Genomic DNA, 70,322 nt, shown 5'->3' with positions numbered 1-70,322 from the left:
GCGCTTATAGCTTTGAAGATATGTTTTGATGGTGGTGAGAGTGGAGCACGACTGTCTCCGTGGCGCCATTGGCTAACGCGATCGGCTGTTAATCGAAAGGTTGGATATTTGAGCCCACCAGGGGGTGGTGCGGCGCTTCTTTTTCTTTGGGCTGATAGCTCTTAAGAAATGTTCAGACGGTGGTAAGAGTGGAGCGCGACTGTCTCCATGGCGCAATTGGCTGTTAACTGAAAGGTTGGAGGTTTGAGCCCACCCGTGGACGGTGTGTCGCTTTTTTTTCTTTTCGCTGATAGCTTTGAAGATATGTTCTGATGGTGGTGAGAGTGGAGCACGACTGTCTCCGTGGCGCAATTGGCTAGCGCGATCTCCTGTTGACCGAAAGGTTGCAGGTTCGAGCCCACCCGGTGGTGGTGCGGCACTTCTTTTTCTTTGGGCTGATAGCTCTGAAGAAATGTTCTGACGGTCGTAAGAGTGGAGCACGACTGTCTCCGTGGCGCAATTGGCTAGTGCGATCGGCAGTTAACCGAAAAGTGGGAGGTTCGAGCCCACCCGGTGGTGATGCGGCGCTTTTTTTTCTTTGGGCTGATAGCTTTGAAGATATGTTCTGATGGTGGTGAGAGTATAGCAGGACTGTCTCCGTGGCGCAATTTGCTAGCGCGATCGGCTGTTAACCGAAAGGTTGGAGGTTTGAGCCCTCCCGCGAGTAGTGTGTAGCTTTTTTCTTTGCACTGATAGCTTTGGAAACATGTTCTGACGGTGGTGAGATTGGAGCACGACTGTCTCCGTGGCGCAATTGGCTATCGCGATCGGCTGTTAACTGAAAGGTTGGAGGTTCGAGCCCTCTCGATAGTGGTGTGTTGCTTTTTTTCTTTAGGCTGATAGCTCTGAAGAAATGTTCTGACGGTGGTAAGAGTGGAGCACGACTGTCTCCGTGGCGCAATTGGCTAGTGCGATCGGCAGTTAACCGAAAAGTTGGAGGTTCGAGCCCACCCAGTGGTGGTGCGGCGCATTTTTTTTCTTTGAGCTGATAGCTTTGAAGATATGTTCTGATGGTGGTGAGAGTGGAGCAGGACTGTCTCCGTGGCGCAATTTGCTAGCGCGATTGGCTGTTAACCGAAAGGTTGGAGGTTCGTGCCCTCCCACGAGTAGTGTGTAGCTTTTTTCTTTGCACTGATAGCTTTGGAAACATGTTCTGACGGTGGTGAGATTGGAGCACGACTGTCTCCGCGGCGCAATCGGCTAGCACGTTCGGTTGTCAACCGAAAACTTGGAGTTTCGAGCCCTCCCGGGAGTGGCGTGTTGCTTTTTTCTTTGCGCTGATAGCTTTAAGATATTCTCTGATGGTGGTGAGAGTGGAGCACGACAGTCTCCGTGGCGCAATTGGCTAGCGCGATCGGCTGTTAGCCGAAAGGTTGGAGGTTCGAGCCCACCCGGTGGTGGTGGTGCGGCGCTTTTTTTTTCTTTGGGCTGATAGCTTTGAAGATATGTTCTGATGGTGGTGAGAGTGGAACAGGACTGTCTCCGTGGCGCAATTGGTTAGCGCAATCGGCTGTTAACCGAAAGGTTGGAGGTTCGAGCCCTCCCGGGAGTGGCGTGTTGCTTTTTTCTTTGCGCTGATAGCTTTGAAGATATCTTCTGATGGTGGTGAGAGTGGAGCACGACTGTCTCCGTGGCGCAATTGGCTAGCGCGATCGGCTGATAACCGAAAGGTTGGAGGTTCGAGCCCACCCGGTGGTGGTGCGGCGCTTTTTTTTCTTTGGGCTGATAGCTTTGAAGATATGTTCTGATGGTGGTGAGAGTGGAGCAGGACTGTCTCCGTGGCGCAATTGGTTAGCGCAATCGGCTGTTAACCGAAAGGTTGGAGGTTCGAGCCCTCCCGGGAGTGGCGTGTTGCTTTTTTCTTTGCGCTGATAGCTTTGAAGATATGTTCTGATGGTGGTGAGAGTGGAGCACGACTGTCTCCGTGGCGCAATTGGCTAGCGCGATCGGCTGTTAACCGAAAGGTTGGAGGTTCGAGCCCACCCGGTGGTGGTGCGGCACTTTTTTTTCTTTGGGCTGATAGCTTTGAAGATATGTTCTGATGGTGGTGAGAGTATAGCAGGACTGTCTCTGTGGCGCAATTTGCTAGCGCTATCGGCTGTTAACCGGAAGGTTGGAGGTTCGAGCCCTCCCGCGAGTAGTGTGTAGCTTTTTTCTTTGCACTGATAGCTTTGGAAACATGTTCTGACGGTGGTGAGATTGGAGCACAACTGTCTCCGTGGCGCAATTGGCTATCGCCATCGGCTGTTAACTGAAAAAGTGGAGGTTCGAGCCCTCTCGGGAGTGGTGTGTTGCTTTTTTTCTTTAGGCTGATAGCTTTGAAGATATGTTCTGATGGTGGTGAGAGTGGAGCAGGACTGTCTCAGTGGCGCAATTGGCGAGCGCGATCGGCTGTTAACCGAAAGGTTGGAGGTTCGAGCCCACCCGGTGGTGTTGCGGCGCTTTTTGTTTCTTTGGGCTGATAGCTTTAAAGATGTGTCCTGATGGTGGTGAGAGCGGAGCAAGACTGTCTCCGTGGCGCAATTGGCTAGTGCGATCGGCTGTTAACCGAGAGCTTGGAGTTTCGAGCCCACCCGGTGGAGGTGTGGCGCTTCTTTTTCTTTGGGCTGATAGCTCTTAAGAAATGTTCTGACGGTGGTAAGAGTGGAGCACGACTTTCTCCGTGGCGCAATTGGCTAGCGCGATCTGCAGTTAACCGAAAAGTTGGAGGTTCGAGCCCACCCGGTGGTGGTGCGGCGCTTTTTTTTTCTTTGGGGGCTGATAGCTTTGAAGATATGTTCTGATGGTGGTGAGAGTGGAGCAGGACTGTCTCCGTGGCGCAATTGGCTAGCGCAATCGGCTGTTAACCGAAAGCTTGGAGTTTCGAGCCCACCAGGTAATGGTGCGGCGCTTTTTTTTCTTTGGGCTGATAGCTTGAAGATATGTTCTGATGGTGGTGAGAGTGGAGCAGGACTGTCTCCGTGGCGCAATTGGCTAGTGCGATCGGCTGTTAACCGAGAGCTTGGAGTTTCGAGCCCACCCGGTAGTGGTGCGGCGCTTTTGTTCCTTTGGGCTGGAGCTTTGAAGATATGTTCTGAAGGTGTTGAGAGTAAAGCAGGACTGTCTCCGTGACGCAATTGGCCAGCGCGATCGGCTACTAACCGAAAGGTTGGAGTTTCGAGCCCACCCGAGGACGGTGCGTCGCTTTTTTTTCTTTGCGCTGATAGCTTTGAAGATATGTTCTGATGGTGGTGAGAGTGGAGCACGACAGTCTCCGTGGCGCAATTGGCTAGCGCGATCGGCTACTAACCGAAAGGTTGGACTTTCGAGCCCACCCGAGGAAGGTGTGTCGCTTTTTTTTCTTTGCGCTTATAGCTTTGAAGATATGTTTTGATGGTGGTGAGAGTGGAGCACGACTGTCTCCGTGGCGCCATTGGCTAACGCGATCGGCTGTTAATCGAAAGGTTGGATATTTGAGCCCACCAGGGGGTGGTGCGGCGCTTCTTTTTCTTTGGGCTGATAGCTCTTAAGAAATGTTCAGACGGTGGTAAGAGTGGAGCGCGACTGTCTCCGTGGCGCAATTGGCTGTTAACTGAAAGGTTGGAGGTTTGAGCCCACCCGGGGACGGTGTGTCGCTTTTTTTTCTTTTCGCTGATAGCTTTGAAGATATGTTCTGATGGTGGTGAGAGTGGAGCACGACTGTCTCCGTGGCGCAATTGGCTAGCGCGATCTGCTATTGACCGAAAGGTTGCAGGTTCGAGCCCACCCGGTGGTGGTGCGGCACTTCTTTTTCTTTGGGCTGATAGCTCTGAAGAAATGTTCTGACGGTCGTAAGAGTGGAGCACGACTGTCTCCGTGGCGCAATTGGCTAGTGCGATCGGCAGTTAACCAAAAAGTGGGAGGTTCGAGCCCACCCGGTGGTGATGCGGCGCTTTTTTTTCTTTGGGCTGATAGCTTTGAAGATATGTTCTGATGGTGGTGAGAGTATAGCAGGACTGTCTCCGTGGCGCAATTTGCTAGCGCGATCGGCTGTTAACCGAAAGGTTGGAGGTTTGAGCCCTCCCGCGACTAGTGTGTAGCTTTTTTCTTTGCACTGATAGCTTTGGAAACATGTTCTGACGGTGGTGAGATTGAAGCACGACTGTCTCCGTGGCGCAATTGGCTATCGCGATCGGCTGTTAACTGAAAGGTTGGAGGTTCGAGCCCTCTCGATAGTGGTGTGTTGCTTTTTTTCTTTAGGCTGATAGCTCTGAAGAAATGTTCTGACGGTGGTAAGAGTGGAGCACGACTGTCTCCGTGGCGCAATTGGCTAGTGCGATCGGCAGTTAACCGAAAAGTTGGAGGTTCGAGCCCACCCGGTGGTGGTGCGGTGCATTTTTTTCTTTGAGCTGATAGCTTTGAAGATATGTTCTGATGGTGGTGAGAGTGGAGCAGGACTGTCTCCGTGGCGCAATTTGCTGGCGCGATCGGCTGTTAACCGAAAGGTTGGAGGTTCGTGCCCTCCCACGAGTAGTGTGTAGCTTTTTTCTTTGCACTGATAGCTTTGGAAACATGTTCTGACGGTGGTGAGATTGGAGCACGACTGTCTCCGTGGCGCAATTGGCTATCGCGATCGGCTGTTAACTGAAAGGTTGGAGGTTCAAGCCCTCTCGGGAGTGGTGTGTTGCTTTTTTTCTTTAGGCTGATAGCTTTGAAGATATAATCTGATGGTGGTGAGAGTGCAGCAGGACTGTCTCCGTGGCGCACTTGGCTAGAGCGATCGGCTGTTAACCGAAAGTTTGGAAGTTCGAGCCCACCCGGTGGTGGTGCGGCGCTTTTTTTTTCTTTGGGCTGATAGCTTTGAAGATATGTTCTGATGGTGGTGAGAGTGGAGCAGGACTGTCTCCGTGGCGCAATTGGTTAGCGCAATCGGCTGTTAACCGAAAGGTTGGAGGTTCGAGCCCACCCGGGAGTGGTGTGTTGCTTTTTTCTTAGCGCTGATAGCTTTGAAGATATGTTCTGATGGTGGTGAGAGTGGAGCAGGACTATCTCCGTTGCGCAATTCGCTAGCGCGATCGGCTGTTAACCGAAAGGTTGGAGGTTCGTGCCCTCCCACGAGTAGTGTGTAGCTTTTTTCTTTGCACTGATAGCTTTGGAAACATGTTCTGACGGTGGTGAGACTGGAGCACGACTGTCTCCGTGGCGCAATTGGCTATCGCGATCGGCTGTTAACTGAAAGGTTGGAGGTTCAAGCCCTCTCGGGAGTGGTGTGTTGCTTTTTTTCTTTAGGCTGATAGCTTTGAAGATATAATCTGATGGTGGTGAGAGTGCAGCAGGACTGTCTCCGTGGCGCACTTGGCTAGAGCGATCGGCTGTTAACCGAAAGTTTGGAAGTTCGAGCCTACCCGGTGGTGGTGCGGCGCTTTTTTTTTCTTTGGGCTGATAGCTTTGAAGATATGTTCTGATAATGGTGAGAGTGGAGCAGGACTGTCTCCGTGGCGCAATTGGTTAGCGCAATCGGCTGTTAACCGAAAGGTTGGAGGTTCGAGCCCACCCGAGGAAGGTGTGTCGCTTTTTTTTCTTTGCGCTTATAGCTTTGAAGATATGTTTTGATGGTGGTGAGAGTGGAGCACGACTGTCTCCGTGGCGCCATTGGCTAACGCGATCGGCTGTTAATCGAAAGGTTGGATATTTGAGCCCACCAGGGGGTGGTGCGGCGCTTCTTTTTCTTTGGGCTGATAGCTCTTAAGAAATGTTCAGACGGTGGTAAGAGTGGAGCGCGACTGTCTCCGTGGCGCAATTGGCTGTTAACTGAAAGGTTGGAGGTTTGAGCCCACCCGGGGACGGTGTGTCGCTTTTTTTTCTTTTCGCTGATAGCTTTGAAGATATGTTCTGATGGTGGTGAGAGTGGAGCACGACTGTCTCCGTGGCGCAATTGGCTAGCGCGATCTGCTATTGACCGAAAGGTTGCAGGTTCGAGCCCACCCGGTGGTGGTGCGGCACTTCTTTTTCTTTGGGCTGATAGCTCTGAAGAAATGTTCTGACGGTCGTAAGAGTGGAGCACGACTGTCTCCGTGGCGCAATTGGCTAGTGCGATCGGCAGTTAACCAAAAAGTGGGAGGTTCGAGCCCACCCGGTGGTGATGCGGCGCTTTTTTTTCTTTGGGCTGATAGCTTTGAAGATATGTTCTGATGGTGGTGAGAGTATAGCAGGACTGTCTCCGTGGCGCAATTTGCTAGCGCGATCGGCTGTTAACCGAAAGGTTGGAGGTTTGAGCCCTCCCGCGACTAGTGTGTAGCTTTTTTCTTTGCACTGATAGCTTTGGAAACATGTTCTGACGGTGGTGAGATTGAAGCACGACTGTCTCCGTGGCGCAATTGGCTATCGCGATCGGCTGTTAACTGAAAGGTTGGAGGTTCGAGCCCTCTCGATAGTGGTGTGTTGCTTTTTTTCTTTAGGCTGATAGCTCTGAAGAAATGTTCTGACGGTGGTAAGAGTGGAGCACGACTGTCTCCGTGGCGCAATTGGCTAGTGCGATCGGCAGTTAACCGAAAAGTTGGAGGTTCGAGCCCACCCGGTGGTGGTGCGGTGCATTTTTTTTCTTTGAGCTGATAGCTTTGAAGATATGTTCTGATGGTGGTGAGAGTGGAGCAGGACTGTCTCCGTGGCGCAATTTGCTGGCGCGATCGGCTGTTAACCGAAAGGTTGGAGGTTCGTGCCCTCCCACGAGTAGTGTGTAGCTTTTTTCTTTGCACTGATAGCTTTGGAAACATGTTCTGACGGTGGTGAGATTGGAGCACGACTGTCTCCGTGGCGCAATTGGCTATCGCGATCGGCTGTTAACTGAAAGGTTGGAGGTTCAAGCCCTCTCGGGAGTGGTGTGTTGCTTTTTTTCTTTAGGCTGATAGCTTTGAAGATATAATCTGATGGTGGTGAGAGTGCAGCAGGACTGTCTCCGTGGCGCACTTGGCTAGAGCGATCGGCTGTTAACCGAAAGTTTGGAAGTTCGAGCCCACCCGGTGGTGGTGCGGCGCTTTTTTTTTCTTTGGGCTGATAGCTTTGAAGATATGTTCTGATGGTGGTGAGAGTGGAGCAGGACTGTCTCCGTGGCGCAATTGGTTAGCGCAATCGGCTGTTAACCGAAAGGTTGGAGGTTCGAGCCCACCCGGGAGTGGTGTGTTGCTTTTTTCTTAGCGCTGATAGCTTTGAAGATATGTTCTGATGGTGGTGAGAGTGGAGCAGGACTATCTCCGTTGCGCAATTCGCTAGCGCGATCGGCTGTTAACCGAAAGGTTGGAGGTTCGTGCCCTCCCACGAGTAGTGTGTAGCTTTTTTCTTTGCACTGATAGCTTTGGAAACATGTTCTGACGGTGGTGAGACTGGAGCACGACTGTCTCCGTGGCGCAATTGGCTATCGCGATCGGCTGTTAACTGAAAGGTTGGAGGTTCAAGCCCTCTCGGGAGTGGTGTGTTGCTTTTTTTCTTTAGGCTGATAGCTTTGAAGATATAATCTGATGGTGGTGAGAGTGCAGCAGGACTGTCTCCGTGGCGCACTTGGCTAGAGCGATCGGCTGTTAACCGAAAGTTTGGAAGTTCGAGCCTACCCGGTGGTGGTGCGGCGCTTTTTTTTTCTTTGGGCTGATAGCTTTGAAGATATGTTCTGATAATGGTGAGAGTGGAGCAGGACTGTCTCCGTGGCGCAATTGGTTAGCGCAATCGGCTGTTAACCGAAAGGTTGGAGGTTCGAGCCCACCCGGGAGTGGTGTGTTGCTTTTTTCTTTGCGCTGATAGCTTTGAAGATATGTTCTGATGGTGGTGAGAGTGGAGCACGACTGTCTCCGTGGCGCAATTTGCTAGCGCAATCGGCTGTTAACCGAAAGGTTGGTGGTTCGAGCCCTCCCGGGAGTGGTGTGTTGCTTTTTTTTTGCGCTGATAGCTTTGCAGACATGTTCTGACGGTGGTGAGATTAGAGCACGACTGTCTCCGTGGCGCAATTGGCTATCGCCATCGGCTGTTGACTGAAAAAGTGGAGGTTCGAGCCCTCTCGGGAGTGGTGTGTTGCTTTTTTTCTTTAGGCTGATAGCTTTGAAGATTTAACCTGATGGTGGTGAGAGTGCAGCAGGACTGTCTCCGTGGCGCAATTGGCTAGAGCGATCGGCTGTTAACCGAAAGGTTGGAAGTTCGAGCCCACCCGGTGGTGGTGCGGCGCTTTTTTTTTCTTTGGGCTGATAGCTTTGAAGATATGTTCTGATGGGGGTGAGAGTGGAGCAGGACTGTCTCCGTGGCGCAATTGGCTAGCGCGATCGGCTGTTAACCGAAAGGTTGGAGGTTTGAGCCCTCCCGCGAGTAGTGTGTAGCTTTTTTCTTTGCACTGATAGCTTTGGAAACATGTTCTGACGGTGGTGAGATTGGAGCACGACTGTCTCCGTGGCGCAATTGGCTATCGCGATTGGCTGTTAACTGAAAGGTTGGAGGTTCGAGCCCTCTCGATAGTGGTGTGTTGCTTTTTTTCTTTAGGCTGATAGCTCTGAAGAAATTTTCTGACGGTGGTTAGAGTGGAGCACGACTGTCTCCGTGGCGCAATTGGCTAGTGCGATCGGCAGTTAACCGAAAAGTTGGAGGTTCGAGCCCACCCGGTGGTGGTGCGGCGCTTTTTTTTCTTTGGGCTGATAGCTTTGAAGATATGTTCTGATGGTGGTGAGAGTGGAGCAGGACTGTCTCCGTTGCGCAATTTGCTAGCGCGATCGGCTGTTAACCGAAAGGTTGGAGGTTCGAGCCCTCCCACGAGTAGTGTGTAGCTTTTTTCTTTGCACTGATAGCTTTGGAAGCATGTTCTGACGGTGGTGAGATTGGAGCACGACTGTCTCCGTGGCGCAATTGGCTATCGCGATCGGCTGTTAACTGAAAGGTTGGAGGTTCAAGCCCTCTCGGGAGTGGTGTGTTGCTTTTTTTCTTTAGGCTGATAGCTTTGAAGATATAATCTGATGGTGGTGAGAGTGCAGCAGGACTGTCTCCGTGGCGCACTTGGCTAGAGCGATCGGCTGTTAACCGAAAGTTTGGAAGTTCGAGCCCACCCGGTGGTGGTGCGGCGCTTTTTTTTTCTTTGGGCTGATAGCTTTGAAGATATGTTCTGATGGTGGTGAGAGTGGAGCAGCACTGTCTCCGTGGCGCAATTGGTTAGCGCAGTCGGCTGTTAACCGAAAGGTTGGAGGTTCGAGCCCTCCCGGGAGTGGCGTGTTGCTTTTTTCTTTGCGCTGATAGCTTTGAAGATATGTTCTGATGGTGGTGAGAGTGGAGCACGACTGTCTCCGTGGCGCAATTGGCTAGCGCGATCGGCTGTTAACCGAAAGGTTGGAGGTTCGAGCCCACCCGGTGGTGGTGCGGCGCTTTTTTTTTCTTTGGGCTGATAGATTTGAAGATCTGTTCTGATGGTGGTGAGAGTATAGCAGGACTGTCTCTGTGGCGCAATTCGCTAGCGCTATCGGCTGTTAACCGAAAGGTTGGAGGTTCGAGCCCTCCCGCGAGTAGTGTGTAGCTTTTTTCTTTGCACTGATAGCTTTGGAAACATGTTCTGACGGTGGTGAGATTGGAGCACAACTGTCTCCGTGGCGCAATTGGCTATCGCCATCGGCTGTTAACTGAAAAAGTGGAGGTTCGAGCCCTCTCGGGAGTGGTGTGTTGCTTTTTTTCTTTAGGCTGATAGCTTTGAAGATATGTTCTGATGGTGGTGAGAGTGGAGCAGGACTGTCTCAGTGGCGCAATTGGCGAGCGCGATCGGCTGTTAACCGAAAGGTTGGAGGTTCGAGCCCACCCGGTGGTGTTGCGGCGCTTTTTGTTTCTTTGGGCTGATAGCTTTAAAGATTAGTCCTGATGGTGGTGAGAGCGGAGCAGGACTGTCTCCGTGGCGCAATTGGCTAGTGCGATCGGCTGTTAACCGAGAGCTTGGAGTTTCGAGCCCACCCGGTGGAGGTGTGGCGCTTCTTTTTCTTTGGGCTGATAGCTCTTAAGAAATGTTCTGACGGTGGTAAGAGTGGAGCACGACTTTCTCCGTGGCGCAATTGGCTAGCGCGATCTGCAGTTAACCGAAAAGTTGGAGGTTCGAGCCCACCCGGTGGTGGTGCGGCGCTTTTTTTTTCTTTGGGGGCTGATAGCTTTGAAGATATGTTCTGATGGTGGTGAGAGTGGAGCAGGACTGTCTCCGTGGCGCAATTGGCTAGCGCGATCGGCTGTTAACCGAAAGCTTGGAGTTTCGAGCCCACCCGGTAATGGTGCGGCGCTTTTTTTTTCTTTGGGCTGATAGCTTGAAGATATGTTCTGATGGTGGTGAGAGTGGAGCAGGACTGTCTCCGTGGCGCAATTGGCTAGTGTGATCGGCTGTTAACCGAGAGCTTGGAGTTTCGAGCCCACCCGGTGGTGGTGCGGCGCTTTTTGTTTCTTTGGGCTGATAGCTTTAAAGATGTGTTCTGATAGTGGTGAGAGCGGAGCAGGACTGTCTCCGTGGCGCACTTGGCTAGCGCGATCGGCTGTTAACCGAAAGCTTGGAGTTTCGAGCCCACCCGGTAGTGGTGCGGCGCTTTTGTTCCTTTGGGCTGGAGCTTTGAAGATATGTTCTGAAGGTGTTGAGAGTGGAGCAGGACTGTCTCCGTGACGCAATTGGCCAGCGCGATCGGCTACTAACCGAAAGGTTGGAGTTTCGAGCCCACCCGAGGACGGTGCGTCGCTTTTTTTTCTTTGCGCTGATAGCTTTGAAGATATGTTCTGATGGTGGTGAGAGTGGAGCACGACAGTCTCCGTGGCGCAATTGGCTAGCGCGATCGGCTACTAACCGAAAGGTTGGACTTTCGAGCCCACCCGAGGACGGTGTGTCGCTTTTTTTCTTTGCGCTTATGGCTTTGAAGATATGTTTTGATGGTGGTGAGAGTGGATCACGACTGTCTCCGTGGCGCCATTGGCTAACGCGATCGGCTGTTAATCGAAAGGTTGGATATTTGAGCCCACCAGGGGGTGGTGCGGCGCTTCTTTTTCTTTGGGCTGATAGCTCTTAAGAAATGTTCAGACGGTGGTAAGAGTGGAGCGCGACTGTCTCCGTGGCGCAATTGGCTAGCGCAATCGGCTGTTAACTGAAAGGTTGGAGGTTTGAGCCCACCCGGGGACGGTGTGTCGCTTTTTTTTCTTTTCGCTGATAGCTTTGAAGATATGTTCTGATGGTGGTGAGAGTGGCGCACGACTGTCTCCGTGGCGCAATTGGCTAGCGCGATCTGCTGTTGACCGAAAGGTTGCAGGTTCGAGCCCACCCGGTGGTGGTGCGGCACTTCTTTTTCTTCGGGCTGATAGCTCTGAAGAAATGTTCTGACGGTCGTAAGAGTGGAGCACGACTGTCTCCGTGGCGCAATTGGCTAGTGCGATCGGCAGTTAACCGAAAAGTTGGAGGTTCAAGCCCACCCGGTGGTGATGCGGCGCTTTTTTTTCTTTGGGCTGATAGCTTTGAAGATATGTTCTGATGGTGGTGAGAGTATAGCAGGACTGTCTCCGTGGCGCAATTTGCTAGCGCGATCGGCTGTTAACCGAAAGGTTGGAGGTTTGAGCCCTCCCGCGAGTAGTGTGTAGCTTTTTTCTTTGCACTGATAGCTTTGGAAACATGTTCTGACGGTGGTGAGATTGGAGCACGACTGTCTCCGTGGCGCAATTGGCTATCGCGATCGGCTGTTAACTGAAAGGTTGGAGGTTCGAGCCCTCTCGATAGTGGTGTGTTGCTTTATTTCTTTAGGCTGATAGCTCTGAAGAAATGTTCTGACGGTGGTAAGAGTGGAGCACGACTGTCTCCGTGGCGCAATTGGCTAGTGCGATCGGCAGTTAACCGAAAAGTTGGAGGTTCGAGCCCACCCGGTGGTGGTGCGGCGCATTTTTTTTCTTTGAGCTGATAGCTTTGAAGATATGTTCTGATGGTGGTGAGAGTGGAGCAGGACTGTCTCCGTGGCGCAATTTGCTAGCGCGATCGGCTGTTAACCGAAAGGTTGGAGGTTCGTGCTCTCCCACGAGTAGTGTGTAGCTTTTTTCTTTGCACTGATAGCTTTGGAAACATGTTCTGACGGTGGTGAGATTGGAGCACGACTGTCTCCGTGGCGCAATTGGCTATCGCGATCGGCTGTTAACTGAAAGGTTGGAGGTTCAAGCCCTCTCGGGAGTGGTGTGTTGCTTTTTTTCTTTAGGCTGATAGCTTTGAAGATATAATCTGATGGTGGTGAGAGTGCAGCAGGACTGTCTCCGTGGCGCACTTGGCTAGAGCGATCGGCTGTTAACCGAAAGTTTGGAAGTTCGAGCCCACCCGGTGGTGGTGCGGCGCTTTTTTTTCTTTGAGCTGATAGCTTTGAAGATATGTTCTGATGGTGGTGAGAGTGGAGCAGGACTGTCTCCGTGGCGCAATTGGTTAGCGCAATCGGCTGTTAACCGAAAGGTTGGAGGTTCGAGCCCACCCGGGAGTGGTGTGTTGCTTTTTTCTTTGCGCTGATAGCTTTGAAGATATGTTCTGATGGTGGTGAGAGTGGAGCAGGACTGTCTCCGTGGCGCAATTGGCTATCGCGATTGGCTGTTAACTGAAAGGTTGGAGGTTCGAGCCCTCTCGATAGTGGTGTGTTGCTTTTTTTCTTTAGGCTGATAGCTCTGAAGAAATTTTCTGACGGTGGTAAGAGTGGAGCACGACTGTCTCCGTGGCGCAATTGGCTAGTGCGATCGGCAGTTAACCGAAAAGTTGGAGGTTCGAGCCCACCCGGTGGTGGTGCGGCGCTTTTTTTTCTTTGGGCTGATAGCTTTGAAGATATGTTCTGATGGTGGTGAGAGTATAGCAGGACTGTCTCTGTGGCGCAATTTGCTAGCGCTATCGGCTGTTAACCGAAAGGTTGGAGGTTCGAGCCCTCCCGCGAGTAGTGTGTAGCTTTTTTCTTTGCACTGATAGCTTTGGAAACATGTTCTGACGGTGGTGAGATTGGAGCACAACTGTCTCCGTGGCGCAATTGGCTATCGCCATCGGCTGTTAACTGAAAAAGTGGAGGTTCGAGCCCTCTCGGGAGTGGTGTGTTGCTTTTTTTCTTTAGGCTGATAGCTTTGAAGATATGTTCTGATGGTGGTGAGAGTGGAGCAGGACTGTCTCAGTGGCGCAATTGGCGAGCGCGATCGGCTGTTAACCGAAAGGTTGGAGGTTCGAGCCCACCCGGTGGTGTTGCGGCGCTTTTTGTTTCTTTGGGCTGATAGCTTTAAAGATATGTCCTGATGGTGGTGAGAGCGGAGCAGGACTGTCTCCGTGGCGCAATTGGCTAGTGCGATCGGCTGTTAACCGAGAGCTTGGAGTTTCGAGCCCACCCGGTGGAGGTGTGGCGCTTCTTTTTCTTTGGGCTGATAGCTCTTAAGAAATGTTCTGACGGTGGTAAGAGTGGAGCACGACTTTCTCCGTGGCGCAATTGGCTAGCGCGATCTGCAGTTAACCGAAAAGTTGGAGGTTCGAGCCCACCCGGTGGTGGTGCGGCGCTTTTTTTTTCTTTGGGGGCTGATAGCTTTGAAGATATGTTCTGATGGTGGTGAGAGTGGAGCAGGACTGTCTCCGTGGCGCCATTGGCTAGCGCGATCGGCTGTTAACTGAAAGCTTGGAGTTTCGAGCCCACCCGGTAATGGTGCGGCGCTTTTTTTTCTTTGGGCTGATAGCTTGAAGATATGTTCTGATGATGGTGAGAGTGGAGCAGGACTGTCTCCGTGGCGCAATTGGCTAGTGCGATCGGCTGTTAACCGAGATCTTGGAGTTTCGAGCCCACCCGGTGGTGGTGCGGCGCTTTTTGTTTCTTTGGGCTGATAGCTTTAAAGATGTGTTCTGATGGTGGTGAGAGCGGAGCAGGACTGTCTCCGTGGCGCACTTGGCTAGCGCGATCGGCTGTTAACCGAAAGCTTGGAGTTTCGAGCCCACCCGGTAGTGGTGCGGCGCTTTTTTCTTTGCGCTGATAGCTTTGAAGATATGTTCTGATGGTGGTGAGAGTGGAGCAGGACTGTCTCCGTGGCGCAATTGGCTATCGCGATTGGCTGTTAACTGAAAGGTTGGAGGTTCGAGCCCTCTCGATAGTGGTGTGTTGCTTTTTTTCTTTAGGCTGATAGCTCTGAAGAAATTTTCTGTCGGTGGTAAGAGTGGAGCACGACTGTCTCCGTGGCGCAATTGGCTAGTGCGATCGGCAGTTAACCGAAAAGTTGGAGGTTCGAGCCCACCCGGTGGTGGTGCGGGGCTTTTTTTTCTTTGGGCTGATAGCTTTGAAGATATGTTCTGATGGTGGTGAGAGTGGAGCAGGACTGTCTCCGTTGCGCAATTTGCTAGCGCGATCGGCTGTTAACAGAAAGGTTGGAGGTTCGAGCCCTCCCACGAGTAGTGTGTAGCTTTTTTCTTTGCACTGATAGCTTTGGAAGCATGTTCTGACGGTGGTGAGATTGGAGCACGACTGTCTCCGTGGCACAATTGGCTATCACGATCGGCTGTTAACTGAAAGGTTGGAGGTTCAAGCCCTCTCGGGAGCGGTGTGTTGCTTTTTTTCTTTAGGCTGATAGCTTTGAAGATATAATCTGATGGTGGTGAGAGTGCAGCAGGACTGTCTCCGTGGCGCACTTGGCTAGAGCGATCGGCTGTTACCCGAAAGTTTGGAAGTTCGAGCCCACCCGGTGGTGGTGCGGCGCTTTTTTTTTCTTTGGGCTGATAGCTTTGAAGATATGTTCTGATGGTGGTGAGAGTGGAGCAGGACTGTCTCCGTGGCGCAATTGGTTTGCGCAATCGGCTGTTAACCGAAAGGTTGGAGGTTCGAGCCCTCCCGGGAGTGGCGTGTTGCTTTTTTCTTTGCGCTGATAGCTTTGAAGATATGTTCTGATGGTGGTGAGAGTGGAGCACGACTGTCTCCGTGGCGCAATTGGCTAGCGCGATCGGCTGTTAACCGAAAGGTTGGAGGTTCGAGCCCACCCGGTGGTGGTGCGGCGCTTTTTTTTCTTTGGGCTGATAGATTTGAAGATATGTTCTGATGGTGGTGAGAGTATAGCAGGACTGTCTCTGTGGCGCAATTTGCTAGCGCTATCGGCTGTTAACCGAAAGGTTGGAGGTTCGAGCCCTCCCGCGAGTAGTGTGTAGCTTTTTTCTTTGCACTGATAGCTTTGGAAACATGTTCTGACGGTGGTGAGATTGGAGCACAACTGTCTCCGTGGCGCAATTGGCTATCGCCATCGGCTGTTAACTGAAAAAGTGGAGGTTCGAGCCCTCTCGGGAGTGGTGTGTTGCTTTTTTTCTTTAGGCTGATAGCTTTGAAGATATGTTCTGATGGTGGTGAGAGTGGAGCAGGACTGTCTCAGTGGCGCAATTGGCGAGCGCGATCGGCTGTTAACCGAAAGGTTGGAGGTTCGAGCCCACCCGGTGGTGTTGCGGCGCTTTTTGTTTCTTTGGGCTGATAGCTTTAAAGATATGTCCTGATGGTGGTGAGAGCGGAGCAGGACTGTCCCCGTGGCGCAATTGGCTAGTGCGATCGGCTGTTAACCGAGAGCTTGGAGTTTCGAGCCCACCCGGTGGAGGTGTGGCGCTTCTTTTTCTTTGGGCTGATAGCTCTTAAGAAATGTTCTGACGGTGGTAAGAGTGGAGCACGACTTTCTCCGTGGCGCAATTGGCTAGCGCGATCGGCTGTTAACCGAAAGCTTGGAGTTTCGAGCCCACCCGGTAATGGTGCGGCGCTTTTTTTTCTTTGGGCTGATAGCTTGAAGATATGTTCTGATGATGGTGAGAGTGGAGCAGGACTGTCTCCGTGGCGCAATTGGCTAGTGCGATCGGCTGTTAACCGAGAGCTTGGAGTTTCGAGCCCACCCGGTGGTGGTGCGGCGCTTTTTGTTTCTTTGGGCTGATAGCTTTAAAGATGTGTTCTGATGGTGGTGAGAGCGGAGCAGGACTGTCTCCGTGGCGCACTTGGCTAGCGCGATCGGCTGTTAACCGAAAGCTTGGAGTTTCGAGCCCACCCGGTAGTGGTGCGGCGCTTTTGTTCCTTTGGGCTGGAGCTTTGAAGATATGTTCTGAAGGTGTTGAGAGTGGAGCAGGACTGTCTCCGTGACGCAATTGGCCAGCGCGATCGGCTACTAACCGAAAGGTTGGAGTTTCGAGCCCACCCGAGGACGGTGCGTCGCTTTTTTTTCTTTGCGCTGATAGCTTTGAAGATATGTTCTGATGGTGGTGAGAGTGGAGCACGACAGTCTCCGTGGCGCAATTGGCTAGCGCGATCGGCTACTAACCGAAAGGTTGGACTTTCGAGCCCACCCGAGGACGGTGTGTCGCTTTTTTTTCTTTGCGCTTATAGCTTTGAAGATATGTTTTGATGGTGGTGAGAGTGGAGCACGACTGTCTCCGTGGCGCCATTGGCTAACGCGATCGGCTGTTAATCGAAAGGTTGGATATTTGAGCCCACCAGGGGGTGGTGCGGCGCTTCTTTTTCTTTGGGCTGATAGCTCTTAAGAAATGTTCAGACGGTGGTAAGAGTGGAGCGCGACTGTCTCCGTGGCGCAATTGGCTAGCGCAATCGGCTGTTAACTGAAAGGTTGGAGGTTTGAGCCCACCCGGGGACGGTGTGTCGCTTTTTTTTCTTTTCGCTGATAGCTTTGAAGATATGTTCTGATGGTGGTGAGAGTGGAGCACGACTGTCTCCGTGGCGCAATTGGCTAGCGCGATCTGCTGTTGACCGAAAGGTTGCAGGTTCGAGCCCACCCGGTGGTGGTGCGGCACTTCTTTTTCTTTGGGCTGATAGCTCTGAAGAAATGTTCTGACGGTCGTAAGAGTGGAGCACGACTGTCTCCGTGGCGCAATTGGCTAGTGCGATCGGCAGTTAACCGAAAAGTTGGAGGTTCGAGCCCACCCGGTGGTGATGCGGCGCTTTTTTTTCTTTGGGCTGATAGCTTTGAAGATATGTTCTGATGGTGGTGAGAGTATAGCAGGACTGTCTCCGTGGCGCAATTTGCTAGCGCGATCGGCTGTTAACCGAAAGGTTGGAGGTTTGAGCCCACCCGCGAGTAGTGTGTAGCTTTTTTCTTTGCACTGATAGCTTTGGAAACATGTTCTGACGGTGGTGAGATTGGAGCACGACTGTCTCCGTGGCGCAATTGGCTATCGCGATCGGCTGTTAACTGAAAGGTTGGAGGTTCGAGCCCTCTCGATAGTGGTGTGTTGCTTTTTTTCTTTAGGCTGATAGCTCTGAAGAAATGTTCTGACGGTGGTAAGAGTGGAGCACGACTGTCTCCGTGGCGCAATTGGCTAGTGCGATCGGCAGTTAACCGAAAAGTTGGAGGTTCGAGCCCACCCGGTGGTGGTGCGGCGCATTTTTTTTTCTTTGAGCTGATAGCTTTGAAGATATGTTCTGATGGTGGTGAGAGTGGAGCAGGACTGTCTCCGTGGCGCAATTTGCAAGCGCGATCGGCTGTTAACCGAAAGGTTGAAGGTTCGTGGTCTCCCACGAGTAGTGTGTAGCTTTTTTCTTTGCACTGATAGCTTTGGACACATGTTCTTACGGTGGTGAGATTGGAGCACGACTGTCTCCGTGGCGCAATTGGCTATCGCGATCGGCTGTTAACTGAAAGGTTGGAGGTTCAAGCCCTCTCGGGAGTGGTGTGTTGCTTTTTTTCTTTAGGCTGATAGCTTTGAAGATATAATCTGATGGTGGTGAGAGTGCAGCAGGACTGTCTCCGTGGCGCACTTGGCTAGAGCGATCGGCTGTTAACCGAAAGTTTGGAAGTTCGAGCCCACCCGGTGGTGGTGCGGCGCTTTTTTTTCTTTGGGCTGATAGCTTTGAAGATATGTTCTGATGGTGGTGAGAGTGGAGCAGGACTGTCTCCGTGGCGCAATTGGTTAGCGCAATCGGCTGTTAACCGAAAGGTCTGAGGTTCGAGCCCACCCGGGGGTGGTGTGTTGCTTTTTTCTTTGCGCTGATAGCTTTGAAGATATGTTCTGATGGTGGTGAGAGTGGAGCAGGACTATCTCCGTTCCGCAATTCGCTAGCGCGATCGGCTGTTAACCGAAAGGTTGGAGGTTCGTGCCCTCCCACGAGTAGTGTGTAGCTTTTTTCTTTGCACTGATAGCTTTGGAAACATGTTCTGACGGTGGTGAGATTGGAGCACGACTGTCTCTGTGGTGCAATTGGCTATCGCGATCGGCTGTTAACTGAAAGGTTGGAGGTTCGAGCCCTCCCGGGAGTGGTGTGTTGCTTTTTTTTCTTTAGGCTGATAGCTTTGAAGATATATTCTGATGGTGTTGAGAGTGGAGCGGGACTGTCTCCGTGGCGCAATTGGCTAGAGCGATCGGCTGTTAACCAAAAAGTTTGAGATTCGAGCCCACCCGGTGGTGGTGCGGCGGTTTTTTTTTCTTTGGGCTGATAGCTTTGAAGATATGTTCTGATGGTGGTGAGAGTGGAGCAGGTCTATCTTCGTTGCGCAATTGGCTAGCGCTATCGGCTGTTAACCGAAAGGTTGGAGGTTCGAGCCCACCCGGTGGTGCTGCGGCGCTTTTTTTTCTTTGAGCTGATAGCTCTGAACAACTGTTCTGACGGTGGTAAGAGTGGAGCACGACTTTCTCCGTGGCGCAATTGGCTAGCGCGATCGGCTGTTAACCGAAAGCTTGGAGTTTCGAGCCCACCCGGTAATGGTGCGGCGCTTTTTTTTCTTTGGGCTGATAGCTTGAAGATATGTTCTGATGATGGTGAGAGTGGAGCAGGACTGTCTCCGTGGCGCAATTGGCTAGTGCGATCGGCTGTTAACCGAGAGCTTGGAGTTTCGAGCCCACCCGGTGGTGGTGCGGCGCTTTTTGTTTCTTTGGGCTGATAGCTTTAAAGATGTGTTCTGATGGTGGTGAGAGCGGAGCAGGACTGTCTCCGTGGCGCACTTGGCTAGCGCGATCGGCTGTTAACCGAAAGCTTGGAGTTTCGAGCCCACCCGGTAGTGGTGCGGCGCTTTTGTTCCTTTGGGCTGGAGCTTTGAAGATATGTTCTGAAGGTGTTGAGAGTGGAGCAGGACTGTCTCCGTGACGCAATTGGCCAGCGCGATCGGCTACTAACCGAAAGGTTGGAGTTTCGAGCCCACCCGAGGACGGTGCGTCGCTTTTTTTTCTTTGCGCTGATAGCTTTGAAGATATGTTCTGATGGTGGTGAGAGTGGAGCACGACAGTCTCCGTGGCGCAATTGGCTAGCGCGATCGGCTACTAACCGAAAGGTTGGACTTTCGAGCCCACCCGAGGACGGTGTGTCGCTTTTTTTTCTTTGCGCTTATAGCTTTGAAGATATGTTTTGATGGTGGTGAGAGTGGAGCACGACTGTCTCCGTGGCGCCATTGGCTAACGCGATCGGCTGTTAATCGAAAGGTTGGATATTTGAGCCCACCAGGGGGTGGTGCGGCGCTTCTTTTTCTTTGGGCTGATAGCTCTTAAGAAATGTTCAGACGGTGGTAAGAGTGGAGCGCGACTGTCTCCGTGGCGCAATTGGCTAGCGCAATCGGCTGTTAACTGAAAGGTTGGAGGTTTGAGCCCACCCGGGGACGGTGTGTCGCTTTTTTTTCTTTTCGCTGATAGCTTTGAAGATATGTTCTGATGGTGGTGAGAGTGGAGCACGACTGTCTCCGTGGCGCAATTGGCTAGCGCGATCTGCTGTTGACCGAAAGGTTGCAGGTTCGAGCCCACCCGGTGGTGGTGCGGCACTTCTTTTTCTTTGGGCTGATAGCTCTGAAGAAATGTTCTGACGGTCGTAAGAGTGGAGCACGACTGTCTCCGTGGCGCAATTGGCTAGTGCGATCGGCAGTTAACCGAAAAGTTGGAGGTTCGAGCCCACCCGGTGGTGATGCGGCGCTTTTTTTTCTTTGGGCTGATAGCTTTGAAGATATGTTCTGATGGTGGTGAGAGTATAGCAGGACTGTCTCCGTGGCGCAATTTGCTAGCGCGATCGGCTGTTAACCGAAAGGTTGGAGGTTTGAGCCCACCCGCGAGTAGTGTGTAGCTTTTTTCTTTGCACTGATAGCTTTGGAAACATGTTCTGACGGTGGTGAGATTGGAGCACGACTGTCTCCGTGGCGCAATTGGCTATCGCGATCGGCTGTTAACTGAAAGGTTGGAGGTTCGAGCCCTCTCGATAGTGGTGTGTTGCTTTTTTTCTTTAGGCTGATAGCTCTGAAGAAATGTTCTGACGGTGGTAAGAGTGGAGCACGACTGTCTCCGTGGCGCAATTGGCTAGTGCGATCGGCAGTTAACCGAAAAGTTGGAGGTTCGAGCCCACCCGGTGGTGGTGCGGCGCATTTTTTTTTCTTTGAGCTGATAGCTTTGAAGATATGTTCTGATGGTGGTGAGAGTGGAGCAGGACTGTCTCCGTGGCGCAATTTGCAAGCGCGATCGGCTGTTAACCGAAAGGTTGAAGGTTCGTGCTCTCCCACGAGTAGTGTGTAGCTTTTTTCTTTGCACTGATAGCTTCGGAAACATGTTCTTACGGTGGTGAGATTGGAGCACGACTGTCTCCGTGGCGCAATTGGCTATCGCGATCGGCTGTTAACTGAAAGGTTGGAGGTTCAAGCCCTCTCGGGAGTGGTGTGTTGCTTTTTTTCTTTAGGCTGATAGCTTTGAAGATATAATCTGATGGTGGTGAGAGTGCAGCAGGACTGTCTCCGTGGCGCACTTGGCTAGAGCGATCGGCTGTTAACCGAAAGTTTGGAAGTTCGAGCCCACCCGGTGGTGGTGCGGCGCTTTTTTTTCTTTGGGCTGATAGCTTTGAAGATATGTTCTGATGGTTGTGAGAGTGGAGCAGGACTGTCTCCGTGGCGCAATTGGTTAGCGCAATCGGCTGTTAACCGAAAGGTCTGAGGTTCGAGCCCACCCGGGAGTGGTGTGTTGCTTTTTTCTTTGCGCTGATAGCTTTGAAGATATGTTCTGATGGTGGTGAGAGTGGAGCAGGACTATCTCCGTTCCGCAATTCGCTAGCGCGATCGGCTGTTAACCGAAAGGTTGGAGGTTCGTGCCCTCCCACGAGTAGTGTGTTCCTTTTTTCTTTGCACTGATAGCTTTGGAAACATGTTCTGACGGTGGTGAGATTGGAGCACGACTGTCTCTGTGGCGCAATTGGCTATCGCGATCGGCTGTTAACTGAAAGGTTGGAGGTTCGAGCCCTCCCGGGAGTGGTGTGTTGCTTTTTTTTCTTTAGGCTGATAGCTTTGAAGATATATTCTGATGGTGTTGAGAGTGGAGCGGGACTGTCTCCGTGGCGCAATTGGCTAGAGCGATCGGCTGTTAACCAAAAAGTTTGAGATTCGAGCCCACCCGGTGGTGGTGCGGCGGTTTTTTTTTCTTTGGGCTGATAGCTTTGAAGATATGTTCTGATGGTGGTGAGAGTGGAGCAGGTCTATCTTCGTTGCGCAATTGGCTAGCGCTATCGGCTGTTAACCGAAAGGTTGGAGGTTCGAGCCCACCCGGTGGTGCTGCGGCGCTTTTTTTTCTTTGAGCTGATAGCTCTGAACAACTGTTCTGACGGTGGTGACAGTGGAGCAGGACTGTCTCCGCGGCGCAATCGGCTAGCACGTTCGGTTGTTAACCGAAAACTTGGAGTTTCGAGCCCTCCCGGGAGTGGCGTGTTGCTTTTTTCTTTGCGCTGATAGCTTTAAGATATGTTCTGATGGTGGTGAGAGTGGAGCACGACTGTCTCCGTGGCGCAATTGGCTAGCGCGATCGGCTGTTAACCGAAAGCTTGGAGTTTCGAGCCCACCCGGTAATGGTGCGGCGCTTTTTTTTCTTTGGGCTGATAGCTTGAAGATATGTTCTGATGATGGTGAGAGTGGAGCAGGACTGTCTCCGTGGCGCAATTGGCTAGTGCGATCGGCTGTTAACCGAGAGCTTGGAGTTTCGAGCCCACCCGGTGATGGTGCGGCGCTTTTTGTTTCTTTGGGCTGATAGCTTTAAAGATGTGTTCTGATGGTGGTGAGAGGGGAGCAGGACTGTCTCCGTGGCGCACTTGGCTAGCGCGATCGGCTGTTAACCGAAAGCTTGGAGTTTCGAGCCCACCCGGTAGTGGTGCGGCGCTTTTGTTCCTTTGGGCTGGAGCTTTGAAGATATGTTCTGAAGGTGTTGAGAGTGGAGCAGGACTGTCTCCGTGACGCAATTGGCCAGCGCGATCGGCTACTAACCGAAAGGTTGGAGTTTCGAGCCCACCCGAGGACGGTGCGTCGCTTTTTTTTCTTTGCGCTGATAGCTTTGAAGATATGTTCTGATGGTGGTGAGAGTGGAGCACGACAGTCTCCGTGGCGCAATTGGCTAGCGCGATCGGCTACTAACCGAAAGATTGGACTTTCGAGCCCACCCGAGGACGGTGTGTCGCTTTTTTTTCTTTGCGCTTATAGCTTTGAAGATATGTTTTGATGGTGGTGAGAGTGGAGCACGACTGTCTCCGTGGCGCCAATGGCTAACGCGATCGGCTGTTAATCGAAAGGTTGGATATTTGAGCCCACCAGGGGGTGGTGCGGCGCTTCTTTTTCTTTGGGCTGATAGCTCTTAAGAAATGTTCAGACGGTGGTAAGAGTGGAGCGCGACTGTCTCCGTGGCGCAATTGGCTAGCGCAATCGGCTGTTAACTGAAAGGTTGGAGGTTTGAGCCCACCCGGGGACGGTGTGTCGCTTTTTTTTCTTTTCGCTGATAGCTTTGAAGATATGTTCTGATGGTGGTGAGAGTGGAGCACGACTGTCTCCGTGGCGCAATTGGCTAGCGCGATCTGCTGTTGACCGAAAGGTTGCAGGTTCGAGCCCACCCGGTGGTGGTGCGGCACTTCTTTTTCTTTGGGCTGATAGCTCTGAAGAAATGTTCTGACGGTCGTAAGAGTGGAGCACGACTGTCTCCGTGGCGCAATTGGCTAGTGCGATCGGCAGTTAACCGAAAAGTTGGAGGTTCGAGCCCACCCGGTGGTGATGCGGCGCTTTTTTTTCTTTGGGCTGATAGCTTTGAAGATATGTTCTGATGGTGGTGAGAGTATAGCAGGACTGTCTCCGTGGCGCAATTTGCTAGCGCGATCGGCTGTTAACCGAAAGGTTGGAGGTTTGAGCCCTCCCGCGAGTAGTGTGTAGCTTTTTTCTTTGCACTGATAGCTTTGGAAACATGTTCTGACGGTGGTGAGATTGGAGCACGACTGTCTCCGTGGCGCAATTGGCTATCGCGATCGGCTGTTAACTGAAAGGTTGGAGGTTCGAGCCCTCTCGATAGTGGTGTGTTGCTTTTTTTCTTTAGGCTGATAGCTCTGAAGAAATGTTCTGACGGTGGTAAGAGTGGAGCACGACTGTCTCCGTGGCGCAATTGGCTAGTGCGATCGGCAGTTAACCGAAAAGTTGGAGGTTCGAGCCCACCCGGTGGTGGTGCGGCGCATTTTTTTTTCTTTGAGCTGATAGCTTTGAAGATATGTTCTGATGGTGGTGAGAGTATAGCAGGACTGTCTCCGTGGCGCAATTTGCTAGCGCGATCGCCTGTTAACCGAAAGGTTGGAGGTTCGAGCCCTCCCGCGAGTAGTGTGTAGCTTTTTCTTTGCACTGATAGCTTTGGAAACATGTTCTGACGGTGGTGAGATTGGAGCACAACTGTCTCCGTGGCGCAATTGGCTATCGCCATCGGCTGTTAACTGAAAAAGTGGAGGTTCGAGCCCTATCGGGAGTGGTGTGTTGCTTTTTTTCTTTAGGCTGATAGCTTTGAAGATATAACCTGATGGTGGTGAGAGTGCAGCAGGACTGTCTCCGTGGCGCAATTGGCTAGAGCGATCGGCTGTTAACCGAAAGGTTGGAAGTTCGAGCCCACCCGGTGGTGGTGCGGCGCTTTTTTTTCTTTGGGCTGGAAGCTTTGAAGATATGTTCTGATGGTGGTGAGGTTGGAGCAGGACTGTCTCCGTGGCGCAATTGGCTAGCGCAATCGGCTGTTAACCGAAAGGTTGGAGTTTCGAGCCCACCCGGCAGTGGTGTGTTGCTTTTTTCTTTGCGCTGATAGCTTTGAAGATATGTTCTGATGGTGGTGAGCGTGGAGCACCATTGTCTCCGTGGCTCAATTGGCTAGCGCGATCGGCTGTTAACTGAAAGCTTGGAGTTTCGAGCCCACCCGGTAGTGGTGCGGCGCTTTTTTTTCTTTGAGCTGATTGCTTTTAAGACATGTTCTGACGGTGGTGAGATTGGAGCATGACTGTCTCCGTGGCGCAATTGGCTATCGCGATCGGCTGTTAACTGAAAGGTTGGAGGTTCGAGCCCTCCCGGGAGTGGTGTGTTGCTTTTTTTCTATAGGCTGACAGCTTTGAAGATCTGTCTGATGGTGTTGTGAGTGCAGCAGGACTGTCTCCGTGGCGCGATTGGCTAGAGCGATCGGCTGTTAACCGAAAGGTTGGAGGTTTGAGCCCACCCGGTGGTGGTGCGGCGGTTTTTTTTTTTCTTTGGGCTGATAGCTTTGAAGATATGTTCTGATGGTGGTGAGAGTGGAGCAGGACTATCTCCGTTGCGCAATTCGCTAGCGCGATCGGCTGTTACCCGAAAGGTTGGAGGTTCGAGCCCACCCGGTGGTGCTGCGGCGCTTTTTTTTCTTTGAGCTGATAGCTCTGAACAACTGTTTTGACTGTGGTGACAGTGGAGCACGACTGTCTCCGCTGCGCAATTGGCTAGCATGTACGGTTGTTAACGGAAAAATTGGAGTTTCGAGCCCTCCCGGGAGTGGCGTGTTGCTTTTTTCTTTGCGCTGATAGCTTTGAAGATATGTTCTGATGGTGGTGAGAGGGGAGCACGACTGTCTCCGTGGCGCAATTGGCTAGCGCGATCGGCTGTTAACAGAAAGGTTGGAGGTTCGAGCCCAATCGGGGGTGGTGCGGCGCTTTTTTTTCTTTGCTCTGATAGCTTTGCAGAAATGTTGTGACGGTGGTGAGATTGGAGCAGGACTGTCTCCGTGGCTCAATTGGCTAGCGCGATCGGCTGTTAACCGAAAGCTTGGAGTTTCGAGCCCACCCGGAAGTGGTGCGGCACTTTTATTTCTTTGGGCTGATAGCTTGGAAGATATGTTCTGATGGTGGTGAGAGTGGAGCAGGACTGTCTCCGTGGCGCAATTGGCCAGCGCGATCGGCTACTAACCGAAAGGTTGGAGTTTCGAGCCCACCCGAGGACCGAGGACGGTGTGTTGCTTTTTTTTTGCGCTGATAGGTTTGAGGATATGTTCTGATGGTGGTGAGAGTGGAGCACGACTGTCTCCGTTGCGCAATTGGCTAGCGCGATCGGCTGTTAATCGAAAGGTTGGAGGTTCGAGCTTACCCGGGGGTGGTGCGGCACTCTTTTTTCTTTGGGCTGATAGCTTTGAAGATATGTTTTGATGGTGGTGAGAGTGGAGCAGGACTGTCTCCGTGGCGCAAATGACTAGCGCGATCGGCAGTTAACCGAAAGGTAGGAGGTTTGAGCCCACCCGGGGACGGTGTGTCGCTTTTTTTTCTTTTCGCTGATAGCTTTGAAGATACGTTCTGATGGTGGTGAAAGTGGAGCACGACTGTCTCCGTGGCGCAATTGGCTAGCGCGATCGGCAGTTAACCGAAAAGTTGGAGGTTCGAGCCCACCCGGTGGTGCGGCGCTTTTTTTCTTTGGGCTGATGCTTTGAAGATATGTTCTGATGGTGGTGAGAGTATAGCAGGACTGTCTCCGTGGCGCAATTTGCTAGCGCGATCGGCTGTTAACCGAAAGGTTGGAGGTTTGAGCCCTCCCGCGAGTAGTGTGTTGCTTTTTTCTTTGCGGTGATAGCTTTGGAGACATGTTCTGATGGTGGTGAGATTGGAGCACGACTGTCTCCATGGCGCAATCGGCTATCGCGATCGGCTGTTAACTGAAATGTTAGAGGTTCGAGCCCTCCCGGGAGTGGTGTGTTGCTTTTATTTCTTTAGGCTGATAGCTCTGAAGAAATGTTCTGACGGGGGTGAGAGTGGGGCACGACTGTCTCCGTGGCGCAATTGGCTGGCGCGATCGGCTGTTAACCGAAACGTTCGAGGTTCGAGCCCACCCGGTGGTGGTGCGGCGCTTTTTTTTCTTTGGGCTGCTAGCTTTGAAGATATGACCAGATGGTGGTGAGAGTGGAGCAGGACTTTCTCCGTGGTGCAATTGGCTAGCACGGTCGGCTGTTAACCGAAAGGTTGGAGGTTCGAGCCCTCCCGGGATGGGTGTATTGCTTTTTTCTTTGCGCTGATAGCTTTGAAGATATGTTCTGATGGTGTTGAGTGTGAAGCAGAACTGTCTCCGTGGCACAATTTGCTAGCGCGATCGGCTGTTAACCGAAAGGTTGGAGGTTCGAGCCCTCCCGGTGGTGGTGTGGCGCTTTTTTTTCTTTGGGCTGATAGCTTTGAAGATATGTTCTGATGGTGGTGAGAGAGGAGTAGGACTGTCTGCGTGGCGCAATTGGCTAGCGCAATCGGCTGTTGACCGAAAGGTTGGAGGTTGGAGCCCTTCCGGGAGTGGTGTGTTGCTTTTTTCTTTGCGCTGATAGCTTTGAAGATATGTTCTGATGGTGGTGAGAGTAGAGCACGACTGTCTCCGTGGCGCAATTGGCCAGCACGTTCGGCCGTTAATCGAAAGGTTAAAGGTTCGAGCCGACCTGGTGGTGGTGCGGGTTTTTTTTTCTATGGGCTGATAGCTTTGAAGATATGTTCTGATAGTGGTGAGAGTGGAGCAGGACTTTCTCCGTGGTGCAATTGGCTAGCACGTTCGGCTGTTAACCGAAAAATTGGAGTTTCGAGCCCTCCCGGGAGTGGTGTGTTGCTTTTTTTTTTGCGCTGATAGCCTTGAAGATATGTTCTGATGGTGGTGAGAGTGGAGCACGACTGTCTCCATGGCGCAATTGGCAAGCGCGATCGGCCTTAACCTAAAGGTTGGAGGTTCGAGCCCACACGGTGGTGGTGCGGCGCTTTTTTTTCCGCTGATAGCTTTGGAGAAATTTTGTGACGGTGGTGATATTGGAGCACGACTATCTCCGTGCCGCAATTGGCTAGCACGTTCGGCTGTCAACCGAAAAATTGAAGTTTGTAGCGCTGCCGGGAGTGGTGTGTCGCTTTTTTCTTCGCACTGATAGCTCTGAAGAAATGTTCTGACGGGGGTGAGAGTGGAGCACGACTGTCTCCGTGGCGCAATTGGCTGGCGCGATCGGCTGTTAACCGAAACGTTCGAGGTTCGAGCCCACCCGGTGGTGCTGCTGCGCTTTTTTTTTCTTTGAGCTGATAGCTCTGAACAAATGTTCTGACGGTGTTGAGAGTGGAGCACGACTGTCTCCGCGGCCAAATTGGCTAGCACGTTCGTTCGTTAACCGAAAGGTTGGAGGTTCGAGCCCACCCGGTGGTGGTGCGGTGCTTTTTTTCTTTGGGCTGATAGCTTTGAAGATATGTTCTGATGGTGGTGAGAGTGGTGCAGGACTGTCTCCGTGGCGCAATTGGCTAGCGCGATCGACTGTTAACCGAAAGCTTGGAGTTTCGAGCCCTGCCGGGAGATGTGTGTCGCTTTTTTCTTCGCGCTGATAGCTCTGAAGAAATGTTCTGGCGGAGGTGAGAGTGCAGCAGAACTGTCTCCGTGGCGCAATTGGCTAGCGCGATTGGCTGTTAACCGAAAGGTTGGAGGTTCGAGCCCACCCGGTGGTGGTGCGGCGCTTTTTTTTCTTTGGGCTGCTAGTTTGAAGATATGTTCTGATGGTGGTGAGAGTGGAGCAGGACTGTCTCCGTGGCGCAGTTGGCTAGCACGGTCGGCTGTTAACCGAAAGGTTGGAGGTTCGAGCCCTTCCGGGAGTGGTGTATTGCTTTATTCTTTGCGCTGATAGCTTTGAAGATATGTTCTGATGGTGGTGAGAGTAGAGCACGACTGTCTCCGTGGCGCAATTGGCTAGCGCGGTCGGCTGTTTACCGAAAGCTTGGAGGTTCGAACCCACCCGGTGGTGGTGCAGCGCTTTTTTTCTTTGGGCTGATAGCTTTGAAGATAAGTTCTCATGATGGTGAGAGTGGAGCAGGACTGTCTCCGTGGCGCAATTGGCTAGTGCAATCGGCTGTTAACCGAAAGGTTGGAGGTTCGAGCCCTCCCGGGAGTGGTGTGTTGCTTTTTTTCTATAGGCTGACAGCTTTGAAGATCTGTCTGATGGTGTTGAGAGTGGAGCAGGACTGTCTCCGTGGCGCGATTGGCTAGAGCGATCGGCTGTCAACCGAAAGGTTGGAGGTTCGAGCCCACCCGGTGGTGATGCGGCAGTTTTTTTTTTCTTTGGGCTGATAGCTTTGAAGATATGTTCTGATGGAGGTGAGAGTGGAGCAGGACTATCTCCGTTGCGCAATTCGCTAGCGCGATCGGCTGTTACCCGAAAGGTTGGAGGTTCGAGCCCACCTGGTGGTGCTGCGGCGCTTTTTTTTCTTTGAGCTGATAGCTCTGAACAACTGTTCTGACGGTGGTGACAGTGGAGCACGACTGTCTCCGCGGCGCAATTGGCTAGCATGTTCGGTTGTTAACGGAAAAATTGGAGTTTCGAGCCCTCCCGGAGTGGCGTGCTGCTTTTTTCTTTGCGCTGATAGCTTTGAAGATATGTTCTGATGGTGGTGAGAGGGGAGCACGACTGTCTCCGTGGCGCAATTGGCTAGCGCGATCGGCTGTTAACCGAAAGCTTGGAGTTTCGAGCCCACCCGGAAGTGGTGCGGCACTTTTTTTTCTTTGGGCTGATAGCTTTGAAGATATGTTCTGATGGTGGTGAGAGTGGAGCAGGACTGTCTTCGTGGCGCGATTGGCCAGCGCGATCGGCTACTAACCGAAAGGTTGGAGTTTCGAGCCCACCCGAGGACCGAGGACGGTGTGTTGCTTTTTTCTTGCGCTGATTGGTTTGAGGATATGTTCTGATGGTGGTGAGAGGGGAGCACGACTGTCTCCGTGGCGCAATTGGCTAGCGCGATCGGCTGTTAATCGAAAGGTTGGAGGTTCGAGCTTACCCGGTGGTGGTGCGGCACTCTTTTTTCTTTGCGGTGATAGCTTTGGAGACATGTTCTGATGGTGGTGAGATTGGAGCACGACTGTCTCCATGGCGCAATCGGCTATCGCAATCGGCTGTTAACTGAAATGTTAGAGGTTCGAGCCCTCCCGGGAGTGGTGTGTTGCTTTTATTTCTTTAGGCTGATAGCTCTGAAGAAATGTTCTGACGGGGGTGAGAGTGGGGCACGACTGTCTCCGTGGCGCAATTGGCTGGCGCGATCGGCTGTTAACCGAAACGTTCGAGGTTCGAGCCCACCCGGTGGTGGTGCGGCGCTTTTTTTTCTTTGGGCTGCTAGCTTTGAAGATATGACCAGATGGTGGTGAGAGTGGAGCAGGACTTTCTCCGTGGTGCAATTGGCTAGCACGGTCGGCTGTTAACCGAAAGGTTGGAGGTTCGAGCCCTCCCGGGATGGGTGTATTGCTTTTTTCTTTGCGCTGATAGCTTTGAAGATATGTTCTGATGGTGTTGAGTGTGAAGCAGAACTGTCTCCGTGGCACAATTTGCTAGCGCGATCGGCTGTTAACCGAAAGGTTGGAGGTTCGAGCCCTCCCGGTGGTGGTGTGGCGCTTTTTTTTCTTTGGGCTGATAGCTTTGAAGATATGTTCTGATGGTGGTGAGAGAGGAGTAGGACTGTCTGCGTGGCGCAATTGGCTAGCGCAATCGGCTGTTGACCGAAAGGTTGGAGGTTGGAGCCCTTCCAGGAGTGGTGTGTTGCTTTTTTCTTTGCGCTGATAGCTTTGAAGATGTGTTCTGATGGTGGTGAGAGTAGAGCACGACTGTCTCCGTGGCGCAATTGGCTAGCGCGATCGGCTGTTTTCCGAAAGCTTGGAGGTTCGAGCCCACCCGGTGGTGGTGCAGCGCTTTTCTTCTTTGGGCTGATAGCTTTGAAGATATGTTCTCATGGTGGTGAGAGTGGAGCAGGCCTGTCTCCGTGGCGCAATTGGCTGGCGGCATCGGCTGTTAACCGAGAGGTTGGAGGTTCGAGCCCTCCCGGGAGTGGTGTGTTGCTTTTTTTTCTTTGGGCTGATAGCTTTGAAGATATGTTCTGATGGTGGTTAGAGTGGAGCAGGAATGTCTCCGTGGCGCAATTGGCCAGCACGTTCGGCCGTTAATCGAAAGGTTAAAGGTTCGAGCCGACCTGGTGGTGGTGCGGGTTTTTTTTTCTATGGGCTGATAGCTTTGAAGATATGTTCTGATAGTGGTGAGAGTGAAGCAGGACTGTCTCCGTGGCGCAACCCAGGCAGCACAGAAGGTTGGCCCAATATTGGGGATAGATCGGCATTGCATGGCCCATGAACGGCCCAGTTTTCACAACGTACCGCCAAGATTGGCTATGCCAGCCAAGTAGAACGGCGACGTTGGACCAGCGTTGACAACGTACCCCCAATATTGGTTCTGCCAGCCGAATAGAACGGCTATGTTGGACCAGCATTAACAACATTCCGCCAATGATGGCTGTGCCAGTCTATTAGATTGGTTATATTGGGCCAGCTTTCAGAACTTTCCGCCCATATAGGCTGTGCCGGCCTATTAAAACGGACACATCGGGCCAGGTTGTACAAGTAGCAGCCAATATGGGCGGAGCCATCCAATAAGACCGGCATTATTGGCCCGCCGTTTGAACGTTATTGCCGGCGTCAGCTGAAAAGTCAACATCACGATGTCATAATATTAGAATATGAGCCAATTTCTGCGTGTGCTGCTTTTTGGCGCTTTTCTGGCCCCAATTCACGCGCCGATTTTTCAAGTTAGAGAGAGAGTAATATATGTGCCGGGCACAATATTAGAACTATCTTTTCGTCATTAAACCATGCCCCGCCGCGGCGGTCTAGTAGCTAAGGTACTCGGCTGCTGACCCGCAGGTCGCGGGTTTGAATCCCGGCTGCGGCGGCTGCATTTCCGATGGAGGCGGAAATGTTGTAGGCCCGTGTGCTCAGATTTGGGTGCACGTTAAAGAACCCCAGGTGGTCGAAATTTCCGGAGCCCTCCACTACGGCGTCTCTCATAATAATATGGTGGTTTTGGGACGTTAAACCCCACATATCAATCAATCAATCATTAAACCATGCACAGCTCGTTGAAATGCATAATCGTTGGTTGAAGTTGTGCAAGGTAGACTTTTTAAGTGAGAAAAAATTACCGATCAAGTTTCTCTGACAGACGTGACGTCCGATGCGGTGCTATTCGTACGTATGACGAAGCTGCTGCGGATACCGCTGTCTTACGCGTGCATGTAGACGTCGAATATCTGACGCAAATCTTATCGTATCATGTGTCGGGCTAGCTATCTACGCGACCTATTCGAATCTGTTTTGCGTTGACAGCACAGTACGGTTAACGGCGCTTGCTGCTGCTTGACGTGTGGGAAGAGCGGGGGTCGTCAGTTGCGTTATGGTGACTGAATCATACAACATATGCAGTTGCCGTGATCTAACACACAGACGCGCGTGCGCACGCACGCACGCGCTATATTCATGCAACGACCACACGAATTCCCAACAACATCGCAGCGAACGGTTGGTAAGGTGTTGCGGAGTGTGTGGGCGTCGTAGGGCACCCTGTCGGTGCCCAGCTCGTTGCGAACGCGAATTTCGGCGTGGAACGCATCTTTTTTATGTACTTTTTTTACGTGTGCCCAAAACGGCAGGCTGCGCGATACGAGAAGTACGACACACAAAAAAAGAAGAAACGTGAATGCGTAGGGCAAATCGTTAATAACAAAAAAAAAAAAAAAACACGCACGCTCACGCCACTGCAGTGGCGTGAGCGTGCGTGTTTTTTTGTTATTAACGAAGCACATGTGCTTCCATAAAACATGACAGCCAAGAATGATGAAGTATTCATTTACATACAAATTACTATGAGTTGCTGAAACTCACGCAAAAGAACATATTTTCTTCCTTGGATATTGATCGAGTGCCTTGGAATTACGCTATGTGAATTTGACACATCAACAGTGCATAATGATTCCCACCATAAGGGGCCACAATCTTGGCAAGTAATAGAAGTACTCTTCCCACCTGATGTGCACCTAACGTAAAGAGGCCTTGTTTCTCAAGTTAGCAATATATATATATATATATATATATATATATATATATATATATATATATATATATATATATATATATATATATATATATATATATATAACCACTGGAAAAATATACCAGGTGTAACCAGAAAAAGGTGTACCTGCAGTTTTAAAGTTTAAAAGAAGCAATGACATGCCAACCATCCAAAATAGAACGCCCGAGAAAGGAGCATCAATCAGTATTACAGCAGCTAAAAGCCTGCTAACAGCTGAAGGTAGTCATGCTGCTCTTCCATTCAAGTATAGTGTACACTGAGAAAAGATACTGAAGATACACCATCAGCAAATGACAAAAGAAATACAGACAGAGCTTTCTCTTATAATACAAAAAGTCTTTAGCTGAGGAGGCAAATAAGTCATTGGCACACAATAAGTGCACAAAAAAAAAAAGCTGTCGCACGAGGCTGTCAGCGCTTAGACAACACAGGCAAAAATACAGTAGACTGAAGAAGGGAAAACCCATAGCAAAAGTTACCATACTCATGAGTTCTTGCTTTGCGTGCAAATGAAGCTAGCGTGAAGTTGAACACTAGATTAAAGCACCACAATCAAAATCTGGAAGTCAATGCTTTAGGAATAATACAAAGTACTGAAGAAGCATGCAAAGAGCATTCCTGTGAAGGCAAATATAAAAAAAGACTGAAAGCTCTGTGGCCCTGAACAAGACAACACCACAACCAATCGAAGAGCCGTTCGGACACACCAGCAGTTCTGGCCAACACTAAAAAGTCACAAAAACATACCTTTAATGCCTTTTTTACAAGAGAACTTCAAAAGAAATGTGCATACACCAATGCCAGAAGTATCGATGGAAGCTATTACTCATATTCAGCTCTTCATTGAAACACTGACAGAAGATACTTGTAGCTGGATGCTTAATTACTTTGGTACAACCCAAGAGCGTCGACGCCAAGTGGCAAAAAAATTATGATGGAAGACTACAATGTGATCAAATGCACACGTCAACCACCAACCAAGGTCCTATGCTAGAGTGAATATCGCAAAAAGTCTTGAACGCCTAATGTCACTGGCTCATACTCAGTGTTCTCAATCAAAATCTTGACCTCCCACACAGCATATTATTTCAACAACCTGCCACCTCTCACCATGTCATGAAACAAGCTCGAGTATACACAAACCCTCCTCACCGTTAGGTAGTTAGATAGCTCCACTAGTGCTTCACTCTCGGAACACATAGACCAGGGCCGTAACTAGACGGGTAGTGAGGAGGTTCTGAGCCCCTGAAGTATTTTCATGCTCTGACTTTTCGTCAACAATAGCTTAATCTGGGCAAGTTGGTTCATCGTGGTTGTGTTCTAGTAACAGTGAGAGAAGTTCAGGAAGAGACAAAAAGGACAGGAAAGAGCGCTGACTGCCAACTAAATTTTATTGAAGGTACTACGCCCACTTTTTTACGGAGTACAAGAACAGTGCTCATGCACAACGACACATGTGAGACCATGATAATATAATCTTAACTGAGAAAAGAATACTCTCTCTCCGAATGGATGAGTGAAGGTATACTGATGCACTGATCCATGGCCTTCCTGACAAGAAAATGCTTTCACAGTCTCTCTTTCATTTCTTGTTCTTGCTTTTTTCAAAAACAGTGTTTTATGAAACATAGAACTGCACTTACATTCTTTACAGTGTATGGCCATGCGACTACCATAGCCATTCTTAACATTTTAAGCATGCTGTCTTGCTCAAACATTGGGGCATTGCCCAGTTTGTCTTATGTTTACGTTTCCACGTGTCAATAGTATCTCATACACAACATTATATTGGCATTCAGTATACCTCTTCTCGTGACGAATGGTGAAATAATGGCTATTCCTGTTGCTTTTTAGTACACACACTTTTGAAAACTTGCAAGGGATGGCAAATAACAAGATAAAATCATATCGGCTCGCTATTTTCTTTATATTGCGAAACACCTTATGTACGTACGGTATAGCATGCAAAGATCTTTGGTCATTCTGTTTTTATTTTGGTCCTGTTTTGTTTAACTTGACTTTCTGCAGGAGGGTTTAGCACACGGGCGTGATGGTGCTGTTGGGATATCCAGCATCCTTTAGTCTTTTAATCTGGTTTTTAAGGCTTACCTCATCCTTGTGCTCACATGACTTCTGAAGGGTGGCCTCAATGCACGTGGTGGCAATTCCTCTGTGTAAATTGTGTAAATGTGTAATTATGTGTTATGATGTACTAAAAAAGATGTCCCAAGAATCAGAATAAGTGACAGTAGTCAAAGTTTTTGTCACTGCCTTCATACAAATACCAGTTTATTTGTTGCCTCCTGCAGTATTTTAGGGCCTCTTATATAGATAGGATGTTTTCTCACTTTTATTACATTTTTGTATTGATGATGCCATATGCTCAGGAGGTAGAATGTCGTTATGTTCTTTCTGATAACTTCTAGCTTCTGAGCAAAGATAATGTTTCAGAAAAATGAAAAAAAGGCTAGCATAATATTAAGACATGAAAAGAAAGCAGAGTTTATCAAAAATGAATGCATTATTTGGGAATGAGAAAAAAAGATAGATGACAGGTCAGTAATGTCAATTAATTTATATTAGGACACATGAAATGTAGCAGAGGGTGGCAGGTGATTAGTTCCAATGAGATCAAGAAATTATCAGCCATAATATGAAATTGGCTCATACAGGACAGGGAACATTGATTGGGCTTCCACCCTGCAGTGGACATAATATAGGCTTAACGCTAACAATGAGCAAAGCCTGTGAAATTAATGCTCCATGAAATGAGCAGTACTGCACAGATTGCTGTGCTAGACTTCCCATTTTGCATGTTTTTACCAGCTTATCCTGCTCGCTGTTCAGACACAAAGCTTCACCAGAAAAACAATGTTATACTTGGTGAGGATAATGCCAGTGAATCCAGTGTTTTATCTACACCTTTCCTTGCTTAAGTCCTCCTCCAAACTATACGATTTTTCTTGGAAATGTTCTGCTTACAGCACACCAACCGATCAAGTGAAACAACTTTATTGGGGTCCTGCAAGACGTGCCCTAGTATGCAATCACCATTTCACTTCACGTTACAACATACTGGTGGTAAAAATATTCTCTGGCAGGGTACAGAAGTGCATGCACTGAGCTAGCTTGTGCAGCGCGGTCTATTCCAGAAAGCTGAACCTATGTTTGGTACAGAATTTTGTAACCACACGATGCTTGCACAGATTAAATGTGGCCCCACATAGCAACTTCTGAGCTTTTTTATGAAATGATCTCGCAGTATCTGAAAACATTTGTTTTTTTGTTTACTTCATAGTTCCCAGTGAAATATTTCTCTTGTTCCTCTCATTGAATAATGGCATTTGGTGTGACTAAGGTGTTCCTATTGCCTCACTATGAGATCAAAAAAACGATTCTCCTTGAAATTGCTTCACAAGCATTTCCTAAGATATTGAATGACACTGCTTGCACATGTACAAACATTTGCTAGTTTTATTGAGGGTTGATGATAAAGGGAATCAGTTGGTGCATCCAAGCCGGACAGAGATTGACTGGCCCTGAAAAGGGCCGTTTAGTTATATATCTTGCAGCTTGTTCCAGGTAGACAGGGCTTCATTCTGTAGAAATGGTAACTCATCACACTGGTTCCCCAGCATGAAGAACATAGCTTGATGCTAACACTGACTCAGATGTTCTGAAATCTCGTAGAGGGTACATGAAGGCTGGGTACATGAAGGTTGCAGTTATACTAACTGTACAGTCAGCATGCTTGTGTGATATGTGCATAGCTGCATCAAAGCCACGTGTGAGAATTGCGTGAACAGCTGAAAATCTCAATGGCAGCATAGCTTAAGAAGTCTGTCATCCCTTTTTTGCCAGTTTCCAATATCATCCTTCCCTTTTCATGCATCTTCTTTCAATATATCTGGGGTTTTAATTCCCAAAACCACGATATATTAATGAGAAGCAAATTTTGAACATCTGGTGTTCTTTAACATCTTCACTTGTTTGCAGCGCAACACCAGAAACACAGGACAGGGAAGGAGCAAAAGAGAAAGAAAAGACGGCGCCGACTCTGAAAAAGACGGCACTGACATCATGACACGCACATGTCGTGATGTAAGCTGCCCAAAGAGTGGCCTCCCATGAGAATAGTGAAGAATTGGGAATAGGATCTACCAGTAAGGGCTTTGTGTGCAATTCACAAACAGTGAAAAAGATCCACCAGGGGTGAACCACAGGTACATGGTGCACTCTGGTTGAGAGAGAGCAGAGTAAAACAGATGTGCCAGACAGGAGATTATAAATGGTTTTGTCTGGAGCTGGTGCCAGACCGAGCTCTGATTAAGCGTAAGGGAGTATTGAGCGCCAGGCCAATCTGATCCCATTCCTGTGATGGGGTGCAATATGATGACAGGTGCGAATTCTATTTTCTTTTTTTTCCATGGGTTTAGGGAAATAATTTTTCAGGGATCAGATGAAAATACCTCCGACATACATAATAACATGCTTATTCTTGGGCGTAGTCATGCCTAGCCACCAGATTGGGAGAAAAAGAAGTGTTTCCCGAAATGTGCGATAAAGTGTTTGGTGCTACGCCTTGACGGAAGTATTGATAGGTGCTTTGGAAATCGGTACGCCATTTCTGTAATCGTTAAATATGCAACTGCATGTGCCACTGCTAGGGATAGCGTGACACTCCCAGCCATTTCGGGGTAAGCCGTTTTAATCTACGTGAAGATGTTAATGAGCCCGTTCTCCATCACAGCAGTAGCTGTGGCCATTCCTTCAACAAGGCCTACTGCAGCGCCAACTAAACGTCTGCATGAATTTAGCGCTAGTACCGTACATAATAATCAGCACGTGCCTTGGGTTCACTTCGATGGTGTTGTGAATTCATCTTGCGTGACAATGGTTTAAGTTGCATGCGTGCCTTAATCATTATTGCAATAGGAGACCATGATTTATCGTCACGCATGGTGTTGCTTAGCTCGGTCCTCGGTGTTCGAAGCAGGTTCCGCCTTGTGAGTGCATGAGAGAGGCACAAGAGTTGATTTCTGCTCTGTGTTTCTATAATTCCCTAGCCTGTATTATACAGGAAGCGGATAGTGCTGGTGTGCGTCAGCTGCCTCGGTGCGCTCTCAACCGCCTGCCTGGTAAGACTGATAGCTCATTCTATCAGCGCCTTGTCGTACTCCCTCCTCACACTGCGACATGTCCTCCACTTGGAGGACGTGATGACGGAACAAGATGATACGAAACCCAAAACCGCAATGTTTGCAAGCCACAACCCGACCAAACAATTCAACGGTGAGGCCAGAAAATCTACCTGACTAGGCCTGGAGCAACAAGCCAGAGAGCATATTCTTGGCTGGATAGATGGATGGATGTGGCTGTACCCTTTAGATCGGACGGCGGCTAACGTCACCTTGCCGTAATGCTTAGTGAACTAACCACTAGATTTTTTTTTCCCCTTTAAATAGTAAAGTTGGACGGGTACTTTGAAGTGAAGGGTTTAATTTTCAATCGTGCCTTGACTTTAGCCACCAATCAGATAACCTCCTTCTAGTTAAGTCTACCCGCTTAAAGTCTATTTTGCCCTCCCTGTCCCTAAATACCAGTGCTTTGAAAAACTCTGCGCCATCATCTTGAACTATAAGGTGAAGCCCATTACACAGCATTGTCAAGTGTTCGGCAGTTTTTTCTTTCTCTTCGCACGCACTGCATATTGTGTCTACCTCTTCATATTTGGCCCGATATGTCTTGGTTCGCAATACTCCCGTCCTCGCCTCAAACAGTAGAGAACTACCCTGAGTATTATCATAGATTCTTTCTTTGGCAATTTCCTGCTTAAAAGTTCGATAGATCTCTAGTGCGGACTTCTTAATCATGCCAATTCTACACATGTCAGTCTCCGTTTCCTGCAGTTCCTTTTTAACCGATAGTTCTTTCTGGTTTGGCCACCTGCTGTTTTCTAAGTATTTACCAGTCAATTTCCTGGTTCGCTTCCTTCATTTTGTATTGACATTCTTCATGTACAAATAGCTGAAAACCTTCATAGCCCAACGCTCCTCCCCCATTTCTCTCAATCGCTTCTCCAATTTTATCTTGCTGCTAGCTTCCCTGCCATCAAATGATGTCCATCCCATATCACCTTGTACTCCCTGGTTTGGTGTATTCCCGTGAGCTCCTAAAGCAAGCCTACCTATTCCACGTTGCTTAATTTCTAATTGACCGATATTGCCGAACGTCAGCCCAGGAACCATGACCCCTTTCCATATTCCTCTCACAACATTATACCTATTGTAATTCCACAGTGCCCTATTTTTCATCACTGCTGCATTCCTGTTATCTTTAGTCGTCACGCATATTTCGTGTTCCCTCAGGTGCTCGGTCCCATTGCTTATCCATACGCCCAGTTATTTGTATTTATCTGTTATCTCTAGCGTGACTTCCTGTATTCTAAGCTCACTACCTCTGTTATCATTAAAAATCATGACTACTGATTTTTCCTAACTGAATCTAAAATCTAACCTATCTCCCTCATTACCGCAGATGTCCATCAACCTCTGCAAATCTTCCTTGTTGTCGGCCATTAGCACTATATCATCTGCGTAGGTTAATGCTGGTAGTGCCTGATCAATGAGTTTTCCTTGTTTGACTAAAGAGAGGTTGAAGCCAAGTCTCCTTGCCTCTAATTTGGCCTCTAATCCTTGCAGGTACATCATGAATAAGAAGGGTGACAGTGGGCACGCCTGCCTAAGTCCACGTTTCACCACTGTGGGCTTGGATACCTGTTTTTCCCACTTTTTAACTACCTTGTTAGTTTTATAGATTTCCTTTAAACGATTAGTGACTCCATCTTTTACACCCAGTGTGTCTAGTATTCCCCACAAGTCCTCTTGAACCACGCTATTGTACGCTCCCTTGAATTTCTGCAGGCCGGTAGGAAGCTTCACAGCGCAGCGCCTGATCTTGTGAAACAGCGCAGCCATGCAGGCAGGGCATTCAATTCCCTCCCTATTTTTTGTATACTACTGTCCTTGTGTACATCGTAGAACACATAACAGTAATGATAGCAAACAGATCATTGATTCGGGTAGGCTTGGTGTTTTTATTTAAAATAGAACAACGAGGAAGCTGCTGAAGCTCGTGCCTGTATACAGCTGCTTTATATGGAGATGAAACTTTAACGAAAAAAAATGTAATGATAAACAGTAGGCTCATAACAAACAACATTTCTCTGAGGGTGCATGGAATATATGTCCCATGCAAGGCTATGCATTGCAGTCCTTACTGCATTAATTATGTACACGTACTGCAGGGCATGCAAGTGTATGCAGACACACGCTGACGAAATGCCATTTTTTGCTACATACAAACGTGCACCACACCAAATAAGACGCACGTGTTTGTATAGTCAGGGAACACTCGTGAATACTGGTGAAATCACACAGCTCGCTTACAGTATAAAACAAACACAATTGCGAACAACAAAATGCGACGCTGTTTAAAGAGGCGGACCCAGGTTACGAGGAGAATTATCAGTATGGCATACACACCACGTGTCAAGCTTTTGCAACATCTAAAGAGACTAAATATGGAAAGTTGCCTTTTTAAGTTAACATGACAGTACCAAATGGAGAAGCCACACGAGAGAACAATTCATCGTGGGCTAAAGAATGTGTTTTAAATATTATACACAGCTTTGCAAGACAATATCGACGAGTTTTACTCGTCTAGGTGTGGGAGGTGTAGGCCTGATAAAATGCGATGTTGCTTCAGAGCCTTTCTTTCGTAATATTGCAATTTTATTCAACTCTTTCAAACGCGGCCCCGTAAATTTCTACTGGGTGCTCGAACACGGCAAGCAGGTCGCGGGGCAAAATCTTTGTAACATTTTATTACCGAAACAGCGATACTAGCAATGCTTGAGCTGCACTTGCTGTTTTCTAAATTGTAATCTCCTCAATCTCATCACTGTGATCAGGAAACAGAGAGGAAAAGTACAGCAGTAGTACGTAGAGAAATATTTAATTTCAAGCCCTTTAGCAATATCATCTAAACAAATTGCCAGTTCACTGTTGAACTCTCGATGGAAACAAACAGCTGATCAGAAACGCAAGCTTGGCTTGGCACTGGCTTGGCCGTCCATACAGAGCCAAAAGCCGCTGCAGGAAACTGGATTGCGGATCGTATTGAGACAAAATATTTTATACATTTTTGTTTTCTTTGTTTCATTTACTCTAATTGCTCTTGTGATGGCGTGGACCGCGCTTCGTGATCTCATGTACCGGCGCACTGTTTTTAAGTTTAGTATGGCGCACGATAATACATGATTGCGTGCTTTAATTTAAAAAGGTTCGCGAGTATGGCAGCAACACTGCAATGTCGGGAAGAGGCACGGGGAAGAGGATAGTAGTAGAACCAGTAGCAGCTGCATGCCCGGGTGGAGCGACTGATGCCCAGATGGAGGAATGTCAACCCGATGCCTTTTGTGTTGGCCGTTCTGGCAGTTCCGCCGACTTTATAGAAAGAGACGACCCCGTCGCTTGTCCTCTTCTCTTTTCCTTCGGGCATCAGCGACAACATTGACGGACGACGTGTTCGACTTCACCGTGCACGTGAGTATAGGTTGGTTTTTCATTCGAGTGAATTCTTGTTCAGATTTGCAACTTGTCGACTTCATCCTGATCACCTGTCACCGGCAATAAGTCACATACGTGTGATATTTAGGTGAAATAAATGATAATGCACATTTTCTGCTCCATTTGCGTGACTTAGCTACACCAGGACATGAGGTAAAGCCTTTGTCGCCTAGCCACTAGCAGGCAAGATCGATCACTCGCATCCTTCAGTTCACGAATCAACGCGCCTGCCTTAAAATTAGTAAGCTGCTCGCAAAGAAAATATTGGTTTATTAAATAATGGAAGGCAGAGTTGGTATCAGTTGATTTACAGTGTGAAAATGAAAAGTGCGAAGGACCGTGCCTCGCAAGTAAGCCCCGAGAGCATGAGCAGAGAAGTAGCAGATGAGGATGCTCATGCGCTGCATTTCCAAATCTCACCAGCACTAATGCTTGACGGACTGCTGGCCACGCACTAGCGTGATCTTTCTGAAACAGGACTTTGGCCCTGTAAGCATGTTCTTGAAGGGCATAAGTAAAACGTAGAATGGGCCCCCTAAATGCACCCATCCTTGAACCATTGGGCTTATAAATTAGTGCCCTTTTCAAAATACAACTATTCTGAGCTATAAATTGTGACAGAACAGTGCACGAAGTTCAAAAATGGGAAAAAAGTCTTTAAATGTCCCCTTTATACATAGTGTTCTTGTGATGTCACTTCTGCCGTTGTCGCCCTCTCCCGCCATGCCCGGGTAACTCCCTGGGTACCTACGGCAGTTCACGTGCTGCAGTGCGGTTTGTTGGGGGCTCGTCATCTGTTGCTGTGAACGATGTGGAAGCATTGTGGTTTTTTGTTGTCTTACTTTAACGAGCTCATTGGATGAGGAAGGCCTCGCTCGTTCACTCGATACAAGACCAGATAATCAAGATGTGCGACACATATACCAGCCACGGCGTACACCGGCTGCCCGCATATACCAGCCACGGCGTACACCGGCTGCCCGCCACAACCTATGAGGGCCTATTATCTTGCTTTCACTACAAATTGCCTGGCCCAAAAACAAGTGAAAGCTCAAAATCTCTCGAGCCGCAATTTTAAGAGTGGATGTGCGAAGCGCAGCTGCTCCTATCGAAAACTAGTCGTGCAGAGCCAGGCAAGTTTACAAGAGATATAATATTATGAATATATTGTCACGGCCTACGCCACCAAAGTAGCAATTCCCCCCCCCCCCCCCCAAGTGTTTTAAACAGTGCTGATGTTGAGCTTGAGCCTCTTTGATTGCAATTTGTGGAAATAGTCGAGGAAAATATTATAAGAGTGGATGTGCGAAGCGCAGCTGCTCCTATCGAAAACTAGTCGTGCAGAGCTAGGCAAGTTTACAAGAGATATAATATTATGAATATATTGTCACGGCCTACGCCACCAAAGTAGCAATTCCCCCCCCCCCCCCCAAGTGTTTTAAACAGTGCTGATGTTGAGCTTGAGCCTCTTTGATTGCAATTTGTGGAAATAGTCGAGGAAAATATTATACAAGGCAGATAGCGACTTTGCGTGGTGTGTGCCGCAGTAATGCCAGTCATCACTTTATTTTTCGCGTATGCTTTAACACACTTTTCACTTTGTATTTCGCTTTTGTTGTACGCTAATGTACAGTGGAGTCACTGAACATGATAGAGACCGTGTATAGAAATAATTGACTAATAAAAAAAAATCCTGACGCCCAACTTGAACCGATCGGCTATACTTCAAAGTGAACTAATATTGTTTCCCATTCTTTATAGTTTGTTTCAATGCAATACCAAATCTCCGCGATCACCATCACGATTTTAACCGCCTTCCTCGCCATCATGATTTTAACTGCGGACAAGTTTCTATGTACAGTATCTTGGTAAGCTATATCTGTTTGCAGGTAAATACTTGGCTATGGCACTTACCCGTAATGAAGTTGCACCTGAAGATGCAAATATTGCAAAGTTTCTTCAAGTAGCTTTTGTTAATCTGCACCAGCCAAATACGCTGGTACTTTTAGGAAAATCGGAATGTGCGTTCTCAATTTTAGGTTATAACTTTCAGCGAAGAAACACCCTAAGCCCTGCTCCCTCTGCGTGGACTACTAAATCAACTTGCCTCACTAGCAGCTCATAATTTCTCAAACTTGCATCGTGAGGCAAAACTAAACGGGTGCAAGCACGAGGAGACAACATGGCAGTTGTAGGCGATAGATTCGGTTGGTGCCCGGGCATGTTGGTGGCGCATTTCGGAAGTGACGAAAAGGCGCTGCGAGATGCATGTGCACACTTTGTATAGTTGCTGTATTGGACAGCAAACTTTTTTTCTTATCTGAGCAGTTTTACCAAAGGAAGCTTCATCATATGGCGTGATAAATGAAGCGAATCCACAGGTTGAACCACATCATAGCCTCGCTGTGCTTTTGTACTTTTTTTAGCTCGCAAAATTTATTGACGGATAAGGCAGCACTTGTTTCTTTACCATATGATCATCTCCGGTGTGCTGCTGCCTTAATATTTCAAATTCTAAGCATTTACACCATTGTATGCTAACTTTTCCTTCAAAGTGAGACAAGCCACATGTGTATCGTAGATCAAGAAGCATGCCAGTTTTACGTAATTGCAAGGTAAACATCAGAAATGCACAGTTGATCAAAAATACTAGTTTAATGGTGCATCTACATAGCAGAGCACCTGTGGCACCTCGGGAACAAGATAATGCCACACATGTTACAAGAGATAATTAAATAAGACAGGGGACGTTCCGTGAACAAATAGAAACAAAAATAAAATGGCACGTGGCAGCGAGCGAAGGCGGAAAGGGGGGGGGGGGGAGCCCGTGGGACTTCAGCGGATGAACGTAAGGTGTGTGTTTAATATGTGGAAGAAAAAAAAATTCAAAATTTTGGCGACTGAAATGAGGGTGACTTAGTGAGTGCGCTCATGACGAGAGTAAACACGGTTATTTTTTTTTTTTTTTTTCAAATCTCTTTTGAAAGCCACAAAAAATCTGTATGTGGTGCAGCCTAACAGAAGGTCCGTGAAGGCAAATTATGCATTCGTTGTTGTACAAAGGCTATTTTTTTTTTCATGCGCACCATCCCCGCCGCGGTGGTCTAGTGGCTAAGGTACTCGGCTGCTGACCCGCAGGGCGCTGGTTCGAATCCCGGCTGCGGCGGCTGCATTTCCGATGGAGGTGGGAATGTTGTAGGCCCGTGTGCTCAGATTTAGGTGCACGTTAAAGAACCCCAGGTGGTCTAAGTTTCCGGAGCCCTCCACTACGGTGTCTATCATAATCATATAGTGGTTTTGGGACGTTAAACCCCACATATCAATCAATCAATCATGTGCACCATGAATAATGGTCAAAATTTAATTGCATATGTTGTTTTCATCCTCGCTGTATTCCGTGCTGTTTATGATGTAAAAAAAAAAAAAAGTAGCACGCTTAAGTGGTGCTGCTTTTGGGCAACAGTTGAAAATGGCGGGGTGCATGAATGCGGAATACTGCCGCTTACACTCAAATCACTCTTGTGGTCACCTCCCACTGTTTGCAGCGTGTGTTGTGTATACACAGCTGCATATTTCCTAGCTAGAAAAATTTGATTTTAGGTGTTTCACGCCATTTTCCATGTAACTATTCCACAATTGCACACACTGATCAGCAGGCTTTCAATTGCGCTGAAGGACACAGGTGCCATAAAATTCATAGTCGATTCTTTCAAGAAACCGTATGTAAAGGCTGAAGCTTCATGCGTACATACACACATACATACCATATTGTTTTTTGTTCTTTATGAAAGCTGCGAAGGTCTCATGTGTCTCCAAGCGTAACCTGTCTTATTTATTCTCCATCACCACAAAAGTTTTGTGAGTTTCAAATAAAAGTACTTTGCGCATGGCCACTTTTGGGTAATTTTTTTGTGTAGGTGTTATTTGAGCAGCCTACAGTGTTTACTTTATAAGCCTGTATGTATATGTCGCATTATAAGGATACAGAATGTGTGTAGCTGTACAATATAGATGAAGTGTAAAAATTAAGTGTGTCTATTGTAGTGTTCTTGCAACCAATCTTACCCCCGTATTCTAGAACGTCCCTCCACTCAACGCTTCACCTTCACTTGAGATGGCTGATGGGAGCGCCGTCTCTAAGCAGAGAAAATTGCTGCATGTCAGCAATAATCTGCTGTGATTCTCGAGTAGCGCAGCGTCGCTTTCAAACGAGCAGCGGCACAGTGCTCAACTCTGTCAAGTGAAGGGTGAAAGTCGAGTCGGGGAGCGTTTATGAATATGGGGGTTAGTTTTGTTGTCTTGTTAACCTGCCATTAACACTGGATTGATGCTACTTTGCTCTAGCTGTACAGTGCTCTCCAAGGCTCAAGGAGGCATCGCACGTGGAAGGCTCGGAGCAAACCATGCGTGAGTTTCCTTTCATTGTTACACTATGCACGTATTAAGTGATAGACTTTAATGTATGCTATTTGTATTGTGCAAGTTTTTGGGGACATACAACTTCCAACACTTATATGTTCTGACGAAAATCACGCAAGAATGAGAGAAGCTTGTGCAAAAATTATGCAAGAGTGTAAGAAGCTTTTGCAGAAGTCTGTGAAATGAAGTTTTGAAATTTTGTGGCAATGTGTCATTGTACAGTGGTCAACAGTCTTGCTCAGCATGCTTGACTGCAGGGCTCCCGGCTGCACAGGCGCATCTACGGAGTGCCTGATGCATGATGGGCCAAATGTCAGCCTGCACACTGGTGCCTCTTATCCCCGTTTGTCTGTTACATCAGTGTCTCTTGTAAAGGGGATCAACTGTGCTACCTTTTTTTTTTTTTCGAATGTAATGAGTTCTTTTTCCAGATTATTGTTGTTTTAAGGTAGAGCCTCACATTTCTATCAAATACTGAAGATTCTATTTTTCTTTCTAGATGCTATGAAGTCACTCCTTGTGTTACAATAGAGTGAACACTGTTATGAGAAAAGCTACTTGATGGAGTTAACTCACTCCATATTGACTTAACACACAGAATTGGTGAAAACTACACTCCATTCCAGCTGCATTAGGAGTAATATTCATTTGCATACTTCTGTTTCTTTTGTTTGTTTGTTGGCTGGAGGTTTGGAGTATAGGGTGGCCAGAGGGCACTGTGTAGTCTTTCTTCATCTTTCCAATTTTGTGAACATCAATTGATAGCCGTATGGGAAGCAGCCAGCATGCTGAAACAGCGGTGCAAGCATGCAAGATGTTCACCATTGCATGCAGTCAGTTGCTGTGAGCAACCTACTGCATACAATTAACTGCGAGTGGTGCTGCACTATGTGTGCCTCCTGGAAAGCTGCAATGGTAAAGTGCCACAATCGTATAGTAACATGGATAACATCGCAATTTGTTTGTTGAATAATTTTGCAACAGAATCAATGGAGTTTTGGATAAATTTGTGTATCTGCCTGGTTCATCAAAGCTACAGAGTCAAATGCGGTATATACTCGCGTATTATGTGTACTTGTTTTGTCAATCCGGTCATGTGCGAAGCTAGTATGAATCGCTGGCCTAAAAGCTCAACTGGGAATATATGTTGCAGGCACTGTCACAGCTGTCTCAAAGCGGAGGGTCATCTGTTTGCTAAGCCTGTTCAAATGCCCCCATTTTCTTGAAGTTCTTCCGAACAGTGCTCACAAAAACCAGTTCCCATGACAGGGTTATACCAGAGAACATAAGTACTCTCCAATAATTGTCGGGAACCCAACGTAAAGCAAGATGCAGACAAGGAAGCGCGATGCCAACACAGTGCTGTGTGTGTCGCCCTTCATGTGTGTGTGTGTCCATTCCTTGTCCCAGTCTTCTATTGCGTTGTGTTCCCTCCGATATCTAACCAACACACCCAAGCTTCTATGCTAAGTCTTATTCAACGCACTCTTCTGCTGGCTCCCATACCGAATATTGCATGTCGAAGAACTCCACGCTGATGTGCTTAGCGGTAGCACGGTTTCAGTTTTCTTCGGTAAGCTTTATAACAGCAATCTGCCTCGTATATAATTATTGTAGCCTATCACAAGGAACGGTAAAAACGCAATGGCCAGATGGCGAAACCGGGGAAAAAAAAAAAAAAGAGTGCAAACACCTGCCTCATCTAGTTGATGTGACAGGTCCTTGCACGCGTTCAACATCTGTGCTGTGTCTCGGGAATACATTCTTGCCGTGGAAGAGGTGGGAAGATAGGAGGCAAACCTTTAGGCATTTCGGACTACACATAAACAGGTTTCGGTTTTCAAGTTCGATATTCTAGGGAAAGCATAAAAGTTCATGGAAGAAGGGACCTTGCACTCAGTCCATTTTGTGTAAGACTGCGCTCGCCTGCTCGACAAGAGATGTGCCTGACCAGAGCATCATGAAGTCAAATGTGTCTGTGTGTGTGCGAGCAAGGTGGCTCGGGCTGGTTGGGGAGGGCAAAGTATGCGAGCAAAAAGTTTCTTGTAGTAAAGCAGGCTGGCTAATTATACTGGTGAGCAAATTATGTGAGGATGCAAATTGTGCGAGTAAATATGGTATGTACTCTTGTATGTTTCAGCTCTATTGCTACGGATCCTGCGGATCCAACTTGGCATCCGACAGCAACAAAGAGAGGTTCTGCAGGAGGTGCGACAGCTGAAGCACGAGGTACGGCTCTTGTCCGTGCCTCAGCACGCCCAACCAGCACAGCGCCCCTCTGACCTTCCCCGGCTGCCTGCTGGTACAATTGGAGAAGTGGAGGCAGCAGAGGCAGCTGTGCAGAGTAAAGCTGTGGCTGTGGCTTTGGTATATATTTCTTGATTTTTAATATGCCTATGTAACATGCAGAAATTTAGTACTGCTTTAAGATACTGTGTTTCGGGAAACAAACTAGTCAGGTTATCTTATGAGCCACTGTACTACAGTCGAATATGAATAATTCGTACTCAAAGAGGCCAGAAAATTTGTTCAAATTAAAAGAAGTTCAAAATAATGAGTTACCGTAATTACTTGAATCTAACTTGCACCTTTTTTCCGGTTAAGAGAGTTCATAAATCGCATGTGCGTTAGAATCGAGTACGACAAAAAAAAATGAATATGGTCATTCTATTGCCATCGCCATTTACAAAATGGCCGCCCCCTACGTGCGTCGGCATGGCGCGTCGGTCATTTCTGCCTATGTGTTTCCCATGCGCGGCACTTCATATGTGTGCTGAGGAGTTCGTCATCTTGTAGTACATTAGCATCGACGGCATGGTAGGGCCGACTCCAAAAACTCGACGAGTGCACCACAATGCTGCTTCTAAAAGAAAAGTCGTCGCGTGTGCCGGAACGGACAGAAATCGGGCCGCATCGCGGTCATTCGAAGTTCCCGAAACGTGCGTGTGGTACTGGCGGAAACAAAAGCAGAAAATTGTCGACAGCAAAGATTCACGCAAATGCTTCAGTGGACCACAGCAGGGTCGGTTTCCACAAATTGAAGAGCTGCTCGGCGAGTATGTGATTAAGCAGTGAGCGGCACAGCGGCCCGTGACGACAGAACTGCTCCAAGTGCAGGCTATGCAGTTAGCCTTAGAAAAAGGGCTAATGCAGAGCCATTTTAAAGCGAGCAGGTGCTGGCTAACGAACTTTATGAAGAGAAAAGGCTTTTCCCTCCGAAGGCGAACGGGCATATGCCGGAAGTTGCCGGAGGAGTACGAAGAAAAGCTTCAGAGTCTTCAGAGGTTCCTCCTAAACTTGCGGCACAACAACGGCTACCTGCTTTGGCAAATCGGGAATGCCGATCACACGCCTCTTTACTTCGACATGCCTGGCACCACAACCGTCTAGGAGAAGGGGGCGAAGCAAGTTTGTGTACTGACATCGGGCCACGGTAAAACTAGAGTGACAGCAATGCTCTGTTGCACGTCAGATAGGCATAAGCTTCCCCCGTACTTCATATTTAAACGGAAGACGCTCTCAAAAAGAGTCGTTTTCGCGAGTGGTGTGATCAAGCGGGCCAACGAGAAAAAAGGGTGCGCGTTGCAACCGATGTCTTAGTTTTTTTTTTTTTTTTTTTTTTTTGTCGTGGAAATTGGGCGCGCGTTACAATCGAGGGCGCGGTAGAATAGAATAAATACGGTAAACGAGCGGAGGGCTCACCATGCAGTGATGCATGTGCATGGAGTTTTATTCACAAATTACAGGACATCCGTCATTAATTAAAGTAGTCAATACATGTCTGTACACGTTGGCCTTGCAACGAGTCAACAAGTTTTGCGTGCAGTTTGCAAAGCATTTGTACTTCAGCTTCAGTATTCTCCTGGCAAAAGAAGTTGCGCGCGGCAAAGTCCAGTGCTGACACTCTTCGAAGACAACTGTGTTTCCACTGTTACCATCTGCGCTGCAGCTGGAGCGTGGCCAGCACATGATGAGAATGGAGGAGCGTCTCCACCTGGAGAAAAGCAGATCGGCATTCGAGAGAGAAGCACTCCGCGGCAGCTTTTTTTTTTTCTCTCTTCATGCGCGGTGTTGAAAGGAGAAGAGTCTCTACATAGCAGGGACGGAAAACAGGGAAGCGTGACACCGGCGCGTTGCAGATTGGCATGAGAGAGCCAACTCTCTGCGACAGCTTTTTCTCCCCTCTTTCTCTTCATGCGCAGTGTTAAGTGGAGAAGGGTCTCTACGTGGCAGGGACGGAAAAAGCCGAAGCGTGGCACAGGAATGTCGCAGATTGGCATTTGGCAAACATTCCACCGCAGTCTTTTCTTTCCTTTTCTTCATTTTCTTCTTCAAGCACAGCGATGAGGTGTCTGAAGTGCCACCGCAGGATTGGGCGGGGTGCTGAGAGCATTTTCGGAGCGCGGTATAGCTTTGATAGGACCACAGCGTCAGTTCGAATTAAGTGTGTTGGAATTAATGAGATTTGACTGTATTTACTATAGTCTGTGAAGTCCGAGTGAACTGTCCTAAGCTAGCAGACGATGTAGGCGGCATCGTGTGTTTGATGGGCAGTGACTAGCAATAGCCTGCTTAAAACAGACATTCAGTAATTTTGTTCATTTATCACCCTATTTCGTGTCCGCTGCGGCTCTCTCTACTTTGAGCTACAGTTCACCCTGCCTTGTGTTAGCCGATTTCTTACTTTTTTAAAAATCTAACATGCACCCAATTTCGCAGTGTGAAGAAAAATGCACCTTTGTTTATTGTGATGAGATTTCTATAGCGACATGCCTCTTTGTTGGCTATCACAGAAAAATATAAACAGCAAATGGTGCGACCATCTAGTGCGACCTTTATTTTTCTATCAGTTTCATCTATGACCAAGATTTGGTCGCTCTAAGGTTGCCTCTTAGTACGCCTTGATCATGTTCATTTATCTTGTTGTGCTCTGCTTACAATGCATTGATTAAAAACATGTCCAAGCTTCTTTTTGAATTCCACATATTTTATCGTTTTTCACGTGTAGAAGCTACTCCTGGTCAACATTCAGGCAAAGACATTGTAACCTCGAAGAAACGTGTATTGGAATTTGAGCACTGTACAAAGTAATTATACTATTTCATAGCTAGAATCAATATTTATTAAGGGTTATAACAGTGTTGTATTTGATTTCATAACAGCGAAACTGCATTCAGAGAAGGACTCTGAAAGGTTCTCACACTGAGTGTGAGAGGGCTGATGTGGAAACCATTTTAGGTCAAGTGAGTTGAAGTTGGCGTAAAAAAACAATGAAATGTTATGATGCCCAAAAATTCAAGTTGTTGTTTTCAGTGTCAGTTTCTTGCAGATTTTTATCATGAAAACATTTCGATGTGCTGTTGCGTTTACTCCATCTATGCTTCTTGCATTTTTTTACAGCGCAAGCACCTCCTGCAGATTGGGGGACGTGGCCTCCGAGAAATTGGTGTGAATGCCATGAAGGCTGTATTGGCACATGACGTGCAAGTGCTGTACAGCCTTCATGGCAGAAAAGGGAAAAGGGCCTTTGTGAACCTGAGGCTCTGTAGATTAGTGACAGGTTAGACTTGTTCATTGTTTTATGTGTGTGTACCCTTGTGTATTCTCTGTACTGCAGTGCTTCATGTGTACTATGGTATTTCTGTTCTTGTATGCAGATGTCATCTGCCAAAAAGCAGGGTGCGACCAGGCGGAGGCCCTCAACTTTATTAAGAGGTGGCTGCCAGGTTCTGGTGATCGCTGTGGGGGCAGGAAGCGGCGCTTCAGAGAAACATTTGTTGTGGAGCAGCCCGATGATCCCCACTCTCAGAGTGCAGATTATCGGCTGCTCGCGGCAGCTGGCTTCCTGCCCAGCCACAGCAGCCAGGGCCTTGACAGCACCACTGTCACTGTGTCCCCAACGCAACCTGACCTGCAGTAGAGCGGGCCTTTTTTAGTTGTGTATATATATTTTTCAATGTATACATTTTTTGTTGTACCAAATAAATAAAAAAAAACAAAGAATAAATAGTCTGCAGACTGTCGGTGGTGCACTGTTCGGCTAGCTTATGCTGATTCGGAAGCACCATCACCATGTTTTAGTTACAAAAAAATGCTCTAAACTATGAATATTGTCGATTACCATGTGGGGGACATATGTGGGGATTGCAAGTGGGGGACATACGCTTTCAGCATTTACTTCCTAACGACTTTTTTCGATCTGCTGTACCAAATACCAGTACCAAGTAAAGCACTCGCTATTGCAAAAGATAAATTGGTAAAAAAATAAACTACACTTCTAGTGTTAGCAAAGGGAATAAGGTATAAAAGATGAAATAGATCGAGTAACTGCTTTCAGTTCTCGGCATTCAATTTTCTGTTGCCCCAAGTATACAGGGCTGCAAAGCTACAAGAGCGGGTCATCGAGGCATATTGTTTAAATCTTTCGGTAAGAAAAATTCCCTACTAATAATGGTTACATAATGGCAAGCCAATCAGTAGCCAATATTCGTCGTGAAGGAAACATCGGTGTAATAACGGCATTCGATTGGCTGCAATGTGGCCCTGGATTGGTCCAATGTCGGTCGTACATCCGTAGCCAATATTCGTCGTGCAGCAAACATCGGCGTAAAAATGGCATGTGATTGGCTGAAATATGGCCCGATGTTGGCCGAACATTGGCAGCTTTGTCGGCAATACGATGGGCCTTCGTCGGCCCAATGTTGGTTGCATACTGGCTAAAACATCGGCAAAACGTCGGCCCATCATTGGCTTGAACGTCGGCCCGACATTGGAAGAAGTTGCACTTCCGACGTCGGCCCGACGTCGGTGCCGATGTTAGCCGATGTTGGTCCAAGATTGGTCCAACGGCGGCGTGCTGCCTGGGCCCAGGCAGCACAGAATGTTGGCCCAATATTGGGGATAGATCGGCATTGCCTGGCCCATGAACGGCCCAGTTTTCACAACGTACCGCCAAGATTGGCTATGCCAGCCAAATAGAACGGCGACGTTGGACCAGCGTTGACAACGTACCCCCAATATTGGTTCTGCCAGCCGAATAGAACGGCTATGTTGGACCAGCATTAACAACATTCCGCCAATGATGGCTGTGCCAGTCTATTAGATTGGTTATATTGGGCCAGCTTTCAGAACTTTCCGCCCATATAGGCTGTGCCGGCCTATTAGAACGGACACATCGGGCCAGGTTGTACAAGTAGCAGCCAATATGGGCGGAGCCATCCAATAAGACCGGCATTATTGGCCCGCCGTTTGAACGTTATTGCCGGCGTCAGCTGAAAAGTCAACATCACGATGTCATAATATTAGAATATGAGCCAATTTCTGCGTGTGCTGCTTTTTCGCGCTGTTCTGGCCCCAATTCACGCGCCAATTTTTCAAGTTAGAGAGAGAGTAATATATGTGCCGGGCACAATATTAGAACTATCTTTTCGTCATTAAACCATGCCCCGCCGCGGCGGTCTAGTGGCTGAGGTACTCGGCTGCTGACCCGCAGGTCGCGGGTTCAAATCCCGGCTGCGGCGGCTGCATTTCCGATGGAGGCGGGAATGTTGTAGGCCCGTGTGCTCAGATTTGGGTGCACGTTAAAGAACCCCAGGTGGTCGAAATTTCCGGAGCCCTCCACTACGGCGTCTCTCATAATCATATGGTGGTTTTGGGACGTTAAACCCCACATATCAATCAATCAATCATTAAACCATGCACAGCTCGTTGAAATGCATAATCGTTGGTTGAAGTTGTGCTAGGTAGACTTTTTAAGTGAGAAAAAATTACCGATCAAGTTTCTCTGTCAGACGTGACGTCCGATGCGGTGCTATCCGTACGTATGACGAAGCTGCTGCGGATACCGCTGTCTTACGCGTGCATGTAGACGTCGAATATCTGACGCAAATCTTATCGTATCATGTGTCGCTATAGCTATCTACGCGACCTATTCGAATCTGTTTTGCGTTCACAGCACAGTACGGTTAACGGCACTTGCTGCTGCTTGACGTGTGGGAAGAGCGGGGGTCGTCAGTTGCGTTATGGTGACTGAATCATACAACATATGCAGTTGCCGTGATCTAACACACAGACGCGCGTGCGCACGCACGCACGCGCTATATTCATGCAACGACCACACGAATTCCCAACAACATCGCAGCGAACGGTTGGTAAGATGTTGCGGAGTGTGTGGGCGTCGTAGGGCACCCTGTCGGTGCCCAGCTCGTTGCGAACGCGAATTTCGGCGTGGAACGCATCTTTTTTTATGTACTTTTTTTACGTGTGCCCAAAACGGTAGGCTGCGCGATACGAGAAGTACAACACACAAAAAAAAAGAAGAAACGTGAATGCATAGGGCAAATCGTTAATAACAAAAAAAAAAACACGCACGCTCACGCCACTGCAGTGGCGTGAGCGTGCGTGTTTTTTTGTTATTAACGAAGCACATGTGCTTCCATAAAACATGACAGCCAAGAATGATGAAATATTCATTTACATACAAATTACTATGAGTTGCTGAAACTCACGCAAAAGAACATAATTTTCTTCCTTGGATATTGATCGAGTGCCTTGGAATTATGCTATGTGAATTTGACACATCAACAGTGCATTATGATTCCCACCATAAGGGGCCACAATCTTGGCAAGTAATAGAAGTACTCTTCCCACCTGATGTGCACCTAATGTAAAAAGGCCTTGTTTCTCAAGTTAGCAATATATATATATATATATAATATATATATATATATATGTATATATATATATATATATATATATATATATATATATATAAATATATATATATATATATATATATATATATATATATATATATATATATATATATATATATATATATATATATATATATATATATATATATATATATATACAACCACTGGAAAAATATACCAGGTGTAACCAGAAAAAGGTGCACCTGCAGTTTTAAAGTTTAAAAAAAGCAATGACATGCCAACCATCCAAAATAGAACGCCCGAGAAAGGAGCATCAATCAGTATTACAGCAGCTAAAAGCCTGCTAACAGCTGAAGGTAGTCATGCTGCTCTTCCATTCAAGTATAGTGTACATTGAGAAAAGATACTGAAGATACACCATCAGCAAATGACAAAAGCAATACAGACAGAGCTTTCTCTTATATAATACAAAAAGTCTTTAGCTGAGGAGGCAAATAAGTCATTGGCACACAATAAGTGCACAAAAAAAAAAAGCTGTCGCACGAGGCTGTCAGCGCTTAGACAACACAGGCAAAAATACAGTAGACTGAAGAAGGGAAAACCCATAGCAAAAGTTACCATACTCCTGAGTTCTTGCTTTGCGTGCAAATGAAGCTAGCGTGAAGTTGAACACTAGATTAAAGCACCACAATCAAAATCTGGAAGTCAATGCTTTAAGAATAATACAAAGTACTGAAGAAGCATGCAAAGAGCATTCCTGTGAAGGCAAATATAAAAAAAGACTGAAAGCTCTTTGGCCCTGAACAAGACAGCACCACAACCAATCGAAGAGCCGTTCGGACACACCAGCAGTTCTGGCCAACACTAAAAAGTCACAAAAACATACCTTTAATGCCTTTTTTACAAGAGAACTTCAAAAGAAATGTGCATACACCAATGCCAGAAGTATCGATAGAAGCTATTACTCATATTCAGCTCTTCATTGAAACACTGACAGAAGATACTTGTACCTGGATGCTTAATTACTTTGGTACAACTCAAGAGCGTCGACGCCAAGTGGCAAAAAAATTATGATGGAAGACTACAATGTGATCAAATGCACACGTCAACCACCAACCAAGGTCCTATGCTAGAGTGAATATCGCAAAAAGTCTTGAACGCCTAATCTCACTGGCTCATACTCAGCGTTCTCAATCAAAATCTTGACCTCCCACACAGCATATTATTTCAACAACCTGCCACCTCTCACCATGTCATGAAACAAGCTCGAGTATACACAAACCCTCCTCACTGTTAGGTAGTTAGATAGCTCCACTAGTGCTTCACTCTCGGAACACATAGACCAGGGCCGTAACTAGACGGGTAGTGAGGAGGTTCTGAGCCCCTGAAGTATTTTCATGCTCTGACTTTTCGTCAACAATAGCTTAATCTGGGCAAGTTGGTTCATCGTGGTTGTGTTCTAGTAACAGTGAGAGAAGTTCAAGAAGAGACAAAAAGGACAGGAAAGAGCACTGACTGCCAACTAAATTTTATTGAAGGTACTACGCCAACTTTTTTACAGAGTACAAGAACATTGCTCATGCACAACGACACATGTGAGACCATGATAATATAATCTTAACTGAGAAAAGAATACTCTCTCTCCGAATGGATGAGTGAAGGTATACTGATGCACTGATCCATGGCCTTCCTGACAAGAAAATGCTTTCACAGTCTCTCTTTCATTTCTTGTTCTTGCTTTTTTCAAAAACAGTGTTTTATGAAACATAGAACTGCACTTACATTCTTTACAGTGTATGGCCATGCGACTACCATAGCCATTCTTAACATTTTAAGCATGCTGTCTTGCTCAAACATTGGGGCATTGCCCAGTTTGTCTTATGTTTACGTTTCCACGTGTCAATAGTATCTCATACACAACATTATATTGGCATTCAGTATACCTATTCTCGTGACGAATGGTGAAATAATGGCTATTCCTGTTGCTTCTTAGTACACACACTTTTGAAAACTTGCAAGGGATGGCAAATAACAAGATTGTGAAACACCTTATGTACGTACGGTATAGCATGCAAAGATCTTTGGTCATTCTGTTTTTATTTTGGTCCTGTTTTGTTTAACTTAACTTTCTGCAGGAGGGTTTAGCACACGGGTGTGATGGTGCTGTTGGGATATCCAGCATCCTTTAGTCTTTTAATCTGGTTTTTAAGGCTTACCTCATCCTTGTGCTCACATGACTTCTGAAGGGTGGCCTCAATGCACGTGGTGGCAATTCCTCTGTGTAAATTAAATGTGTAATTATGTGTTATGATGTACTAAAAAAGATGTCCCAAGAATCAGAATAAGTGACAGTAGTCAAAGTTTTTGTCACTGCCTTTATACAAATACCAGTTTATTTGTTGCCTCCTGCAGTATTTTAGGGCCTCTTATATAGATAGGATGTTTTCTCACTTTTATTACATTTTTGTATTGATGATGCTAATGCTCAGGAGGTAGAATGTCGTTATGTTCTTTCTGATAACTTCCAGCTTCTGAGCAAAGATAATGTTTCAGAAAAATGAAAAAAGACTAGCATAATATTAAGACATGGGAAGAAAGCAGAGTTTATCAAAAATGAATGCATTAGTTGGGAATGAGAAAAAAAGATAGATGACAGGTCAGTAATGTCAATTAATTTATATTAGGACACGTGAAATGTAGCAGAGGGTGGCAGGTGATTAGTTCCAATGAGATAGAGAAATTATCAGCCATAATATGAAATTGGCTCATACAGGACAGGGAACATTGATTGGACTTCCACCCTGCAGTGGACATAATATAGGCTTAACGCTAACAATGAGCAAAGCCTGTGAAATTAATGCTCCATGAAATGAGCAGTACTGCACAGATTGCTGTGCTAGACTTCCCATTTTGCATGTTTTTACCAGCTTATCCTGCTCGCTGTTCAGACACAAAGCTTCACCAGAAAAACAATGTTATACTTGGTGAGGATGATGCCAGTGAATCCAGTGTTTTATCTACACCTTTCCTTGCTTAAGTCCTCCTCCAAACTATACGATTTTTCTTGGAAATGTTCTGCTTACAGCACACCAACCGATCAAGTGAAACAAGTTTATTGGGGTCCTGCAGGACGCACCCTAGTATGCAATCACCATTTCACTTCACGTTACAACATACTGGTGGTAAAAATATTCTCTGGCAGGGTACAGAAGTGCATGCACTGAGCTAGCTTGTGCAGCGCGGTCTATTCCAGAAAGCTGAACCTATGTTTGGTACAGAATTTTGTAACCACACGATGCTTGCACAGATTAAATGTGGCCACACATAGCAACTTCTGAGCTTTTTTATGAAATGATCTCGCAGTATCTGAAAACATTTGTTTTTTTGTTTACTTCATAGTTCCCAGTGAAATATTTCTCTTGTTCCTCTCATTGAATAATGGCATTTGGTGTGACTAAGGTGTTCCTAATGCCTCACTGTGAGATCAGAAAAACGATTCTCCTTGAAATTGCTTCACAAGCATTTCCTAAAATATTGAATGACACTGCTTGCACATGTACAAACATTTGCTAGTTTTATTGAGGATTGATGATAAAGGGAATCAGTTGGTGCATCCAAGCCGGACAGAGATTGACTGGCCCTGAAAAGGGCCATTTAGTTATATATCTTGCAGCTTGTTCCAGGTAGACAGGGCTTCATTCTGTAGAAATGGTAACTCATCACACTGGTTCCCCAGCATGAAGAACATAACTTGATGCTAACACTGACTCAGATGTTCTGAAATGTCATAGAGGGTACATGAAGGCTGGGTACATGAAGGTTGCAGTTATACTAACTGTACAGTCAGCATGCTTGTGTGATATGTGCATAGCTGCATCAAAGCCACGTGTGAGAATTGCGTGAACAGCTGAAAATCTCAATGGCAGCATAGCTTAAGAAGTCTGTCATCCCTTTTTTGCCAGTTTCCAATATCATCCTTCCCTTTTCATGCATCTTCTTTCAATATATCTGGGGTTTTAATTCCCAAAACCACGATATATTAATGAGAAGCAAATTTTGAACATCTGGTGTTCTTTAACATCTTCACTTGTTTGCAGCGCAACACCAGAAACACAGGACAGGGAAGGAGCAAAAGAGAAAGAAAAGACGGCGCCGACTCTGAAAAAGATGGCACTGACATCATGACACGCACATGTCGTGATGTAAGCTGCCCAAAGAGTGGCCTCCCGTGAGAATAGTGAAGAATTGGGAATAGGATCTACCAGTAAGGGCTTTGTGTGCAATTCACAAACAGTGAAAAAGATCCACCAGGGGTGAACCACAGGTACATGGTGCACTCTGGTTGAGAGAGAGCAGAGTAAAACAGATGTGCCAGACAGGAGATTATAAATGGTTTTGTCTGGAGCTGGTGCCAGACCGAGCTCTGATTAAGCGTAAGGGAGTATTGAGCGCCAGGCCAATCTGATCCCATTCCTGTGATGGGGTGCAATGTGATGACAGGTGCGAATTCCATTTTCTTTTTTTTCCATGGGTTTAGGGAAATAATTTTTTAGGGATCAGATGAAAATACCTCCGACATACATAATAACATGCTTATTCCTGGGCGTAGTCATGCCTAGCCACCAGATTGGGAGAAAAAGGAATGTTTCCCGAAATATGCGATAAAATGCTTGGTGCTACGCCTTGACGGAAGTATTGATAAGTGCTTTGGAAATCGGTACGCCATTTCTGTAATCGTTAAATATGCAACTGCATGTGCCACTGCTAGGGATAGCGTGACACTCCCAGCCATTTCGGGGTAAGCCGTTTCAATCTACATGAAGATGTTAATGAGCCCGTTCTCCATCACAGCAGTAGCTGTGGTCATTCCTTCAACTAGGCCTACTGCAGCGCCAACTAAACGTCTGCATGAATTTAGCGCTAGTACCGTACATAATAATCAGCACGTGCCTTGGGTTCACTTCGATGGTGTTGTGAATTCATCTTGCGTGACAATGGTTTAAGTTGCATACGTGCCTTAATCATTATTGCAATAGGAGACCATGATTTATCGTCACGCATGGTGTTGCTTAGCTCAGTCCTCAGTGTTCGAAGCAGGTTCCGCCTTGTGAGTGCATGAGAGAGGCACAAGAGTTGATTTCTGCTCTGTGTTTCTATAATTCCCTAGCCTGTATTATACAGGAAGCGGATAGTGCTGGTGTGCGTCAGCTGCCTCAGTGCGCTCTCAACCGCCTGCAAGACTGATAGCTCATTCTATCAGCGCCTTGTCGTACTCCCTCCTCACACTGCGACATGTCCTCCACTTGGAGGACATGATGACGGAACAAGATGATACGAAGCCCAAAACCGCAATGTTTGCAAGCCACAACCCGAGCAAACAATTCAACGGTGAGGCCAGAAAATCTACCTGACTAGGCCTGGAGCAACAAGCCAGAGAGCATATTCTTGGCTGGATAGATGGATGGATGTGGCCGTACCCTTTAGACCGGGCGGCGGCTAACGTCACCTAGCCGTAATGCTTAGTGAGCTAACCACTAGAAGTTGGACGGGTACTTTGAAGTGAAGGGTTTAATTTTCAATCGTGCCTTGACTTTAGCCACCAATCAGATAACCTCCTTCTAGTTAAGTCTACCCGCTTAAAGTCTATTTTGCCCTCCCTGTCCCTAAACACCAGTGCTTTGAAAAACTCTGCGCCATCATCTTGAACTATAAGGTGAAGCCCTTTACAGAGCATTGTCAAGTGTTCGGCAGTTTTTTCTTTCTTTTCGCATGCACTGCATATTGTGTCTACCTCTTCATATTTGGCCCAATATGTCTTGGTTCGCAATACTCCCGTCCTGGCCTCAAACAGTAGAGAACTACCCTGAGTATTATCACAGATTCTTTCTTTGGCAATTTCCTGCTTAAAAGTTCGATAGATCTCTAGTGCGAACTTCTTAATCATGCCAATTCTCCACATGTCAGTCTCCGTTTCCTGCAGTTCCTTTTTAACCGATAGTTCTTTCTGGTTTGGCCACCTGCTGTTTTCTAAGTATTTACCAGTCAATTTCCTGGTTCGCTTCCTCCATTTTGTATTGACATTCTTCATGTACAAGTAGCTGAAAACCTTCATAGCCCAATGCTCCTCCCCCATTTCTCTCAATCGCTTCTCAAATTTTATCTTGCTGCTAGCTTCCCTGCCATCAAATGATGTCCATCCCATATCACCTTGTACTCCCTGGTTTGGTGTATTCCCGTGAGCTCCTAAAGCAAGCCTACATATTTCACGTTGCCTAATTTCTAATCTTGCTTGAACTTCTGACCTCATGCACAAGACCGCGTTGCAGAACGTCAGCCCAGGAACCATCACCCCTTTCCATGTTCCTCTCACAACATTATACCTATTGTAATTCCACAGTGCCCTATTTTTCATCACTGCTGCATTCCTGTTATCTTTAGTCGTCACGCATATTTCGTGTTCCCTCAGGTACTCGGTCCCATTGCTTATCCATACGCCCAGTTATTTGTATTTATCTGTTATCTCTAGCGTGACTTCCTGTATTCTAAGCTCACTACCTTTGTTATCATTAAAAATCATGACTACTGATTTTTCCTAACTGAATCTAAAATCTAACCTATCTCTCTCATTACCGCAGATGTCCATCAACCTCTGCATATCTTCCTTGTTGTCGGCCATTAGCACTATATCATCTGCGTAGATTAATGCTGGTAGTGCCTGATCAATGAGTTTTCCTTGTTTGACTAAAGATAGGTTGAAGCCAAGTCCCCTTGTCTCTAATTTGGCCTCTAATCTTTGTAGGTACATCATGAATAAGAAGGGTGACAGTGGGCACGCCTGCCTAAGTCCACGTTTCACCACTGTGGGCTTGGATACCTGTTTTTCCCACTTTTTAACTACTTTGTTAGTTTTATAGATTTCCTTTAAACGATTAGTGACTCCATCTTTTACACCCAGTGTGTCTAGTATTCCCCACAAGTCCTCTTGAACCACGCTATTGTACGCTCCCTTGAATTTCTGCAGGCCGGTAGGAAGCTTCACAGCGCAGCGCCTGATCTTGTGAAACGGCGCAGCCATGCAGGCAGGGCATTCAATTCCCTCCCTATTTTTTGTATACTACTGTCCTTGTGTACATCGTAGAACACATAACAGTAATGATAGCAAACAGATCATTGATTCGGGTAGGCTTGGTGTTTTTATTTAAAATGGAACAACGAGGAAGCTGCTGAAGCTCGTGCCTGTATACAGCTGCTTTATATGGAGATGAAAATTTAACGAAAAAAAAAAATGTAATGATAAACAGTAGGCTCATAACAAACAACATTTCTCTGAGGGTGCATGGAATATATGTCCCATGCAAGGCTATGCATTGCAGTCCTTACTGCATTAATTATATACACGTACTGCAGGGCATGCAAATGTATGCAGACACACGCTGACGAAATGACATTTTTTGCTACATACAAACGTGCACCGCACCAATTAAGACGCACGTGTTTGTACAGTCAGGGAGCACTCGTGAATATTGATGAAATCACACAGCTCGCTTACAGTATAAAACAAACACAATTGCGAACAATAAAATGCGACGCTGTTTAAAGAGGCGGACCCAGGTTACGAGGAGAATTATCAGTATGGCATACACACCACGTGTCAAGCTTTTGCAACATCTAAAGAGACTAAATATGGAAAGTTGCCTTTGTATGTTAACATGACAGTACCAAATAGAGAAGCCACACGAGAGAACAATTCATCGTGGGCTAAATAATGTGTTTTAAATATTATACACAGCTTTGCAAGATAATATCGACGAGTTTTACTCGTCTAGGTGTGGGAGGTGTAGGCCTGATAAAATGCGATGTTGCTTCAGAGCCTTTCTTTCGTAATATTGCAATTTTATTCAACTCTTTCAAACGCGGCACCGTAAATTTCTACTGGGTGCTCAAACACGGCAAGCAGGTCGCGGGGCAAAATCTTTGTAACATTCTATTACCGAAACAGCGATACTAGCAATGCTTGAGCTGCACTTGCTGTTTTCTAAATTGTAACCTCCTCAATCTCATCACTGTGATCAGGAAACAGAGAGGAAAAGTACAGCAGTAGTATGTAGAGAAATATTCAATTTCAAGCCCTTTAGCAATATCATCTAAACAAATTGCCAGTTCACTGTTGAATTCTCGATGGAAACAAACAGCTGATCAGGGACGCAAGCTTGGATTGGCACTGGCTTGGCCGTTCATACAGAGCCAAAAGCCGCTGCAGGAAACTGAATTGCGGATCGTAGTGAGACAAAATATTTTATACATTTTTGTTTTCTTTGTTTCATTTCTCTAATTGCTCTTGTGATGGCGTGGACCGCGCTTCGTGATCTAATGTACCGGCGCACTGTTTTTAAGTTTAGTATGGCGCACGATAATACATGATTGCGTGCTTTAATTTAAAAAGGTTCGCGAGTATGGCAGCAACACTGCAATGTCGGGAAGAGGCACGGCCGCACGGGGAATAGGATAGTAGTAGAACCAGTAGCAGCTGCATGCCCGGGTGGAGCGGCTGATGCCCAGATGGAGGAATGTCAACCCGATGCCTTTTGTGTTGGCCGTTCTGGCAGTTCCGCCGACTTTATAGAAAGAGACGACCCCGTCGCTTGTCCTCTTCTCTTTTCCTTCGGGCATCAGCGACAACATTGACGGACGACGTGTTCGACTTCACCGTGCACGTGAGTATAGGTTGGTTTTTCATTCGAGTGAATTCTTGTTCAGATTTGCAACTTGTCGACTTCATCCTGATCACCTGTCACCGGCAATAAGTCACATACATGTGATATTTAGGTGAAATAAATGATAATGCACATTTTCTGCTCCATTTGCGTGACTTAGCTACACCAGGACATGAGGTAAAGCCTTTGTCGCCTAGCCACTAGCAGGCAAGATCGATCACTCGCATCCTTCAGTTCACGAATCAACGCGCCTGTCTTAAAATTAGTAAGCTGCTCGCAAAGAAATCTTACCGAGGCAATTTTGTTTTCTGTGAACAATGCACCGTAGATTTGTCTTGAATAACAAAAAAAAAAACTTGAAAAATAAATGTCGCGACCTTTTAGAAAACGCCGTGTCTAAGAGCTAGACGCGGCATTTTGTAAAAGGTTCATTAAATTCAGTATGTTTTCGTAGTTTCTGCTTGAAATTATTATTGTCTATGAATTTCATGGCCCAATCTTTTGCTTTGGCTGAAAATCTCGGCGGCAAAAACTTTGTTCAGTGTCCCTTTAAGGGCAGGTGTAGATGCCATCATTTCAGTCGCAAATATTTTTGCTAGTCGGTCGGCTGGTTAACAATAAGGGTACTAACTAGAGTTACAGATTTCATCAGCAACACATCGTCATGGCTTCATCAGATGCTGCATTATATACATTCTATCCTCGTTTTTAAATAGGTGTACCGTATGGTCCACTGTTACAGGAAACAAGCGAGCTCATGGACAGTGAGCCATGTGGTGCTAACTGGCAGCGAGGCTTGTGAATGGGACGCATGCGCATAGAATCGGGGTGCGCCCAGTTTTGTCTGCCATTTCTCCGCCTGCACGCATGACAGCATTGGAAAGCGCATCCGTATTTTAGCTGCGCAATTTATCTAGCCCAGTGCCTCCTGCTTCAGGGATTTCCTGTGAGCACAAAAAATGCATGATTTTAATCGTTGCTGCAGTGTTTTGCAAGTTGTCACCGTAAAGCACATCATATTTTTCGCATAATGCTCGCTGCAACTAGCAAGTTTCGATGACTCAAAATGCTGTTCAGGTCTGATGTAGCAAACATTTTAAGCTCGTCCTCGTGACCATGAAATATTGGTTTATTAAATAATGGAAGGAAGAGTTGGTATCAGTTGATTTACAGTGTGAAAATGAAAAGTGCGAAGGACCGTGCCTCGCAAGTAAGCCCCGAGAGCATGAGCAGAGAAGTAGCAGATGAGGATGCTCATGCGCTGCATTTCCAAATCTCACCAGCACTAATGCTTGACGGACTGCTGGCCACGCACTAGCGTGTTCTTTCTGAAACAGGACTTTGGCCCTGTAAGCAAGTTCTTGAAGGGCATAAGTAAAACGTAGAATGGGCCCCCTAAATGCACCCATCCTTGAACCATCGGGCTTATGAATTAGTGCCCTTTTCAAAATACAACTATTCTGAGCTATGAATTGTGACAGAACAGTGCACGATGTTTATAAATGGGAAAAAAGTCTTTAAATGTCCCCTTTATACATAGTGTTCTTGTGATGTCACTTCTGCCGTTGTCGCCCTCTCCCGCCATGCCCTGGTAACTCCCTGGGTACCTACGGCAGTTCACGTGCTGCAGTGCGGTTTGTTGGGGGCTCGTCATCTGTTGCTGTGAACGATGTGGAAGCATTGTGGTTTTTTGTTGTCTTACTTTAACGAGCTCATTGGATTAGGAAGGCCTCGCTCGTTCACTCGATACAAGACCAGATAATCAAGATGTGCGACACATATACCAGTCATGGCGTACACCGGCTGCCCGCCACAACCTATGAGGGCCTATTATCTTGCTTTCACTACAAATTGCCTGGCCCAAAAACAAGTGAACAAGTGAAAGCTCAAAATCTCTCGAGCCGCAATTTTAAGAGTGGATGTGCGAAGCGCAGCTGCTCCCATCGAAAACTAGTCGTGCAGAGCTAGGCAAGTTTACAAGAGATATAATATTATGAATATATTGTCACGGCCTATGCCACCAAAGTAGCAATGCCCCCCCCCCCCAAGTGTTTTAAACAGTGCTGATGTTGAGCTTGAGCCTCTTTGATTGCAATTTGTGGAAATAGTCGAGGAAAATATTATACAAGGCAGATAGCGACTTTGCGTGGTGTGTGCCGCGGTAATGCCAGTCATCACTTTATTTTTCGCGTATGCTTTAACACACTTTTCACTTTGTATTTTGCTTTTGTTGTACGCTAATGTACAGTGGAGTCACTGAACATGATAGAGACCGTGTATGGAATTAATTGACTAATTAAAAAAAATCCTGACGCCCAACTTGAACCGATCGGCTATACTTCAAGGTGAACTAATATTGTTTCCCATTCTTTATAGTTTGTTTCAATGAAATACCAAATCTCCTCGATCGCCATCACGATTTTAACCGCCTTCCTCGCCATCATGATTTTAACTGCGGACAAGTTTGTATGTACAGTATCTTGGTAAGCTATATCTGTTTGCAGGTAAATACTTGGCTATGGCACTTACCCGTAATGAAGTTGCACCTGAAGATGCAAATATTGCAAAGTTTCTTCAAGTAGCTTTTGTTAATCTGCACCAGCCAAATACGCTGGTACATTTAGGAAAATCGGAATGTGCGTTCTCAATTTCAGGTTATAACTTTCAGCGAAGAAACACCCTAAGCTCTGCTCCCTCTGCGTGGACTACTAAATCAACTTGCCTCACTAGCAGCTCATAATTTCTCAAACTTGCATCGTGAGGCAAAACTAAACGGGTGCAAGCACGAGGAGACAACATGGCAGTTGTAGGCGATAGATTCGGTTGGTGCCCGGGCATGTTGGTGGCGCATTTCGGAAGTGACGAAAAGGCGCTGCGAGATGCACGTGCACACTTTGTATAGTTGCTGTATTGGACAGCAAACTTTTTTTCTTATCTGAGTAGTTTTACCAAAGGAAGCTTCATCATATGGCGTGATAAATGAAGCGAATCCACAGGTTGAACCACATCATAGCCTCGCTGTGCTTTTGTACTTTTTTTTAGCTCGCAAAATTTATTTGTACATATAAGTGACAACTTGCCAGTAATAAGGCAGCACTTGTTTCTTTACCATATGATCATCTCCGGTGTGCTGCTGCCTCAATATTTCAAATTCTAAGCATTTACACCATTGTATGCTAACTTTTCCTTCAAAGTGAGACAAGCCACATGTGTATCGTAGATCAACAAGCATGCCAGTTTTACGTACTTGCAAGGTAAACATCAGAAATGCACAGTTGATCAAAAATACTAGTTTAATGGTGCATCTACATAGCAAAGCACCTGTGGCACCTCGGGAACAAGATAATGCCACGTATGTTACAAGAGATAATTAAAAAAGACAGGGGACGTTCCGTGAACAAATAGAAACAAAAATAAAATTGCACGTGGCAGCGAGTGAAGGCGGCAGGGGGGGGGGAGCCCGTGGGACTTTAGCGGATGAACGTAAGGTGTGTGTTTAATATGTGGAAGAAAAAAAAATTCAAAATTTTGGCGACTGAAATGAGGGTGACTTAGTGAGTGCGCTCATGACGAGAGTAAACACGGTTATTATTTTTTTTTTTCAAATCTCTTTTGAAAGCCACAAAAAAATCTGTATGTGGTGCAGCCTAACAGAAGGTCCGTGAAGGCAAATTATGAATTCGTCGTTGTACAAAGGCCTTTTTTTTTTTTTTTTTTCATGCGCACCATTTTCGCCGCGGTGGTCTAGTGGCTAAGGTACTCGGCTGCTGACCCGCAGGGCGCGAGTTCGAATCACGGCTGCGGCGGCTGCATTTCCGATGGAGGCGGGAATGTTGTGGGCCCGTGTGCTCAGATTTAGGTGCACGTTAAAGAACCCCAGGTGGTCTAAATTTCCGGAGCCCTCCACTACGGTGTCTATCATAATCATATAGTGGTTTTGGGACGTTAAACCCCACATATCAATCAATCAATCATGCGCACCATAAATAGTGCTCAAAATTTAATTGGATATGTTGTTTTCATCCTCGCTGTATTCCGTGCTGTTTATGATGTAAAAAAAAAAAAAAGTAGCACGCTGAAGTGGTGCTGTTTTTGGGCAACAGTTGAAAATGGCGGGGTGCATGAATGCGGAATACTGCCGCTTACACTCAAATCACTCTTGTGGTCACCTCCCACTGTTTGCAGCATGTGTTGTGTATACACAGCTGCATATTTCCTAGCTAGAAAAATTTGATTTTAGGTGTTTCATGCCATTTTCCATGTAACTATTCCACAATTGCGCACACTGATCAGCAGGCTTTCAATTGCGCTGAAGGACACAGGTGCCATAAAATTCATAGTCGATTCTTTCAAGAAACCGTATGTAAAGGCTGAAGCTTCATGCGTACATACACACACACATACCATATTGTTTTTTGTACTTTATGAAAGCTGCGAAGGTCTCATGTGCCTCCAAGCGTAACCTGTCTTATTTATTCTCCATCACCGCAAAAGTTTTGTGAGTTTCAAATAAAAGTACTTTGCGCATGGCCACTTTTGGGTAATTTTTTTGTGTAGGTGTTATTTGAGCAGCCTACAGTGTTTACTTTATAAGCCTGTATGTATATGTTGCATTATAAGGATGCAGAATGTGTGTAGCTGTACAATATAGATGAAGTGTAAAAATTAAGTGTGTCTATTGTAGTGTTCTTGCAACCAATCTTACCCCCGTATTCTAGAACGTCCCTCCACTCAACGCTTCACCTTCACTTGAGATGGCTGATGGGAGCGCCGTCTCTAAGCAGAGAAAATTGCTGCATGTCAGCAATAATCTGCTGTGATTCTCGAGTAGCGCAGCGTCGCTTTCAAACGAGCAGCGGCACAGTGCTCAACTCTGTCAAGTGAAGGGTGAAAGTCGAGTCGGGGAGCGTTTATGAATATGGGGGTTAGTTTTGTTTTCTTGTTAACCTGCCATTAACACTGGATTGATGCTACTTTGCTCTAGCTGTACAGTGCTCTCCAAGGCTCAAGGAGGCACCGCACGGGGAAGGCTCGGAGCAAATCATGCGTGAGTTTCCTTTCATTGTTACACTATGCATGTATTAAGTGATAGACTTTAATGTATGCTATTTGTATTGTGCAAGTTTTTGGGGACATACAACTTCCAACACTTATATGTTCTGACGAAAATCACGCAAGAATGAGAGAAGCTTGTGCAAAAATTATGCAAGAGTGTAAGAAGCTTTTGCAGAAGTCTGTGAAATGAAGTTTTGAAGTTTTGTGGCAATGTGTCATTGTACAGTGGTCAACAGTCTTGCTCAGCATGCTTGACTGCAGGGCTCCCGGCTGCACAGGCGCATCTACGGAGTGCCTGATGCATGATGGGCCAAATGTCAGCCTGCACACTGGTGCCTCTTATCCCCGTTTGTCTGTTACATCAGTGTCTCTTGTAAAGGGGATCAACTGTGCTACCTTTTTTTTTTTTCAAATGTAATGAGTTCTTTTTCCAGATTATTGTTGTTTTAAGGTAGAGCCTCACATTTCTATCAAATACTGAAGATTCTATTTTTCCTTCTAGATGCTATAAAGTCACTCCTTGTGTTACAATAGAGTGAACACTGTTATGAGAAAAGCTACTTTATGGAGTTAACTCACTCCATATTGACTTAACACACAGAATTGGTGAAAACTACACTCCATTCCAGCTGCATTAGGAATAATATTCATTTGCATACTTCTGTTTCTTTTGTTTGTTTGTTGGCTGGAGGTTTGGAGTATAGGGTGGCCAGAGGGCACTGTGTAGTCTTTCTTCATCTTCCCAATTTTGTGAACATCAATTGATAGCCGTATGGGAAGCAGCCAGCATGCTGAAACAGCGGTGCAAGCATGCAAGATGTTCACCATTGCATGCAGTCAGTTGCTGTGAGCAACCTACTGCATACAATTAACTGCGAGTGGTGAACTAACGCTGCACTATGTGTGCCTCCTGGAAAGCTGCAATGGTAAAGTGCCACAATCGTATAGTAACATGGATAATATCGCAATTTGTTTGTTGAATAATTTTGCAACAGAATCAATGGAGTTTTGGATAAATTTGTGTATCTGCCTGGTTCATCAAAGCTACAGAGTCAAATGCGGTATATACTCGCGTATTATGTGTACTTTTTTTGTCAATCTGGTCATGTGCGAAGCTAGTAGGAATCGCTGGCCTAAAAGCTCAACTGGGAATATATGTTGCAGGCGCTGTCACAGCTGTCTCAAATCGGATTGTCATTTGTTTGCTAAGCCTGTTCAAATGCCCCCATTTTCTTGAAGTTCTTCCGAACAGTGCTCACAAAAACCAGTTCCCACGACAGGGTTATACCAGAGAACATAAGTACTCTCCAATAATTGTCGGGAACCCAACGTAAAGTAAGATGCAGACAAGGAAGCGCGATGCCAACACAGTGCTGTGTGTGTCGCCCTTCATGTGTGTGTGTGTCCATTCCTTGTCCCAGTCTTCTATTGCGTTGTGTTCCCTCCGATATCTAACCAACACACCCAAGCTTCTATGCTAAGTCTTATTCAACGCACTTTTCTGCTGGCTCCCATACTGAATATTGCATGTCGAAGAACTCCACGCTGAGGTGCTTAGCGGTAGCACGGTTTCAGTTTTCTTCGGTAAGCTTTATAACAGCAATCTGCCTCGTATATAATTATTGTAGCCTATCACAAGGAACGGTAAAAACGCAATGGCCAGATGGCGAAACCGAAAAAAAAAAAAAAATGAGTGCGAAAACCTGCCTCATCTAGTTGATGTGACAGGTCCTTGCACGCGTTCAACATCTGTGCTGTGTCTCGGGAATACATTCTTGCCGTGGAAGAGGTGGGAAGATAGGAGGCAAACCTTTAGGCATTTCGGACTACACATAAACAGGTTTCAGTTTTCAAGTTCGATATTCTAGGGAAAGCATAAAAGTTCATGGAAGAAGGGACCTTGCACTCAGTCCATTTTGTGTAAGACTGCACTCGCCTGCTCGACAAGAGATGTGCCTGACCAGAGCATCATGAAGTCAAATGTGTCTGTGTGTGTGCTGGCAAGGTGGCTCGGGCTGGTTGGGGAGGGCAAAGTATGCGAGCAAAAAGTTTCTTGTAGTAAAGCAGGCTGGCTAATTATACTGGTGAGCAAATTATGTGAGGATGCAAATTGTGCGAGTAAATATGGTATGTACTCTTGTATGTTTCAGCTCTATTGCTACGGATCCTGCGGATCTAACTTGGCATCCGGCAGCAACAAAGACAAGTTCTGCAGGAGGTGCGACAGCTGAAGCACAAGGTACGGCTCTTGTCCGTGCCTCAGCACGCCCAGCCAGCACAGCGCCCCTCTGACCTTCCCCGGCTGCCTGCTGGTACAATTGGAGAAGTGGAGGCAGCAGAGGCAGCTACGCAGAGTAAAGCTGTGGCTGCGGCTTTGGTGTATATTTCTTGATTTTTAATATGCCTATGTAACATGCAGAAATTTAGTACTGCTTTAAGATACTGTGTTTCGGGAAACAAACTAGTCAGGTTATCTCATGAGCCACTGTACTACAGTCGAATATGAATAATTCGTACTCAAAGATGCCAGAAAATTTGTTCAAATTAAAAGTAGTTCAAAATAATGAAAGTTACCGTAATTACTTGAATCTAACACGCACCTTTTTTCCGGTTGAGAGAGTTCATAAATCGCATGTGCGTTAGAATCGAGTATGAAAAAAAAAATGAATATGGTCATTCTATATCCATCGCCACTTACAAAATGGCCGCCCCC

The 70,322-nt window shown here is 47.1% G+C and overlaps 2 protein-coding genes and 1 non-coding gene across 10 annotated transcripts in view; all 3 read left to right on the top strand.

Annotated features, from left to right (window-relative positions):
- The first annotated feature begins 9,152 nt into the window (after positions 1-9,152).
- TRNAN-GUU (transfer RNA asparagine (anticodon GUU)) lies at positions 9,153-9,229 on the top strand. The gene has a single exon. It is a non-coding gene; the product is annotated as a tRNA-Asn (tRNA).
- A 31,128-nt stretch (positions 9,230-40,357) lies between these two features.
- On the top strand, positions 40,358-51,172 carry LOC142783784 (uncharacterized). Of its 4 annotated transcripts, none has more exons than XM_075882357.1 (5): positions 40,358-40,722; positions 45,099-45,153; positions 47,306-47,532; positions 50,566-50,725; positions 50,823-51,172. In XM_075882357.1, the coding sequence occupies exons 1-5, from the start codon at positions 40,576-40,578 to the stop codon at positions 51,083-51,085; spliced, it is 852 nt and encodes a 283-aa protein (XP_075738472.1). In that variant the 5' UTR covers positions 40,358-40,575; the 3' UTR covers positions 51,086-51,172. The 4 variants fall into 4 exon arrangements, with proteins under 4 accessions (XP_075738472.1, XP_075738474.1, XP_075738473.1 ...); XM_075882359.1 differs by having other exon boundaries at positions 45,091-45,153; XM_075882358.1 differs by having other exon boundaries at positions 40,358-40,732; positions 45,091-45,153; positions 47,306-47,394.
- A 10,979-nt stretch (positions 51,173-62,151) lies between these two features.
- The window catches only part of LOC142783783 (uncharacterized), an 11,472-nt gene continuing 3,301 nt past the window's right edge, over positions 62,152-70,322 (top strand). The window contains exons 1-3 of one of the 5 annotated variants that reach the window (XM_075882355.1): positions 62,152-62,554; positions 67,539-67,601; positions 69,760-69,963. The gene's annotated coding sequence lies outside the window, so the exon portion shown is untranslated. Of the gene's footprint in view, positions 62,555-67,538; positions 67,602-69,759 lie in introns of all 5 variants that reach the window. The other 4 variants (XM_075882353.1, XM_075882352.1, XM_075882354.1 and 1 more) reach the window with 4 other exon arrangements.

Source organism: Rhipicephalus microplus, unplaced genomic scaffold, assembly GCF_043290135.1.
Source record: "Rhipicephalus microplus isolate Deutch F79 unplaced genomic scaffold, USDA_Rmic scaffold_12, whole genome shotgun sequence".
Taxonomy (NCBI): domain Eukaryota; kingdom Metazoa; phylum Arthropoda; class Arachnida; order Ixodida; family Ixodidae; genus Rhipicephalus; species Rhipicephalus microplus.
This window is presented reverse-complemented; position numbering and strand designations above follow the sequence as displayed.

What these genes read in the sequence shown, in the direction of transcription:
- LOC142783784 (XM_075882356.1), top strand. Translation starts at nt 40,576, where the DNA reads ATGTCAACCCGATGCCTTTTGTGTTGGCCGTTCTGGCAGTTCCGCCGA. An exon ending in CACCGTGCACGTGAGTATAG is followed by an intron (nt 40,733 to 45,090) that starts GTTGGTTTTTCA and finishes ACTTTGCTCTAG; the next exon opens with CTGTACAGTGCTCTCCAAGG. An exon ending in GCTCTGTAGATTAGTGACAG is followed by an intron (nt 50,726 to 50,822) that starts GTTAGACTTGTT and finishes TCTTGTATGCAG; the next exon opens with ATGTCATCTGCCAAAAAGCA.